Source organism: Nesoenas mayeri (genome assembly GCF_963082525.1).
Source record: "Nesoenas mayeri genome assembly, chromosome: 1".
NCBI classification, from domain to species: domain Eukaryota; kingdom Metazoa; phylum Chordata; class Aves; order Columbiformes; family Columbidae; genus Nesoenas; species Nesoenas mayeri.
Window position 1 is genome coordinate 206903742 of NC_137541.1, and position 72089 is coordinate 206975830.

The following is a 72089-nucleotide window of genomic DNA, read 5'->3' on the forward strand; positions in this document are numbered from 1 at the left end:
GAGGGGTGGGAAGCACAGAATATTCCTTTAACCTCCCTTAAGACAGCCAAGTTAAAATGTGATGTTACAAAACTGTTCTTTTTAACTGATCACCATGTGAAATGATACTGGATGTCAACTTAGTAGTTTGAGGAGGAAAACATATGAGTTAAACTGATGACCACTACAGCTGAATTTCACAGAAATAATATGTCTGTGGTTTTTGTGTATGTTTGGTTTTTTTGTCCCTAATTTTACTTTACATCTACAGGAGGACCATGGTCAGCCTTTGTTTGGAGTCCAGTTTAACTGGCACAGTAAAGAAGGTGATCCCCTTGTATTTGCCACTGTAGGGAGCAACAGAGTGAGTAATCTGTTTTTAACTCTCAGCCTTTCTGTGCGGTTCTGCTTGCATTCTTTTTTTTTATTTCATCCAGAAAGCTTTATTTCTGACGCATGTAGCATCTGTTATCTGGGAGAGTTGCATCCTCTGGATTGTTTTATGAAGTCATGTGTTAGCTATTTGGGAATTAGCCTATAAAGAAGAAAATCATTCAGTAATATAAACATGGGATAAGGAAGAGAGGTGAAGAAATGTAACTTTGCATTAAAATTACTCTTCAGAGATGTTATTGTTTCCAAAAGGTGGTATGGTCTAAAATAGGATACATGTCTGCAATGATGCCAGGCAGCTCAGTAGCTAAATAATGGCCTGTGTGGAGTGAATTTATAGGCTTTTTCTGAAGAAGGATGTGTGTCATGAAAATAACTCCTCAAATGCGTTCTATGCAAGAGCTGTGAATAAACAACAAGCTTTAATTTCCAGGTTTGTTCCACCTGACAGTTACCAAAAGTGCTAAACTAAGATTAAACAAGGTATCAGAAGCTCATTAAAAGACCAACTCATGTTAGAGATGGTTGGAGTAACTAATTCTAAATAGACTTTAACCTTACTGAGACAATTCAAATAATAGATTTTGATATCTGGGAAGGACTGCTGACAGGTCCTGGAGTGATGCTTTAGTACAACTGCTGTGAGCATCCTTTTATCAAACCATTTCCACCTGGTGGGAACAGATGATGGATGCGATCTAAACCATAAAGACATGCAACTGTTCCCCATCAAGAAATCAGTCCACAGGTGCATGTGATTGCTTTTTGAAATATCACAAAGAAGCAGCAGCCTTTCCCTTTTTTTTTTTTCCCTTCAGGTTACTTTATATGAATGTCATTCCCAAGGAGAGATCCGGCTGTTGCAGTCCTATGTGGATGCTGACGTATCCTTTAAGTTAAAAAGCCACTCGTTTCCTTCCTCTTTACCAAAAATGAAGAGTCTTTGCAGGGAAAAGCATATGAGGGTTTTGTCTGTGATTTAATACTTCGCTCACATAGCACATTCCTTATGTTAGGTCCAAGTCTTACCTCTTTCCCACATCCTAGAGTCCCTCCTATTAAAAAAATACTAAAAACGCAGACTCATGGAACATGCCATATTAAAATACTTGAAAGCTGATTCTCCATCCGTTTAATCTTCCCAACACTAATATTTGTGTAAAGTTTCACATTTGCTGTTTTACAGTGGTCTGAGCTTCCCTGTGAACTGAAACCGGGTTTAAAGCCTAAGAATTCAGATTCATGCTCTGAAGTCCAGTAACTTGTGTTGATCATTTGCAGTATACCAGTCAATAACTTGTGAACTCAAGTCTTGATTTATCCTCATTTAGTCCCAGTTTTTGGATGTTTTGGCAAAAAAGGTTGAAAACCGATGACAAGGGAGGGATGGTGTTCCCTTTTATGGTATGGAACAGGCGTCAGGGAATTGGCCTCTATAGAAAAGGTGATGTTTCTTATATTTGCAGATGTATAATCAAATATGAATCTTTTTTCCTGTTGGATCCAGTAGAGACTCTTGGGCACTTGTGTAAATCAGCAACAAGTTTACTTAAGAAACCCCTCAGTGTTTAAAAAAGCAAACAAAACGAAAAAACCCGACTCCTGTTTCTTTCTGTGTTCCTTAATGTAAGATGTTTTAGGCAGATGAAAATTTCTACACCTGCGCGTGGACATATGACAGCAACACAAGCCATCCCCTTCTGGCCGTGGCAGGGTCCAGGGGTATTATTAGGATAATTAATCCTATTACAATGCAGTGCATAAAGGTGAGCGCTCAGAACTCTGAGATACAGCTTGTGTTTCAATAAGGCGTGAAACCTATGTCTTCTAAATACATCTAAATGTGAGGGGAAATGATAACTTGGTCTCTGAATTCTATCCCAGCACTACGTGGGCCATGGAAATGCAATCAATGAACTGAAATTCCATCCGAGAGATCCGAATCTCCTTTTATCTGTAAGCAAAGGTGAGGAAAAAACCTCTTTTGTTTTTGTGTGTATCAGGATACTTTGGATTGGATTTTGGTCTTGAAAATGGCCAAAACCTCCATGAATTTTTTTAATAAGTGGCACTGAACAAGTTTACCTTGAAAGTCGAGAGTAAATCTTCCTCTTTTGTGGCGATATATCTTGTAGGTAATTAAATCCATGGTCTACAATAAACATAACTCCTGTGGTGCAAAGGGATTGTGAACAGTGCTGCTTTTAGGAAAGAAGAAACATGAGCATTGGGGTCTCTCTCTCCTTTCTAACAGCTGAGTTACATTTTTTTCAGTTGTTGAATCTTGTTGCCATCTAGTGGGAATATCTTGGTGTCACAGACAACATTCACTGCTGTGTTCATGGGGGAAAATTTGATTCTCGGTCGCTCAGGAGCAGCTCTGGCTTTAATTGGGCTTTGTGTAAAAAGTGTATTAGTGAAGGGAGAAGTGAGTTTTTGGTGTGGTGTCTTATGGGCTTGTCCAGAACGTCTCAACAGTCACAGCTTCCTAATTGTGACTGTTCTGTTAGGGAAGGGGATACTTGATCTGCCATAAGAGCAAACCTTCTGGACCGCTGGAGTTGGGAACATTCACATAAGGGCACTTTTGACTTCAGTATATTTGGTCTCACTGATGAAACTCCATGAGAATAGGAGTTGGGAGCCTCTCTGATTGTTGCAGCTGTCAAACTTGTGCTGTGAAGTCCTTGTGTTCTGCATATTTTTGGGGTTCTCTTTTTAATCACATTTTGCCATCAGCCATAGTACTGCAAGTTTCAATGTGCAGTCTCTGAACCTGGTACTATCTCCGAGAGGGAACGAGGCAGGAGAATATTGGAGTTTCAGAACTGCTTGGCCGAGAGATGAATAATAAAATAGGAAGATATTTGGGAGTGTGTGGCCTTCCAGTTGGTGTTGCTGTATTTCAGTGCAGTGTACTTGTGGAATCCAAAAGGGGAACACACTAGAAATTCCCATTTCCCAATAGGAAAAACACTAGAAGTTCTTCATTGGAAATTGTTAAAACCTTCTTTAAACAAGTGGATTAGCCCCATTGAATTTGGAGTACATATTGTTCATAGAAATAGTTTTTCCCATCACTACAGTCTGTGGTTCGTGAAGAATAATATTTTAAAGACTAAGAAAATGGAAAATCAAAACTTCTCTGAATGCTGATGTAAGAATGGCTGAAAGGAATTCTAGTGGGTTTTTTTGGTATATACAATTATTTTTGAGATAGGACTGGATAAAAACATACTTGTCCAAGATCAGACTCTGCTTTTTGGATGATCTAAAGATCCAAGTTTATTTTTGCTAGAAGCTGGCTCTAGGGGAGGGGGGTGGGCAAACTTTCTCAATTACAGAATTACTTTAACAGTAGTTTAGTTGTAATGGCAATTCTAGTTAATGCAGTCCCGTTGTTTCTAAAGAGTGAAGAAGAATTAAGTGCCTTTTTGATGTTTACATGAACACCTGTTGTTGAAAGTGGTTAAGCTGAAATATATTATTCATATGTACATATAAAAAGCAGCATGTAATTTTATTTGTTCTTTATAGATCATGCATTGAGACTGTGGAACATCCAGACAGACACGCTGGTTGCAATATTTGGAGGAGTAGAAGGGCACAGGGATGAGGTGTTAAGTGCAGTAAGTGGAAGACTGTGGGGCAGTGATTTAGATTTACAGAGGGTAGTAAGCGTACAATATACAACTTTTTATCCTCTTGTGCACTGTTTTGATATTATACCTACTTTTAAAAAGTTCTCTGAAGTGCATATATACTGTTTGAAGGGGATAGACAAGTTTAAAACTACAGTAGTTTGATTGAACTGACCACCTCTTAATATACAGGACAGGTGTTCACTTTCTATATGTTTCAGTAGCTGGTTTTCTCACAGTGCAGCCTAGAAGTAAACAAAATAGAGCTCAGTGGGGCTAGAAAGAATAAAACGTTTTCACTATGGTCCCACATTTGAAGTTCTTGAGGTCTTATCAAGCCAAAGCAGCAAGAGCAAATAAACCTTCAGAGACATGGTAGTGAAGGAAATAAGTTGTTTCAGGTGAGTTACGCTGCTCTTCAGTGGCTGTCAACAGACACTGGTACCCAGCAAGTCCCAGCTAGAACAGTTGACTTTTAATACGCTGCTCTTAAGAACTATTTCCATTCCTAGTGTGTGACCTGGAAGGTGAGGGGTGGATCTATATGATACCCGACACTGTCTTACTCTCTTGTGGTTGTAAATAGTCATCACCCTTGTCACAGCCCTGGAATCCTGCCAAAGTTGCTCCATAAAATGAAAATTAGGGAATTTACTGAGGAGGAAGCACTAGCAGTAGATTCATTGTCCGTCAACGCTGTTGAGTATACCTCTCTTTCTTGAGAAAGAGTAAATATAATTATTAAGATACCGTGCTTCTTTGCAGTGAGCAGGATTTAGGTTGTCAGCATTTTTCTCTTTGAAATATGCAGCTTTATTGCATTCTCTGCACAGAAAATGCTGTTTTGATGGAAATGATGGAATGAAATCTGAGTAGCTGTGATGCAGCTTAGGCTGGGGGTCCTCAAAATTATTTCATATACGTAGGATTATGACCTTCTCGGTGAAAAAATCATGTCCTGTGGGATGGATCACTCTCTCAAACTCTGGAGAATTAATTCCAAGAGAATGATAAACGCCATCAAAGAGTCTTATGAGTACAACCCAAATAAAACCAACAGGTATGTCGTCTTCATCTTCTTGGCTGTCTTTGCAAAACATTAACATCCTCATCAATGGCCCAGATAATTTGCATCCAAATTGGGAGTTCTTGAGGATAGTGAGTGACCTGGCGATTGTGCTGGACACCAAATCTGTCTTATTGATGTTGGCTTCAGTAGATTTTTACTGAATTCAGATTCAAATTCCTGACACTTTTGAGTATCTTAATTGTTTCTTATCTGCATGTCTAGAAAATACTTTATCCTTAATTAAAGCTTGTATTTCACTGTGTTTTGAGATGTCAGTGGCTTTTCTTTCTCTTACCTCAACATTTCTAGGAAGGAATCAAACCTGTAATTAAATATCACAGATAGTTTTATATTGGGTATTTATTACTAATTATTGTATCTGCTATTGGACTCTGGGGTGGGGACAAAACTGTTTATGTAATATGATCTTTAATATTCATCATTCTCTGATCTGGCCTCAGATATGAATAAATTGTCAAGTAAACATAGCAATTAGATACGTGATAGAGAAATCCTCCTTTATGAAGTTCATCAACTTTTTAATCTTAACTTCCAGTTTAACCATTGAGAGAATTGAAGAGTCTAAAACACACTGAACATGCTCAGCAATGAGACTAGCTGTGAAAATACTCTCGCTTTTTTTGGTAATGTTACCAAATATTAAATGATGCTTCTTTTTAGCGTGCTTTTTAAAAAATCGTGGGGTTTTTTTAGTGTGCTGTTCTGTTTAACTGTTCAGATGTTGCAGAAGCAGCATCAGGAAAACTGAGCTTTAATTAGGTCTTGAAGTATTTGGCAATGGAAGCTGCATTCAGCAGCTGAAGGAGTGGTTTTGTTTAGCACTGTCTCTGCACAGTCTGGTACAGTGGGAAACGTTATTTCATTAGGAATGAGGATGAAAACAGGGACTGTTCCCATTATTTAAAAAAACAAACAAGCCCAAAGAAGCAACGAAACAACATACAAAATCAACTTTGTTATGAAACTGTTAAAACAACAAAAAAAAGCCAGGCTTGTCCTTTTAACATCTTAAAACCAGCCGTTGAAAATTAGGCATGTGCTTCTGTATTTCTTTGGAACTCATTTGGCAATTTTCTCCGTAGGCCTTTTATTTCGCAGAAAATTCACTTTCCTGACTTCTCTACGAGAGACATACATAGAAACTATGTTGACTGTGTACGATGGTTGGGAGATCTAATTCTTTCCAAGGTAATGTCGCAGCATTTTCAGCTATGTTACTCTTATTTGCTTATTTCAAGGATTTTAAACAGTAATGACGGAGATTTTCTGTTGTGCTTTTTGTAATGTCATTGCAGAAGCTGCGAGGTGAAATATAGTTATATATAAATATATGATTATAATTATAGTTAGACCGAATGTGCAGTATAAATTGTAAATAAAAGTAATGATTTTTTCATTGTTTCCCCCCCAGTCTTGTGAAAATGCCATTGTGTGCTGGAAACCTGGCAAGATGGAAGATGATATAGATAAAATCAAACCCAGTGAGTCCAACGTGACCATACTTGGGAGATTTGATTACAGCCAGTGTGACATATGGTACATGCGGTTTTCCATGGATTTCTGGCAAAAGGTACGTGTGAGCTTGGACTTGACTGTGTTTGAAGGTGCGTAACTTTTAATCGATTCCATTTGTGGGCACGGGAAGTCTTGGTTCATGTGATTTTCAAGGAGCAGAATGATTTGCTGCAAGGGGCTTTATATATAACTGTAGGAGCTCTAGGTATTTTGTTCTGGGCTCTGCCTGGTGGAAGAAGTTCCACCAATTAAATACATGTTTTTTGTTATGGGTGTGTTTACTGGTATCTTCCTCCCAAATCTGCAGAGATGGATAATAAAGTGGAAGAAAAGAGATGAGTTTTATAGTATTTCTAGCCCCTCCAACAAAGTAATTAAGTGATTCATGTTATACATTTACACACAATTTATCTGACTTCCTTTTTTTGAGATAGTGTTTTAAAACTTCTATATCCTCTACTTTCTTTTAAAGATGCTTGCTCTGGGCAATCAGGTCGGCAAACTTTATGTCTGGGATTTAGAAATAGAGGATCCTCATAAAGCCAAGTGAGTACTTTGGAAAAATTTTATTTTTGCCAAGACAGAGAGTTGGGATACTTTCCTTTTTTCCTTTACTGATAACTATAGAACTTCTCTAACAGTAGTAGTTACTTTCCATTTTAACTACTAGGTAAATAAACATTCTGATGCCCTGAAGGTTAACGTTTATTTTTTACTGATTTATTCTTTAATAAATCAGGCCCCGGTCAGATTGTGCTGGGTACCATATGTAGATGTAGGAAAAGACAATTTGTTCCCCAAAGAGCTTATAAACTAATTAGGTGGAAAATTTACAAAGCAATTAAGAGAAGATGTTCTAGGTGGGTGTAATACATGACGAAGGAGAAATAGGTGAAAGGACTTGAGTAATGAGGCTGTAAAGGTTTGGCTTTCCAGTTCCTCACTGGTGTGGCAAGGCGGTTTGACACCATGTATTATATATCTATTTGTATGTTTATATATATATATATATATATATATGAAATTGAGAAGATGAGAGATGGCAGTGGGCAAACAGGAAATTACAGCTTTCCCAATTCCACGTTTGGAATACAAACCACACCACAAAGCGCATAATCCTGTCACCCTTCAGCTCCTCCGAGGTCCCATAAGTAAGAGGTTGGTGAAGCAGCGCTCCCTAATGCAGTGGCCAGTGCACGTTTAACCTTGCAGCTGAATAATTTTCTTTTATTTATAGGTGTACGACTCTTACTCATCCTAAATGCGTTGCTGCCATTCGACAAACCAGTTTTAGCAGGGACAGCAGTATCCTTATAGCTGTGTGCGATGATGCCAGTATCTGGCGCTGGGACAGACTACGATAAATTACTTTTTTTCTTAATTCAAAGTAGAAAATATATTTTCAAATTATAATATAGTCTGTTAACTCGCTAGTACAGTAGATGCATTTAGTGTAGACTTCCTCGAAGGTTCAGCAGGCTGGAGCTGAACTTAGTGATGTTTACATTCTGTGTATTGTTCTGCTTGAAATTGCTGCTTTTAATAAAAAGAAGTATTTTTGTAAAGTTTTCTCAATTGTCCATTTTAATTATTTCCCCACAAAGAGTTTTCACGTAGGGCCTATGAAATCATTTTGCGTACAGCTAGCACATAAACACATGGTAACTTGCTAGAAATTTGGTATGTGTGTGTGGCTCTGACCGAAAACCTCATGGTGCTATTGAGAATTATCCAGGGACCACACAAAGGAAATGCTGCACTTAGGAATAAAGTATAAATGAACATTTGAGGATGTGGTGCTAGCGAGGCCCTTCAGCCTGGAAAAACCATGATGTTGTTGCCGTCACAGAAACATGGTGGGGGGACTTGAACCTACCAGATGTCTGCTGGTGATACAACACAGCAGAAACAATCCAGGAGTCTCCTGCAGCGCTTGGAAGACACTTCCTGACACAGCTGGGGAAGGAGCCCCGCTGGATCTGTTGGTTGTGAGTAGAGGAGGGCTTGTGGGCAATGTGTCAGTTGGAGGTCGTGTTGGGTATAGTGATCATGAAATGATTGAGTCTTCTGTTCTTGGAGAAGTAAGGAGGGCGGTCAGCAGAACTGCTGCTTTGGACTTGGGAAGGGCAGGCGTTGGTCTGTTTAGGATGCTGGTTGGCAGAGTTGGAAAAGACCTTTAAAATCACTGAGTCCAACCATTAACCTGACACTTGTCAAACCATATCCCTAAGAACCTCATCTACACATCTTCCAAACCCCTCCAGGGATGGTGACTCCACCACTGCCCTGGGCAGCCTGTTCCAATGCCTGACAAACCTGACATGAAGAATTATTTCCTAATATCCAATCTAAACCTCCCCTGGCACAACCTGAGGCTGTTTCTTCTTGTCCTGTTGCTTGTTACTTGGGAGGAGAGACCAACCCCCTCCATGCTACAACCTCCTTTCAGGCAGTTGCAGACAGTGATAAGGTCTCCCCTCAGCCTCCTTTCCTCCAGGCTGAACAGCCCCAGGTCCCTCAGCTTCTCCTCATCGCACTTGTGCTCCAGACCCCTCACCAGCTCCGTTCCCTTCTCTGAACTCGCTCCAGCACCTCAAGGTGTTTCCTGTAGTGAGGGGCCCAAAACTGAACACAGGATTTGAGGTTTGGCCTCACCAGTGCCCAGCACAGGGGGACGGTCACTGCCCTGGTCCTGCTGGCCACCCATGTTCTGATACAACTATTTATTATGCAACAGTGATGGCCCAAATACCTCATAATTAATTCTGTGGAAAGTCTCTGGGTTTAGGAGAGTCTGAAATGCTGCGAGGTGGGGATGTGGTGGGGAGAGAACTCCAAAAGGCCATGGGAGTGCTCAGGCATCCTCCAGCCTTCCAGGAAACTGCTTCCATCAGCCAAACTGAACCGCTCTGACTGCACTGGTGCTGGAGGCTGCTGCTGTTCAGGCTGTGCAAGCGTGTGCTGTTGGACAGAGTTTTCTGGGTTTTCCCATGTCCAGGGTTGACAGTGAAGTGGGATACAAAGCAGTAGGGATTTTTTTTGGCCACTTTTTTTTGGACGAAGTGGTGTGTTCTGACAAATGAGCTGAAAGGAAGGGTGGTGCCTCACCAGAGAGGGGCCTAACACAGGGTCAGCTTTAACTTTTGCACTGATTTATGAATGTGCTGAAGTCTGCTCTCTTAAAATACAGACAAATGTCCTACAGGTTTGCTCTGAGAAATCTGGATAGAGCTGAATTCAAGAGTCAAGGTGTTAATGAAGGGAAGAACCAGAGCAGGACTGTCCAACTCATTTTCACTGGGGGGCACATCAGCCTCGCTGTTGCCTTCAAAGGGCCGAGTGTAATTTGAGGACTGTATAAATGTAACTACTCCTACAGTTATACAGCCCTCAAATTACACTCGGCCCTTTGAAGGCAACAGCGAGGCTGATGTGCCCCCCAGTGAAAATGAGTCTGACACCCCGAACTAGAGAATATGAACTTGCACAAGTAGAGCTGGATCAAGCCCCGGGGAAGAAAAAGTCTCTTTTACAACAGTCAGCACCATCTGCTTTTAATATCTTGAATATACACCACAAAGAGAAAAAAACCACCTCCTTTTCAACATTCAGATGCCTAAAGCTCAGGTGAACGTAAAAGTCATGTATTAATTTCTTTGGAGTGTTTTCTTCCTAGATCTAGACTGAAAAAAAAGAGGACAAATCAAGTTATTTTTACTGTGCATCTTCTGGAGTTTTACTCCATCTGGTGGTGACTGAATTAAAATACAATGTTACCACAATGTGATTTTTAAATCTGATTCTTCTTGAGGTTTCTGATTTTAAACTGGAGAATTTCATGCCAATGGAGAGTGAATTTGCCCTCGTATACGCGGGAGTGTCATCGTTGGTGTGTTTTCATGTTTTTTTTTCCAATAATTTTGACTGCTTTTCATGGATTTGCCGGCTGTTTCAGCATAAACTAGTAGCAATATATGCATTTGTTGCTTTCTGTAGTTTTAAATTCGCCTCTGGGTGCAGTGTGGGCAGACCCAGAGACCGATCAGGCTCCTGAATGAAACTTTCCCAACTCCGGCTGATGAGTCATGTTGACTTGGGAAGAAAAATGGTTGGGAAAATGTCCCAAAATGGAAGGAAATAAGTCAGTCGCTGTCCTGGTCAGCCATGGTGGGGCATGTTCAACCTCAAAGACGAACGATCACAGAATCACAGAATGTCAAGGATTGGAAGGGACCTCCAAAGCTCATCCAGTCCAATCCCCTCATGGAGCAGGAACACCCAGATGAGGTTACACAGGAAGGTGTCCAGGCGGGTTTTGAATGTCTCCAGAGTAGGAGACTCCACAACCTCCCTGGGCAGCCTGGGCCAGGCTCTGACACCCTCACTGAGAAGAAGTTTCTTCTCAAATTTAAGTGGAACCTTTTGTGTTCCAGTTTGTACCCATTACCCCTTGTCCTACCATTGGTTTCCATTGGTAGAGGCTCTTTTGTTGTAAGACATAACCTCTTAGTAGCAATAAAGTGGTAACAGCACAAAGGAAAAATACACATAGGAGGTCCATTACAAAATAATTTACATTACATACAGGTTATTATTATTACAGGTTTTACATCTTGAAGTAACTGGGGGAAGAATTGTTTTTTATTGTGTGTGAGGAAGAAAAAACAACAGCAACCCAAAACAATATATATGTAAGAGGCAGGATAGATTGATGTATGCATTATATCTTCATGTTTCTCTTCAGGCTTATTCCTGAACTACTATATAATCCTGTTCTCTCATTTTAAACCAGCCTGTTAAGGGATATTGTTAGGAGATATGTATATATATAGACAGATGTGCTGAGCAAGCGTTTGGCTGTTCATGAAGACACAGGACAAAGTCTGATCACTTCCCTGGGACCTCCCTTTTATCTGAAACACGTGGAGAAAAGATACTAAACCCTTATTGATCCTGAAACAAGAAAGGCCAGTAAGAGGTTTATTCCGTTCCTCAACAAGGAAATACTTCTCTGTTCTAGCAAGCAAATAAAAAATGTGCAAACCTCACTTTTGACATGCAGATGGTGCAAAAGGTGGATTGAATAGCTCAGATTTAGGCTTCTACTTTGAACATTAGTCACTCAGCTTTTGTTTTACTTCTCATCACAAAGAAATAGGAAAGACGGTTTTGGTGTCTCTTAGGGCAAACCCATGTGGAACAAAAGTTGGGTGAGGTGGAAAGAAAAAGCTCTTGTGTTTGAGAAGCACAGCTTGGAAATTCAAATAAACCGCTCATAGAAATAAATGAGCTGTTTCATAGTGGTTTTGAAAGGCACCTCTGATATAATTTGAAGGGGGAGTGGATTTTTCCTTCTGTAGGTTTCTGATCCACAAGCTTGGCCACAGCAGGTTGGGAAGAAGAGGAAAATAACTTACAGAGATGGTCTCAAGCGTGTGCCACGTTGACCAAGCTCAGAGACACCTGCTGAACCCACGGCAGCTGCAGCACTGGGAGAAGTTCTCAATGCACATTGCTGAGTTCCTTACAATGCGTGCTATTATATATATTCATTTATAACCTCAACATCTGGAGCCAGAGCGAGAGCAGCCACAGGGCTCACGCTGATCCCACCCACACGGTCCACTCTGGCTTCCCAAAGCCCAGACACCACCAGTCCCACCAGCATCATGGAGCCACCAGGATGCAGCTGTGACCAGGGCAGAACACAAGAGGTTGATGCTCCAGGAGAGAGGACAGAGCAGCAGTGACTGGTGGGAACTCTGCCCAGAGGGGGCCCTGATGGACTTCAGAGACCTTTAGGTTATACGACTTACTCTCCACCAAACTGTGTCAGATAAAGCAGGACTGTAGAAAATTACAACAAAGAGCAGTAACACAGATTATTTCATGTAGGGATGCTCCAGTCAGATAAGCTTTAGTACCTCTTCTTTACAAATAATTCACTCCATTGTTACTTAAATCCTGCTGCCCCGATGAGGCTGTCAGGTCATACTGATGTCTCAAACCTCACAAAGGCCTCTGAAATGTTAATTATTTTACTTCCACACCAGGCAGATGCTTCCTCACAAGCATGAGAACCTCAGCAATGACCACCAGCAGCCGTGTCACAACAATGCTTTAACTGTGGCTTCCATTTGGCTCTGCTGTGTTCTGACACCGCTTGTGCCATCATCAGCTACATGAGGCATCTGCCACTTGTGTAACCAGAGCTCCCATATCCTGCTGCAGGATTTGACAGGTCACACAATAATCCTAATGACCCTTCTCAATTAAGGGAGTTGAGCCTGCACCTCTGCTAACCACCCTCATTGCTGCTTCTCCACAAACAGGTGGCTTAAAAACGTTTCCTTCAGAAAATTAAGCCCTTGGTTGAGCATGAGACCAGTTATTTCAGGGCTTAACCTTATGTGAAACAACTCTGAGCTTCAACCACAAGTTACCTGGGAGGGAAGTAGTTTTGCTTTTCAAAAGCCACCTGGAGCATTAAGCAGTAGAGACTAGAGAAGATACTTTGTCATACCAAAGTGAAGAGACGGCAACTTCTTCAAACCCTTCCAGGAAAATTTAGAACAACGTTCTCTGTTTTGATGGAGACTATGGAGATGTTTGGTTCTAAGTTCAAGTGGAATCACAGAATAGCAAGAGAAGCTCACAGGACAGTCAAAACAAGCTCCAGTTCTCTATGCAGCAATGAGTTTCTCAACACAGAACATAATATTATTATTATTATATCTTCCTCTCAAATGGTGGAAACGATACCCCACATATCCTTGACATAACCTCAGTGTTTTGACATAACCCATTTTCCTCCCAGAAAAACTCTTTCAGGTTTCCCTTAGGCCTTCATACTATAATTAAAGCTGGAGAGAAAGACAAATTAATCAAATACCCACACTGGCAATAATTTAGCAGCTCTCCTCTCACTGAACAGTCCAGGGCTGTAAAGTACAAACCTACAACTCTGAATTGGCCTGTAACAGCCATTTCAAAGCTGTTTGACTTGCAGCAGGAAAGTCCCTGAAATTTCTCTTCATTACACTTTTATACAGGAAAACTTTCAGACAGGTACCCTGAGATCAAGCTCCATAGTGTCCTTCAGGCCAAAAAGAGGAAAATACCATTGTACCATTTACAGGAGCTGCAGACAGGAATGTTTGTTGTCAAACTGAAAGAACTTACAGCGTAAGTACCAGCAGGAAAACCATCAGCATATTCTCAGTTCCCTGATGACCCTTCAGAATGAAGTAAAGAAGGAAAAACTACATTTATTTGGTTTACAACTAAATAGCCCAGAACATTACACAACTATGAGACACTGCTGCCAGTTTTCCACCCTGTTATTTTAAATGCAGTTTCAAAAGAATATTTCTATGCGTGTACATGCAACACTGATTTCTTGTTGCAGCCAAGGACTTCAATTTAAAAACAATGCATAGGCAAGTAGTTTTCACAGATTTTAATTTTAAATAATTTTCAGGCGTAATACAAAAGTTACAAGTTTGTCTCTTCAGACTAATCGTTGGTTGTTTTCTTTTCCTCAAAATTCTTCATGGAGTTACTTGCTGCATCTTTCCAATAGCGCTCAACAGAAAGCTCTTCAGATGCCACAACTCAAGTTTATGTTTTCCAGAAGAGAGGGTTCTGTGTCAGGCGTCTCTGGAAGTTCTCATACCTAGAGAAACAAAACCAAACCACAAAAGCTGCTACAAATAACATGCCTTCAGAAATGAGGCAAATAATAGACTCTATGCAGAGAACACGATAAATTACATATAGTTCACACCAGGGATTAAATCCAAAATACTTTTTGATACTGTATCAAGAATATGAACAGTGAGACTTGTTTATTTCAACAACAACACATATTAAGAATCATAGAATTGTTTTGGTTGGAAAAGACCTTTAAGTTCGAATCCAACCATTAACCTAACAGCGCCAAGTCTACAAAACTATTCTCTAACAAATAATGGAATCCCATACGCACACATGCTGTCCTAATTTTACTTTCCGTACTCACGGAAACAAGTAAACCACAAACTGAACAGCAGAATTCATTACTGAGCTACCATGGAGAAATGGGGAGAAAAGAGAATTCCTGTGACTTTCTCAAAAAATAATGGTCTACAAGCTTTAGGCTACAAAAGCCTAAAAAATCCTTTCAATCCCCACAAACCCAAGCTGTAAGGTACCAAAAGGTACTGCCCGTGAAACAAAGTTCTCCTCCATCTCATAGTTCCTTCCCGAACTTGAATGCGAAAAGAGACTCTAAAGGGCTTTAAAGCCACTCAAATTAGAGAAAGGCTTATTTATGAATGAATTTCTAAGCTGAACTATTGAACTTCACTGCAGGCAGCCCATTGTAGAGACCTAAGATATTCTACGTATCACAAGCTACACTTAAACACGTTATAATGACTCAAGAACACAGGAACAGAGCTAAAAATATTGTTGGTTTTAACAGATTTCTATACACAAAGGCGTTCAGTTTAATTATTAGAGCTATGCCTCACTTCATGACGCTGTTTTGAAAAACCAAAAGCATTCAGCATCATCCAGGCCATGAGCAGCCATTTCCCTGCTCCGTCAGCCCGTCTTCGCTTCAGTTTTTCTCAGAGACCTCCCCCATGTATGTTCATGGAGTGCGTGGAGTCACCTTCTGAACAGATCTTTATCAAGTTACACTCCTGGATAATATATATTGCTTATGTTAACTGCTTGTATATTCACGAGATCTGTACTAATGATACAATTGTATTCACAGAGCCCAAAATTCTGTGTTAAACAGGGTTTAGGTGAATACTATGGAGGCTAAAGAGGATTAAACTCAAACTGTAGGACTGCTGGTAGTTCACAATCTCCAGACTACATGGACCATCCCCATAGACATTTCTTAAACCAGTCCCTAGAAAACAACCCCCAGAGACACTTTTCTGTTTGTGCTCAAAGGTCTTGGTGACAGAACCACGTCAACCGGGAACGTGAGCAATATAACAATGCTGGAATTACATCTAGGAAGAGACCAAGCGCAATAAACAAACACAAATCGGCAACTCTCACAAATTCTTTGAAATCATTTTTGCATCATCTCACTGAATAGTATGAAAGCAGTTCAATACTTAAGAAATCAGCTGGTATAATGCTTGTTACTAGAGATCATTGCCATTACCATTTCAGAACTACATTTGCAGGAATGAAAGCTTCAGAAGGATTCGGGGTCATCTGTGCCTGAGTTACAGCAAAGGAGGAAGCAAAGTTATAGAAGTTATCCAACATCTTCTGAGTGAACTGAAATGAAAAAAAAAAAGGAGAGTTTTAAGTAAGTTCTTTTTTCAGTTTGAATCTTTGTGCAAAAGTTGAACAAATCAAAAACTCCTATATGAAGTAAAATTAGCATTGCCATCTAAAACACCGTGGGAAAGTGGATATAGTAGGTCCAGGCATGTCCATTTTAAAGTGATCAAAACATCTTAACTTGCCCTCAGATGCATCCATCATCCAAGAATCCTTTTCAGGATCTTCACTTGCCTACTCTCTGCCCTATTTCATCCAACTGCATAAACAGCTTTGGGAAGACATCTTGGGGCAGAGAAGTGATGCAGTGACCAGAGCTGTCCCTCTCCTGCACATCAAACGCCAGCACAACTGCAGACCAGGTCAAAGCTGCCATTCCAGCTCATGGCAAAACATGAGTTGCTACACCAGCTGAAAAGTCTGATCAGTCTCGTTACAACTCGTCAGACTCCAGCGACAGGGAAATTTCCTTTTGCTTCCACCCCAGAAAGGTTGTTATCTTGGCATCTTCTGCCACAAGATCTTGCTCGGGAAACCACGAAAAAGATGAACAGGAAACTCCTAAACTGTAGGAATAAGGAATTAAAAGACTGAAAGAGAGGTCAAGAAGCAGTGAGCCCTGTGTGCAGAGGATGAGGCTGCAGGACACTCCCAGCCAGGCTACAGATACATAGAGATACCTCCATCTTATCCCTATTCTCTTTATTTAAACAAACAAACAATTTTCATAGACAGTGAAATGAAGACGGAAAAAGCACAGGAGTTGGACTCGCTGATCCTTGTGGGTCCGTCCCAACTCAGGACATTCTGTGATTCTCTGATATATGCGCACCCTCGTGCTTCCCTCCACCTGCTCTGACAAAAGGAATGGAAGAATGCAGAAGAACCCAGAAGCCTCAGTCTCACCCCACTCACATGCAGAACTCTGGTTTCATTCCATTTTTTCAATACATGTTTTATATAATATATGTATTAAAAATAGATATACAATCATAAAGCTTCATAAATCTTATTAAAAATGTAGTGGGAGAGCAACCCCTTAAATTAGACACAGCTAATTTTGCCTTTAAAAACAAAACCAAACCAAAACACTTTATTGCTATAATGTAGCAGTTCCAAATGTCAAGTATTAAATCAAAGCCATTAGTCCTTCCCAAACATGCTCCCAGTCATATCCCCTTCCTCTGCCATCTACTCCCTCAAAGGTTTTTTGTCAATTATGACTTTATGCATGGTTTTTATATGAGTAATTACTGCTTCAACCTTTGGTTCAACTGCATTCCCCAGAAAGCAATATACAATTTCAGCTAGGATGATACTATTTTTTTTAATAGAAAAATCCACCTAACTGGAAACAACATTTATAAAGAAGTTATGCAATCATGAGGCGATTCTTTCTTCTTTAAACATTATTGCCAGAAAAATCCACCAGACACCTTGCAAATGACCTTATGCGACACATTAACTCATGACTTAACTACTGCTATTGTAAAAACTGGTGGAATCAGAAGTGCTATTTAGATGTCATTTGCTCCCAACATCTCCAGAAAAGCTCCATTAACAGCACTATGCAAAACCAGCTGTCAGTCAACTCCTAATCATGATAACTTACTCCAAGAGACTTTACTTATTTGGAGCTTCATGCGTATACACCGCTACAGGACATCAGTTACATCATCAGGATCACTGTTCAATTACTAATCTAGCTCATCAAGTGTCTGTAAGCAAAGCAAGCAAGAAAAAAAGCTTCAAGAAAACCCTCACCAACTGCCGAAATCTTAAAAGATAATGCCAGAGCTGTCGGTGTTAGGGAAATCAAGACCTGGCAAGCAGATCTAGCTTGCCTTGAACTGCTGTTAGATGGCCAACAAATCCCCAGCGCTGGCTGAGGATTTCCAGAGGTTCAAACTAACAGGCAGGCTGGGTAAAAGTGTTGCAGCCCAAAGCCTGGTCCATGGGGCAAGAATTGGGCAAACCAAACCAAACCAAACCTAAAATGTCTTTCTGTGGCAGAAGGGACGGTCCCATAGTTCTGCAGAACTACATCAGAAGGATTTCTCAGGGTCAGTAAATACCTGTCTGCATCGTGCCAATATTGGCCTTGACTTCTGAGTAGTTTTTAAGCATCCCTGCAAATCTACACACCAGAGTTCCAGCACCTCCAAATCACTCAAAGATCCACCGTCTCTATGTGTATTTAGTCAGAGCTGCTCCTATAAGGAAGCATCATAAATATTTTTACAGTAGAATGACATTGAGATGAGTGAGTCCATTGGCCTGACTCCACTGAACATGTAAAATCCAATCCTTTATGGGAGACAGTTTTCCAGTGTAAGGAAAAGTAACTACCAAATATAACAACATCCAGCCAAATGATTTGACAATGATTAAGTTGGTTACAACCCTATAGCCTTCCATAGCTGCTTTTTTTTTGTTTTAATTAACACGGAGGCTCAATTCTTAAGACTTTAGTAGCACAGAGAATTTCTGAAATTAGAATGTCCACGCTACCTCCGTGAATGAATCTACTGATGACACAGCAGCACTTGCAACAGGCGTCTGTTGGGCCAGGTTCTCCAGCAGTTCCACCGAGATTCCAATCTGGGCCACTGTTGGTGTCTGAGGGAGGTTCATGGCACCGAAGGGATGTTGACTTCCCTTCCCTGAAAGCATCACAAACAGCACACGTTAGATTGGACACCCACGTAAAGACTGTGTTACTTAAATTACTGTGTTTCTTCTGTAAAAGGTATTTTTCAAATCCCACCAGAGACGTCTCCCTATCTCAGAAATACAGAAAAATCACGCAGTCCAAGGACAGGCACAAGTACACACAGGCACAACAGATGAAACAGTGTGATAGGTACATTTAAAAGACACAGCAGATCTTAAGGAAAGTTCTAAAAAAAAAGGAAAAACAATTTTAAAGCTTCTTATTAAGTATGTTTATTCAACGGAAAATACGACCTGTGAGTAAACAACAGCAGAACCTCTCAATAGGAACTAACCTGTTAATTCACATTGTAACAATTGCAGATAAGCAGGAAACACGCTGCCCTGCTGCACAGTTCTTTGATTCACTCATTCAAATCAGATGCTTGTGAAACTGACTGCGCACTGAGATCCAGAGCAGCCGTCCTTGTGCAGGGCTGGGCAGCCCCAGGACCCGGCTGAACTGCCCAAAACCACCAACAGCAGCAAAGGCCAAAGGAGTAGCCACAGAACAGAAAGGCCTCTGACTTTGCCAGAGCCACAAACAAAACAATTAATCAGGAAGAAAATCACTCCTACTTGCACACTGCTCATATGGGCATCATCCCAACCCTCTGCCACCATTTCTGACCTTTCTCAACTGAGTGTTAACCAGCACTTTCAGTCCCAGCTTCAGCCAGGGGCTCTGCAAACAGCAACATGTACCCAGAGTTACCTAAATCACATGCTCCTCTTTGCCAGCATCTCCAAAGGAAAACACAGGAAAAATGTCTGGGGGTCACAATGCTGCCAGAAAACAAATACTAGTGCTCCACCTAAGTTTGAGCAAACACAATAGACAAGTGTGCTCTTAACATAGAAGTGATTTTCTTCAGTAGCACTCTCTGGCCTCTCAGTAGCAGGAGGAAGCAAAGCTGATCAAGAGCTGCCCTACAGACCAGGCAACACCACCTTGAGCTGCGAGGAAGGCCAACTGAAATCTAAAGCACCATCTGACTTAGTTCCATGGTCAAAAACTCAGCCGGCAAAACCAGCACAACTTTGAGGAGTCAAACTGAGACTCAGAGACTGAAGATCTCAAACTTACCTGTTTTTTCTGCAGAGACATGAGGCACTACCACAAAGAAGCCAACATCCAGCCCATCCAGAACACACACTCAGAAATCCAACACCCTTTTCAGCTGAAGCAGTGTCACTCCTCACTCCAGACCCTACAACTGCAATATAGTGCTACATTCAAGAGTAAAGCACTTGCTATTAAAATGTTACTTTAACACAGAGCCAATAATACAGTTCATCTGCTGAAGTGCTATTTGGAAGTGTTTTGAGAAATGCCATTGCTATATGATGTTAACCTTTAGTGTGGATAGATGCTTGCTTGATAAAGGTACAATTTATTAAAGTATTAAAAAGGACAGAGAAAAGGTACTGCAAACCAAATATCACACAAGTCCATGATTAAAAATCCCAATAACAATAGAGCTGGTAGAAGTTTTACATCTTGTAACATCCTTACCTGAGAAGCTGGCATTTACAATGAACATGTAACATCCTCAAGCAACAGGCTCCATCAGCATGTATCACTACTTTAGAAAGCCACCCATGATCTAAATAACAAAATACATCCATTCTGTCACTTTGCACACGCTCCCATGGAACCGCTCCCTTGCAAACATGTCAGCCTAAAAGGGTGACAGAAAAACATCCCCTACCATCCTTACACCATCTGAAACACACTCGCCATTTTCAATGCTTGGCTATTGCAATTATCCTTCCAAACACAGAGAACGCAGTACGTTAATCAGTAATGAAATACAAACTCGGGTTTTTGCACTCAGACCCTACGCTTTCCAACATACTATGTCATCACAGAGCAACTGCCATCAGGAAAGGATATTTTTCCATCTCTTTCTTTCCCTTCATTAAACCCTTGATTCAAGATAGCGAGCCCTCATCACCATGTCAAAAACCTCACCCACGTGCAGGCCTCAAATGCAGACATTATATTAGAGCGTGTATTTCCAAGTGGAAATCAGCATCACACACACCATTGCATGCTGCACAGCAGAACAGGTCTGCAATGGAAAAGGTTAACCTGTAACTTTTATCCCATTTGTCAATATACTTTCAGTAAGGGTGCAAAATCCCAGCCCAATGTTTGCTTTCTATTCCTACACCACTTTCAGGCACAAATGAAAAATAAATTAAAAAAAACCCTATTCTAAGGTGAGGAGCATTTCTGAGCCCCTTCTTTATGCACAATCACATGATATTCATCTACTCTCAATCAGTAAAACAACACACAGTCAGAGAATAGATAATTGCATGGACTAAATTATTACCGGCCATTAATCGTCTCCAGATCTAAAAGTACAGACAAGCCGATAAGAGCGACAACTGCCTGCAACAGCATTCTTCCAAACCTCAGTTCTCTAGGCCAAAACTGCTTCCCTGCAGCATAAACTCCTGCTTTGAAAAAGGTGGTCAGCAAAACATTATATTCACAACACTTTCCAAAGCAACATCAACATTCCACCTGTGGCAAAAGACCCCAGCAGAACCCATGTCTTGCCTTCCAAGAGCCATCACGTTCTCCAAGAGCATCAGTAGCCCAAGTGAAAAAACGTGAACTCTTCAGTTGTGCCATGAAAAGTGACAACAATTCCTTGTGTTGAGTGATACAAATCACAGTGATTCGATTAGGAATGTCAGTGACCTTCACGAATGAACAGAGTTAGCACTACTAGTGCAGCTCCAACAGGCACCAAGGGATCTTACTATGACATTTATTACAGCTGCAGTTTGTTAGACAAGAAATTGCACAATTTCACAAAGGTATATTGCACTCTTCCACAAAGGTATATTGCTATGTTATTCCTCTTGGCACCAAAGAAGCCACTCAGCTTTGGTAAAGCCAGAAATACTCTGTTCTGCCTTGACTACAGGCTGTTAAACATTTCACCTATAATGAAAAATCCAGAAGTGGGAAGAGTAAGAGCCTGAAAAAACACATTGACTGTCACCCCACTGGGGGGTGGGGAAATGACCAGAAAACCCCCAAACCTCACAAACACACATTATTCAGCTTTTCGCATGAATTGACAGAAGAATCAAAACGAAAGTTTTCCAAAATCCCAGCAGGAGCATCATCACTCACGAACTTACTAAGAGTCAATTAGCTCTACATACAGCAGAGAGGATCATTTCTGTTCACCTTTAGAAATGTGACTGCTGGAACACAAGTTGTCTCTGTTCCACTTCCTAACTAAAACCAAATACAAGCAACACTGCCAGTCCTATAGAAACATCAGAATATCTCAAAGACAACCCAACTGAGAAGATAATTAACTAAATTACCACAGTCTACATATACGCCATGTGCCAGAATCTCACTCTTATGGTGTACTTTGACACACCTTCTTACCCTGGAGGGTGGTATCACAACCAGCACCACCATTCTGTCGCCTCTAATGCAAAACACTTGCCATAACCCATAATGACTCTTGCCACTTCCATAATGTATTTGATAATTAAATTCAGGCTTTTCGAATTCTAACTACTGATTTTTACGGAGGAGGGAAGAGGAGTTAATTTAACACATTTATTTCCAGCAGACATGGAGATTGCATCTGAAGAAAAGAAAAAGAATTCAGATTTAATGCTTATTGCAAAGCTAGTCACCATTTTACATGACAGTTGATCCTCAAAAAAACAACACAGCATCACAGAATAATTTCAGTTGGAAGAGACCCTCAGGATCATGCAGGTCAACCATAACCTAACTCTAGCACTAAACCATATCCCTAAGAACGTCATCTAAACACCTTTTAAACCCCTCCAGGGATGGTGACTCTAGCACTGCCCTGGGCAGCCTGTTCCAATGCCTGACACCCCTTTCCGTGAAGAATTTTTTCCTAATATCCAATCTAAACCTCCACTGGTGCAATGTGAGCTCTTTTCCTCTTGTTCTATCACATGTGTTGTTAACCCTGGACACTTTGGGCCTTTAACTTCTAGATTTATAATAAGTATCAGCAGATGCAAGACTTTACTTACTAAATCAAGGGGTTAAAACAACAACAAGAAACCAAACACAAAAAACCCCTCAAACCACACACACACACTTATATTTCTAGCCTCACAGCATAGCTTTTGAATGGCTAAAAGTTAGCAAGAAGAAGAGAAAACAACATTCAGAACAACATTCAGTTTGTAGTGAAAATACTAAGAAATACAGTTCAACAAACTTTTCCTGATTATAGAAGATCCCTCAAGGAATCTTTCAGAGGGTACTATGACATTTCTGCACGACACCTTCAAAACGCCATCTGGAAATCTTTTATTCAAAGAAAGTTAACAGAGTTTAAATGGCACTTGTAGTCAACATAGAAGTGTCCAGGTTCATAATTTAATCTCTACTCCACAAATCACTTTCAGATTGAAGAGTTTATTCCACAAAAGTGATTTCCCCTTCAGTTCATTTATTGAGACAACCTTCTGGGATTTCACTTGGAAACACTGCAATGTTCACGTGCATTGCCTTTCCTTAGCAAGCATAGGACAGGAAAGAGAGAAGCAAACAAAAAAACCTGGAGCAACATCATTTTGCTTGACCCTCACAGCCCAGAAGCCTAATTCCACATCCCCAGATACTGTATTTAACAGCACAATCAGTCCTTACAACAACGTGCAACGTGGGTGAGTGGCACACATCACAAAACCTGTGCAGTTCCAGGTTTCAGACACTAAACATAATGTAAGAGTTACAAATGATACCTTTAACCTTTCCCAAAGTCTGTGTAATGAAACACTACACCACTGCAGCTGACCACTCATGTCCATGTAACAAACACACTGGCCCTTTTCATCACAGAAGAAACTCTGCTGTAACTACTGTTTCACAGGGAGCTGACAAACAGGGACACAAATTTATTCCTCTCAAAAAGGGATTAAGTTCAAGCAAACACAGCACTCCACAATGTTTTCACTTTGCAGCACAGCTATTAATACAACTACATAACATCCCCAGCAAGGAAGTTGATGTCACAGATACATTGAATCCATGACACAAAATTTACACGTTTTCGCATCATTTTTAATGCGCGTATTCCTAACATAACCTAACAAAAAGCTGACATAAGCAAGACGCTTCTAAAAATTCTCCACACTGTTCCAGCTCACATTAGCTTTTGCAAAGCCCACATCAACTTCATTCTGGTCTTAATTCTCCAAATTAGCCTTCCGCCACCTCACATTAGCCTGCACTTACCAGGTTAGAAATAGAATTGTAGAACGTCCTGAGTTGGAATGGATCCACAAGGATCATCAAGCCCAACTCCTGTCCCTGCGTATGACAACCCCACAGTTCACACCATGTGTCTGAGGACGTTGTCCAGTCTTTTCCTGAACACTGTCAGGCAACCTCTGTGTTTCTCAGAAGCCTCTATCACGGGTTGGCTTGACACCCCTCATGCCCTCAGAAAAACTGACAATGTTGAAAACACCTTGACAAGGCAGCCACTCAACTTTCAACTGCTGTTTTACATGAACTGAACCTCAATAGCCAAGATATAAACATAATCACCTAACATTTCTTAAGCAGAGGATATAACTCTGGTTCAACGTCTTTATTTGGCCTCTTAATGGAACAGCACTGCTCCTTACTATGAATCAGGGGGCACCTGAGAACCCCAACGTTTGTTGCAGAACATGCCACTGACACTTGTCCTCCTCCTTATCTATTTCACAGATGCACATGGTCCCATCAACAGCCTGCTTAAAAACTTAGTGTGAGTTAGTCAAACCCCAAAATGCAGATTTCAACAGTTGGTAAAATCTCTCAGTGATCCCAGCTCTCTCTAATCCCTCTCTGGTCTCCCCTTTCTGCAGCCTCATAGTCTTCTCCACCATACAACTGTTTCTTGTCATGGAAAGTAAGGCTGTGTAGCTTACACTGACTCCACAGTTGGAAAGAAGCTGTAGACAACACGTGAAGGGCTGAGGTCTCTCTTGCCTGGATCACATGGCGTTGCAAGCGCATTCACCTGCGTCAGAGTTCTTCCTCAAAGCAGCCCTTACTGGGAAATTGTGGCTAATCATGCAAAAAGCATCTGAAAACTTGTTTTCCTGTGGAGCTCTCTGAAAGCATCTAAAATAGAGTAAGCCTTTCAAGCATGAGAAACATACCACAAAACTGGCAAAAGAACAGGTGATCCACTTCACCATCTCACTAACAACATCACTTCAAAATATACCAAAAACACACCCCCCAAACCTTCCCGTGGCTGTTCTATCTCCTGTAGAAAGCCCAAATTTTTGAAGAACATATATGATCAGAATTCATTTTGCTCTGGACCTTGAGAGCTCTCATCTCACATCACACTGCCATCCAGGACCGACTCAAAAGCAAGCATGCTACGTTATGAATTAATACACTTTATCACAGCAACCTCAATTACCTGAACAGAGATTCAAGTTAAGGCTGTAGAATACACTGAAGCCTTCGAAAATGTGTGTTACTTTATCATCGTAACACTTGAAGCTGCTTGACTGACATATCCGTTCCTTTAATAAGACAAAGGTATTGTTATTGGGACGCTTCATCATTTTTATAATATGCATGGCCAACCCCCAATATATTTAGGAAAAACTTCAGTGACTAGCATTCTCTGACTCCACACAAGGCAGAATTCTCTGACCCAGGTCTATATAAAAATACTAGAACATTTGCAAAGCTGCTTTCCAATGATGGCACCCTCTCCTGGACAATTTTATAGCGCAACCGCTCCTGAAAGGGAGCTGTCTGAAATCACTGCATCAGACTTCATTAATTACAAAAACTGTTTCTGTGCTACAAAGAATACAAGTCCTTAACAGCAGAAGCTGAAAGAAACATTGCAGGCATGTCTACACAAACACCTGAAGAACATGCTATGGAAGTCAGAAAGTCATCCTTCCTCAGGTTCTCCATGCAGAAGCACTGGAACACATGCCAGGCATGCTGAAAGGAATTTCCACATCAATACCATATATAAGAAAAGGTGAGGGAGAAAGTTCGCCAGGAACACAGAGACAGACTTCCACAAAGCCGACAAACAGGTTCGGGTACCACATCTGCTTGGGACTACATGAAAACACACAGTGGTCTGCCTTTTCAAGAGGCTTCTTGTTCAAAACCACCTTCAAACATTTAACCGCTCGTGCATGCAGGAATACATCTGTTTCATTGCTATGTCCTACCAGTCTTACCAGATTTCAGACCAGAAATCTTGAAGATGGCACTTGGCTTCTCATTAGTGACAAACCCCAGCAGCTGCCACACTGCCATCCCATTCTGGTCTGGGTAACAAAAATAGACAGATCCTCCCATTCCTTCTGGAAATGGTATTGTTCCCAGCATGAAGACCACTACATGGTTGATGTTTTCATAGTCCGGTATATCAAATACAAATTTGTCTTCAGCCACTTGTTGGGGAGCTGCTTGTACCTAAAGAGAACAAAACTTATATCAGTATTACTAAGTGTTTCATCTTTGACCGTAACTGTGAATTTCCTTTTACAGAAATACACCTGAAGTGGAACATAACAAAAAGTGAGGAATGTGCTAACCTAAACAGCAAAAGCCAGATAAAAAAATCAAACACAGCAGAAGAACAACTGCAAAAAATATTACTGAAAAGGCACAACACTCTTGTTCTACCTGCACTGCACATATATCCCACCCGGGACTACAGGATCAGAATACCTTCGCTCCCCATGTGCGTAGGAGGAAAATAGGGTGCAGAAGAGGTTGCCAAGTCTATAAGCAGTGGCTGTTGACCACCTGGCTGGCACAACCCCAGGAGCACGGAAACCTGTTCACATAGGAAATACAATAGACCTTGAGACAGGCAATTAGAAGGATGCCAGAGCAAAAGATACCCTCCTCTTTACCCGAGATGCCACATCCTTGCAGCCAAGGCACAATCTAGCCTTAAAAAGCTTCCTTTAAGCTGGCAGCTTGTCTCTGAGGAGCCCAAACCCCTCTATGAGGAGAGAGGACGGCAACCTCCCGGCAAGGAGGCTGTAAACGCAGCTGCCTCTGGGGTGAGGGCGGCAGCAGCCGGGCGGGTGAGACAAGGCCGGCGGGCTCCCCTCAGCCTGGGACCTGCCCCGGGGGGGAAGGTGGCGGCCCCTGCGGCAGCTCCAGCCCGGCCCCGAGCGGGTTGAGGGCCCCGCCCGCGGCCCGGGCAGCGCTCACCAGCCTGCCCGCCACCAGGCAGCCGAACATGGCGACGGCCGCCGAACCCCCTCAGACGCTCCTCTGCTCCGGGGCCTCCATGAGCGTCGTCTCCCGGAAATCGACACGCCCCCAGTGGCCCGGAGTCACTTCCGGAGCGCGGCACCCGGGGCGGGGAAGGGGAGCGGACTACAACTCCCGTGGTGCAACGCGCGGCTGCGCAGGAGCGGGACCGCGGGTGCGGCGCGGGGCCTGACGGGAGATGTAGTTCGCGCTTGGATCCCGTCAAAACCGGCCAAAGCGGTCAGGAGCAGATAAAATCTGCGTTAAAAATTAAAACGGAGAGAAAAAGGAAAAGTTAATTAAAAAACTACCTGTTTAGACACGCTGACATGCACCAAGTGTATAGAGAGACAACTGCTATAGCCATATACGACTCCAAACTACTGAGAGGCTGCCATGCATGTTATAAGAAATGATGAACTAGGGATACAGCTCAGGCACTGGATGTTCACACTTGTGAAAAATACAGTTGTGATTCGTGCTAAGATGTTTAATGTTTACAGGTATAACCAAATGAGGCACGGACTCTGAACTTGGAAAAGGGAAAGGTGGTTAAGTTCTACGTAAAAAGTTAGGAAACTTGTTTAGGAAGTTATATTGATAGAGGGAACTAACATTTTGAGGGTTAAGCAACTATATAATAAGGGCCTACTAACAAGCTAACATTTTGAACCACTTTATTAATATCTAGTTTAGAGCTGTATGTAACTAATTGTGCTAAAAAAACAACAGGACTTCATTAAATGCCGAGATAAGAAGTTTTACGGCACCAGCTGCAACCTTGAGGAGACAAGATAGCCAAGATTTACAGCAAAAAGGGGGCGCCAGGCTGGTTCCAGTTGGTTTGGTAGACTGGATTCCAGCCAGTTCCTCCTAATGAGCCAAAGGTAAAAAATCCACTGTGACGAAGCTGAAGGAGCTTCATCCAAAGACCCCTAAAGACCCTTCCTCAAATTCACCAAGTGACATTGCGCAGGCGCAACAGGGGAGGATCAAGGAGGGAAATATGTAAATGGTTATCTGAGACTCATTTTAATAAAAAGCGGGAAAGGTCATTAATATGTATAGGCGTTTCTGGGGTCATTATGAATATGTAATACCATGCTGTATTTAAGCACACTTCTTATTGTTAAAGGTGTGTGTGTTGGGCGGAGTGAATCCCCCGCGCACCCAGCGCTGTTTTGCTTATGCTCTAATGAACACGTGTTTAAGGAATAGAAGGAATTGGATTAAATGTTGTTTATCCATAGAAAAAGCGTAAGTTATTTATTTCACACTGAAGAAATGCAAACATAATGTCCATTTGCTGTGGAAATGGATGTTCAGCACCATTTCAGAGTACCTACCCTTACAGTGCACTTGGTGCTAAGAGCACAAACCTGGACTACAGCAGTAGCTTCTACAAGTGAGATTTCCAAGGCTACATCAGACCTTCCCCAGACGCCTGCAAAATAATCCAATGGCTGGATTAACATCACCTATGACTGCAGAGGCACAAACAAGCCAATTTTCCAAGGGCAAACGCAAAGACAGTCTTTGCTGCGCCACCATCCTTTCCTTCCAGCCCATGCCTCTCAATGTCTTCCAGCTTCTGCAAAAACAGGGAAAGATCATGCCAGCAATAGAGGAATTTAAACTTCGATGACATGTGGCAGTGGAAGGAGAATGGAAACCTATGGTTATGTTTCATGGATCTTTAGAATCTAGAATCATTTTGGCTGGAAGACACCCTCAAGTTCATCGAGTCCAACCATTACCTAACTCTAGCACTGAACCATGTCCCCAAGAACCTCATCTACATGTCTTTTAAACACCTCCAGGAATGGTGACTCAACCACTGCCCTGGGCAGCCTGGTCCAATGCCTGACAATCCTTTCCAGGAAGAAATTTTTCCTAATATTCAATCTGAACCTGCCCCTGGCACAACTTGAGGCCAATTCTTCTCATCCTATCACTCGATACTTGGGAGAAGAGACCAACACCCTCCATGCTACAACCTCCTTTCAGGTAGCTGTAGAGAGCAAGAAGGTCTCCCCTCAGCCTCCTTTTCTCCAGGCTGAACAGCCCCAGTTCCCTCAAATGCTCCTCACATCTTAGAATCATAGAATCATCTTGGTTGGAAGAGACCCTTAAGATAATTGAGTCAAACCATAACCTAAATCTAGCACTAAACCATGTCCTTAAGAGCATCATCTATACATCTTGTAAACTTAATCATACCTGGTTTAGTATTTCTGTTACAGATCTCTATAAAACTTCCCCTTTTTACTGTGCCAGAAGGCTGCTCTGGGCTCAGAAATCTCTGGTGAGACCCATTCCTGTAGGAAATGTTGGTGTGTTTCCTGCAGCCCAGGTCAGCTTTGGTGGAGGGTCCTGGTGTTGGGCAGGTCCTCAGCCATCCCCCCCCAGCCTCGCCAAACACAGATCTCACAGTAGAGACTTATCCCTGGGAAAGATCCCGGGGTTGCTTTTGTTGCCCGCTTCACAGTAGTAGAGTGGTTAGCAAAGCGTGACACTACCTTTCTAAATGCTAAAAACGTAAAAAACCCTACAAAATAAGGACGGTGGTGCCTGCTACCAGATGGAGTAACCAACCTCTGCCTTGCAATATGTTTATGTGTGGCAATTACGAGAGCAAAATCTATTAAAAATCCTGGTGCTAGCCCACTGTTATTTGCATGAGCATAATGGACTAAGTATTTCTGTCTGATTCACCTCTTGGATTTAGCAGGAAGCCCAGGTGTGGGAAGTGTTGAGGCACTAGTGCAGAACTGCCTGAGTCCCAGGCCTCATTTTGGATGTGAACCTTTACAAGTGAGTTCTCCACTTGGCAGGTGCTTTTCCAGCTGGTCCTGATGAACTGGGATGAAAGAAAACGTTCAAAGCTTGAGATGTTGCAAATTAGCGGAGAGTGGCCAAGCTCTGCACTGTGGTCACTGAGGCACAACGAGAAATCTGCTAATTAGGCAAGAGCTCATCTCACACTACCAATTTGCTACAGGCCTCTGAGACAACACCGTGTCTAAAAGGCACAGGGCAATGCCATCTTTTCAGGTCTGAGCTCAGCAGGGCTCTCATGCCCTCTTGCTGAGGCATGAGTTTATTTTTTTAAACCAAATTTTTAGCATTTGCCTAAGAGTTGTTGAGCTTTCAATGCAAGGAGAGCAGCACACCTGTTGCTGCTCGCCCTGCCAAAAGCTAATCTCATCCTAACCATGCTGTTGCCCTAGAATGTACTTGTGAGACTTTGATGTGCACTTGAGCCTCTTACTAAGATCTGTGGCTTGCTGTCATTTAGGTAAAAGAAGGTCATATGGAGCGCGCATGTTCCCTGCGTGCAATGAATGAAAGTATTGCCCATTCAGCGTTAACAGTGGCACAACACAGGAATCATTGAGTCATAGAACAGTCTGGGTTGGAAGGGACCTTCAGATCTCACCCAGTGCCACCCCTGCCATGAGCAGGGACATCTTCACCCAGATCAGGTTGCTCAGAGCCCCGTCCAGCCTGGCCTGGGATGTCTCCAGGGATGGGGCATCCACCACCTCTCTGGGCAACCTCCAGTGTTTCACCACCCTCGTTGTAAAAAAAGGGTTAAACAGTTACGTGTAGAGAATCTCTAAGAGGTGGGTGTTCCTGGGTGAGGCAAAGGCAGGAATAAGAGGAAGAAAACCCTGGACAAGTTGAGTCCAGGCTGATACAAAACTTCACCCACCATTCTGGCACACCACCCAGAGGTGGGTGGTGTGCCAGAATACGAACTGGGATCCCACCTGAACACGGACCACCAGCATCTACAGATATCTAACTGTGGTTGCAGTGAAATGTGGACACTAGATGAGCAAGAACTGTGAACAGTAACTATTTTTTCCTGAATAAAGAGCAATTTTTTTGCACTATGAGCCTGGTCTATTCAAATCAGTCACAGTTGCAAAAGCAACTGTAGCTGATGAAGCTGATGAAGGGCCTGGAGCACAAGTGTGATGAGGAGCAGCTGAGGGACCTGGGGCTGTTCAGCCTGGAGAGGAGGAGTCTGAGGGGAGACCTTATCACTTTTCACAACTGTCTGAAAGGAGGTTGTAGCATGGAGGGTGTTGGTCTCTTCTCCCAAGTAGCAACTGATAGGACAAGAGGAAATGGCCTCAAGTTGCACCAGGGGAGGTTTAGATTGGATATTAGGAAAAGTTTCTTCACGGAAAGGGTTATCAGGCATTGGAACAGGCTGCTCAGGAAAGTGGTGGAGTCACCATCCCTGGTGGGGTTTAAAAGGCATGGTTTAGTGTTAGAATTAGTTTAGGTTATGGTTGGACTCAATGATCCTGGGGGTCTCTTCCAACTGAAATGATTCTATGATTCTAAGCTTGTAAAAGACTGGTGTGGTAGAGCTATTTGTAGTTCTCTTTTCTTCCTTCCCTGAATAGCTTTTTCTCCTGTTTTGCTGGTGTATTTTTCTGCTGTCTGTCTAATCTCCAGGCCATTAATGAGTTTGTGAGCCTATGTCACATCCCTCTTCACTTGCATCTTTTCCAGCCTGGGGAGTCCTGGCCTATGTAGAAGTTGTTCCATATTTTTAATTTTTCTTGTAATTTTTTGGTCACAAGGAAGTTGAGAGCTTGGATGGGGCTGCGTAGAAACACTCGGGTGCCAGAAGGTAATAGGGCTGAGGACATTTGTGGTAACTGAAATATGTGGTAGGAAGGACATGGTTATGTTACGGTGAAGAAGGAGCTGCGTCATGGGATAGAGGAGGAAGAAGGTTAAATGGAGCACGCAGGATCTCAGTGTTGAGTGGTTTGGGGTCAGTGGCTTTAAGGTCATTTCAGAAAGAGATTTTAATCATCTTTCTGCTGTGCAGTGGCCTGTGTTTGTTGCATTGCTGCATTGCCACAGTGCTGCTGACCAAGTGGTATTAATCTTCACCCTTTAGGAGCCAGTGTACATTTTGTTTACGGAAACACTGATCAGGAAAAATTACCAGGTAAATCTGCAGAGGTTGATTATTTACTTGGAGACTGAAAAAAAAGAGCCAAAGTGCCCAACCTAACTGCAGACTAGGTCTGGTTTTTTGGGTCTGTTTAAATAACTGTGTAAAACAATCAAAATCCAGAGATGGTGAACACAGGTGCAATTGATGGCACTGTTTCATATTAATAATTTTTAACTTGGATTATAATTTGCCATTGTCATAACCTTTCCTTGGCTGCTTCTCAACTTTTCCAAACTTTAACTGTTAGGACTAGAGTTCTTTTCACTAAATTCCTGCCTTATGTTATATATATATATATATATATATGTTTGTGAAAGTTTCAGACAGAATATTTCAGTTTTATCTACGACATGGGTCAAAAAACCATTGTTTTGCTCAACCTAAAGAAAAAAAAAAGACAACAACTCCACAACTGGTTGACCCTTTCTTTTAGAAGCCCAAAGTCCCTCATGTTGTAAAGAGGGATTCGCAACTAAGTGGCAGGCAGCCTCGAAAATGCCATGAAAATAAGCTCACTTGTATCTCTGTATAAAATATGTGAAGGCTCCCAGTTTGTACATGATCATGAGAAATAAGATAGCACCACAGATTCCCCCCATGCTGAACAGGTCTCACTGGGGGCTGCAGAAGTTCTTCTGTAGCTGCCTCTAGGTTGAGCATCAAGCCAAGAAGGGAGTATTGAGGTCTTCTCTCTTCGCTTAGAAACCTGATGGAATTACCTAAATTAAAACCACAATTTCCTTCTGTTCTTTCTAGATAGTGCTTCCTCTAATACAAAAATTGTCCTCTGGAGGAGCATGTTTGTTGCCAGTAACTACAGAAGATGTCTTGGTGGTACAACCTTCTAACTGAGGAGCCCCAGTTACACTGGAAATTAATTGGGATGAATCCAGTAATTTCTGCTGATGTTTAGGTGTCCCAGGAGGTATGAGAGAGGAAAGAAGAAATACTGAGACTGGGGGAAGCCATAAGGACATTAAGTTGCAGCAAGGTGCAGGATGGAGGGAGAATATAGTTTATTTTTCAGTAGCGCTACTTTTTTGAGATTTGAGAAACAGTTTTAAGACCCCCTGGGCAACAGAAAGAGATGATAATTGTTCTTATACTAGTGAAAAAGTACCTGGTTTACTGCCCTTGCGGATCTTTTATTGTCCAGTGATAGAGAGGAACTTGGTGTCTGCACTTTGAATTTTATTTCACTTATCAGCAACTCTGCAGTCTTTGTCATGACAGTGATATTTGACAGCACCTGATTATGTGTCAGTGAAAGATTTAGTAATGACAGAACAGGTTAAGTGTAGGAGAATAAAGGAAATTGTGTAATTTCTGTCTATTCTTCACAAGACTTTTTGGGACCTGAGTTCAATGGAGATCTTACTAATCCTTGATGCCTTTAAGATGTTTGAATCATTATGGAGAAATACAGATTACCTTGCCCACAAAGTCAAAAGTTTTAGGGCTGAGGCTGAATTTACATCTTTAAGTGAATGGCACTTTGTCTCCAGCAGATGGTGGTAAAACTCCAGGGTTTGATCTGTTAAAACCCAACTGTTGGTGTCAGAAGTTGCGACTGGCTCTGATTGCATCTGGGGGGAAAAACTGCTCTGTTCAGTTTAAACCATAATGGGGATGAAACCGTTTATAAAATAATTAACAACATGTGATTAACTGGCAACCAGTGAGATATACATTCAGGATCAAAAGTGGTTATACAACAGATAAACCATAGTGATAGACCCTTATGAAATGTTGCTAAAGAGCCAAACATCTTTCTAGAGCTAATCCCAAGAAGTGTCAGTCCCTGTGTTGACACACACATACACAAGATATGTACCTCCCCGACCCCCAGGATCTAGGTTACAAGCAAACCAACCTTTTCTGGTTGTGCTATCCCAGTGCTTAACTTCACATCTGCATTTAGAATTTAAAATCAACTTCGCAGCAATTTTTTTTTTTAGGATATCTCTATTTGGTTATGTGAATCCTCTAAGTTACACAACTCCACTTGAGACCTACACTATATCTCCAAGCACAGCTTTTCTTAAACGCTTCAAATGGCCAAGTCTGGCTTTCCCAAAGTTATTAACATCAGTTTAATTCTGTTTCATCTAAATTTGCTCTGCCTCCTTTCTTTATAAATGAATAAAAAGAAACCAGTATGCATCTGCTTAGGGAAAAAGTTTGGTTCAATTTATAGTGCAAGCAAGACATTCATTCCCTAGGCTTTTTTGGTGGATGACTACTGAAGGTATCGTGCAAACACAGTTTTCTAGGTCCAGCTGTGCTATTTCCATAGATTTGCATCTCTGCCTAACTGTAGATGTTCATCACTCCTCCTGTTACAGCTTTTTGCTTCTTCAGGTTGTCTGCTAAATGTTCCACAAGCTGTTTTGGGCAAAATAAACTGAATTAGTTTAAAGGTAAAAGGAACACCAGACAATGTGACATTGCAGTTTCAGGTGTTGTTCTCCCATCATTGTTGATCCACAGGCTCCTCACACTCAGTTCTTGTTTGCTCTGTGCTGTCATCTACAGCTCATTAAATGCAGATACTCAACTTCTGAACAAGGGAAGGCCATGGTGCTCTCCCAACAGCAGTATTCACAAAAGCCAGCATATCTTAGACACCTGAGATCCTCAGATATATCAAAGATGGGCAGCTTAGGTCTTACTTGGTGAAGAAAAATGCTTCTCTGGGAGCAGGGTCTTTCTACATTGTGTGCTGTTGGTGTTGCTGTTGAGTGGGCAGAACAGCCATGCTTTTCTTGCTGGTCTGAAAAGAGTAAATAAGAAATTCTACACCAGAATGACTGTGTTCACTGTTGGGGCTGGGAGAAGCTGTGAGGAATGCACAATTACTTGAAGGTGAGGCGTGAACTGATTTTCAGGGTTTGTTCACAGGATTTCAGATGTAGAAACAGTCAGAGATCCTCACAGAAGTGGAGACTCTCAAAACCTGTGACAGGCGCTTCCCACGTGGGACTCTCCTCCCACCACCCATCTCCAGAAGAAGACAACAGTCATATGAGACATTGTGTGATCCAGGCTGGTTTCTCTCACTCTCTCGCTCACTCTCTCTTTCCTTCTCTTAAGAAATGTTATATTAAAGTTTTGGTACTTTCCTGACATTGGGCCTCCATTGTGCCTTAATTCCAACCTTAGCAATCACCTTTAATTGCGGTCCTCCAGATCATGATATTTTAATTACTGTCACAGACAAGATCGCTTAGAATTGAAAGTGTCCAGAAAGTCTTCAACTTTCAAATATTACTGTCTCGAGAAGAGCACTCCCATGGTTTAAAAAGATAGAAAACCATGCTAAGATACTGCTTTATTTCTTGGAGGAGCAGAACTCCAAGCTCTCACCACCGGGCTTGGACTGAACTCAGAAAAACTGGTAGAAGTGACAATTACCTGTTGACCCAATTCCTGTTTGTGGCCCAAGGCTCAGGGGCAAAAGGGCAAAGGAAAATCTATGGTGTGTGCAGTGTTGGGTGCAGCTTTGGTAGCTGCGGCAGAAGACAAGGAACAACAATGTTCCACCAAAAGCCAGTCTATGGCATCTCTACGAGATCTAGTTAAAGCGTTGCAGCTGCGATTAAAAGAAAGAAGGGTGAGTACCTGCTTACCTAGGGAGGAGTTGTTTGAAAGACTAATGCGAACAGAGGACGAGCAGTCCCGCTACAGCCATTGATTTAGACCAAATACTCATATGAGGAATGAGGGGACGAGGTACCCCAAATAACAACAAAAGAGGTCCAGTTTGAGGCCCCAAAACGGCCCAAATTAAAGATACAGCACGGTCAGAGTCCCAAGGAGTCCAAGACTTAGTATGTCTGGAGAGTCTCTCTCATTGAAGGTGAACACAATTTATTGTCTGCAAAGGAAGCTGAAGGGTACTGGGGAACTGATGTGTTTTGGATGAGAGGAAACATGAATATCATGGATTTATCGTTTTTAGACATTTCCAGCTCCACATCCTTGAAAACCTGGAGTTGGTCAGACAGGTGCTCACTCAAGAAGATGGCAATGCAGCTGCTCTGGCTATTGCAGCTGGCAAAGCCAAACTCCTCTCCAGTTTTCCATGAGAGGGCCAACAGCACTTCTACCCGGACATTTGTAACATAGTGATGGTCTTTATGTCTCCAGCATTCAGTTGATAGACATTGTTTCAGTGGAGAGCCACAGCCTGCAGTGCTGTGCCCAGCTGTGGGTTCCCCAGGATGAGAGAGACGTGGGCATCCTGGGGAGACCCCCAGTGTCCCTCCTCCACCACGGCGGTTAGAACGCCATGCTGTGTTGACCCGGCGCTGGCCCGGCAACGGTTCTGTGCCAACAGGGAGCGGCACGGGGCAGAGCTCAGCTCTTCCCCAGCAGCAATCCTTGGCACTTGGGCGCCATTTGGGAGCTTTTCTGCTGCCTACGGGCAGGATCTTTAAGGCCACCAGTGTGTCTGCGACAGTTTTACTGTCCTCGTTGGGATGGGCCAGCTGAACTGCTGCTGCGGGCCCAGGTAAGATCCCCCACATCTTGGGGACACCCCAGCACAGGCAGACCCCACAGCAGCCGCTTTTCTCATGCCCAACACCGTCTGCTCTGCTCTGCAGGGACGACCCTGAGCCCGTGCAGCAGTGCGTGCCTGTCCCGCCATCTGGCCAGCCACTGCTCCGGCAGAGCCGGGCAAAGGTGAGGATCGCTCGGGATGCAATCCGGGCCATCCAGATCTCTCACACATGGCTGGGCCATGATGCAGAATGGCGGGGCACCTTTCTGCTGCAGGGCTGTTCAGTGAGCGCAGCGCGTTTCTTGCAGGCTGGTGCAGAGCAGCAGCCACCACCTCTGGTCTCCTCCAGCAGTGAAGGTGGAGTTGGCCCCTCTGCTGGTGAGTTTGGGGAGGATGAGGGCCCTTGTCTCCTCCTCTCCCAGACGGACACTCGTGCTGCACTGGGGCTGCTGCTGCCTTTCCCGCAGGGCACGTCCATACCATGGCTCTGTGGCAGGAGAGACCTGAGCCCCCGGGGTCCCTTGCTGCCAAATTATGCTTTTCCCCTGCACACTGTGGTGGGAGAAGAGCACTGAGATTGTCAAGGAGAGCTTGCTTGGTATTGCTTCACCACCGCTCTTTGTTCTCTTCTCCTTGGCACCAGGTGGGACCAACAGGAGGAGGAGGTGGCTGCCCTGGTCCTTCACACGGAGAAGGACCCCGGATGCTGCAGAGGCTGCCGAGCCATCAGGCTCTGGCCACACGGGGGTTCTGTTTGGCCGGCCCCTGGCAGCTCTCTGCAGCCAGGATGGCTCGCTGCCCCAGCTCATCCAGGTAAGCACCCCTAGGCAGGCGATCCACATCCCGCTGGCTCCTCTGGAGAGGAGTTGTTCCAGTGCAGGGTAACCGAGATGGGTCTTGGAGACAAAGCTGCCTGTTCCCCATGTCACTCACCTCCAGACATCCCTCTCCTGCCCCAAGGAGACCTGCAGAGCCTCCCAGAGTCACTCCTGCCCCTGAGGAGGTTGCCCTGTCCCAGGGCCTGTGTCCAGCCCAGCAATGTCCTCCTCTGTCCCGCAGGACCTGCTGGCTCTCCTGCAGGAGCACGGACCATCCACCGAGGGGATCTTCTGGCTGGCGGCCGGCGAGCGCGCCACCCGCGAGCTGCGGGAGGCTTTGGACAGCGGCGCCCAGGTGCAGCTGGAAAGCCAGCCGGTGCACCTCCTGGCCGCCATCCTGAAGGTGAACCCTGCTGACATGGAGCCCGGCAGCTCCCGGCTCTGGCCGTGCTGACGGGCACCTGCCAGAGCAGGAGTCCAAAGCCAGGAGCTGCTGCTCAGCCCCAGCGCTGGGCTGGGGATGCTGCCTGTGCTGCCGGCGGCAGTGGGCACAGCCTGACCCGCAGCTCTTGCCATTGTAGGAGTTCCTGCGCAAGATCCCCTCCAAGCTCCTGCGGGCAGAGCTGTACCAGGACTGGATGAGCGCCCTGCACAACACCAGCAGGCAGGAGAGGCTGGCGGGGCTGAAGGAGTAAGTGTGGCCCGCAGCCTGGCTGCTGCGCAGGCACTGCCAGAGCCACAGAAGCATTTTCTGCTTGGGGCAATGCCCGCAGACATTGCGGGTGGCTCCGCCAAGGCACTCTTGCCAACAGGGCAGGGAAGGAAGGAGGTGGCCATATCTCAGCCAAAGCAGCCCCTCTGCTGTAAAGCAGGCATGGCCAGGGAGCCTTCCCTCGAGTGGGCTTGGCTGAGATCAACCTCCTTAGATCTGTGTTGACAACGTCTCCTTGATTAACCTTGTGTTCCTGTTCCCTCAGCGTGGCCAGCAAGTTGCCCGAGCCCAACCTGCTCCTCCTCAAGCAGCTGCTCACCCTGCTGCGCACCATCAGCAGCAACGCCGGCACCAGCAGGATGACAGCGGCCAGCCTGGCCATCTGCGTGGGGCCGAACCTCCTCAGCCCACCGGAGGAGGACACGCTGCCGCTGGACGTCCTGGTGCAGGTGACCGGCAAGGTACGCTGTGTTGAACGGCCGGCTACAGCCTGCCGGGCCCAGCCCAGCTTGGCTGCTCAGAGCTTCCTGGCTGCCTCCCGTCTTCAGCAAACGCTGCTGGGGGAGCTGCTGGGAAGAGCAGCCCCAGAGCTGCAGCTTCTGCAGCACAGTGAGGGTCAGGAGTGGGAAGGGCTGTCTGACCCATTTTCAGCCACCGGGCTGGAAACCAATGGGTTGCTGCTGTGTGCAGGTGACGCAGCTGCTGGAGTTCCTCATTGACCACTACGAGGAACTCTTTGAGGAGGAGGAGGCTGGGCTTACCAGTGCATCCACTGAGGAGTTGCCAGCTCCGGGGGCAGAAGCAGAAGCCTCAGAGGTATGGCAGGGCCACAAAAGCTTGACAAAACATCCTCCCCCCTTAGAGGGTGGGACTGCTGCCACAGGAACAGGCAAGGTCCTCCAGCCACCAGCCTGCAGCTCTGCAAAAGTTCAGAGCTGAGCTAGATACTGGGCAAGTAGGTCCCTGTCACATCTTCACTTGTACATTTCCCTTGCAGGTGCCTCCAGTCACTCTGGAAAGGGAACACCTGAGCAGCACCTCTGAGGAGAGCAGGTAAGATGAGCTAGCTTTGATTAAGAGCAGGACTGATTCCGGTTTCTCCTGGCGTTACCTTTCTAACCATACTGTGGAATGCAAAGGTTGCCAGGCTCTTCACGAGTGGACAGGAAGAGAAGACCATCCCGTGAAGAGCCAAGTGATGGGCAACCTGAGAGGAAGAGGAGGAAGCTGGCAACGGAGCACTGAGAGACGGGCAACAGGAAATCCAAGCAGGCAGGAAGAACGAGGAGCCCAGGTGTGTAGCAGACTCTGCTGACTGTATTTCAACGCTCTGACCACTGCTCCGAACACAGGAAATATTGGTGAGGTGCCCAGAGATGGCCCCAGACAGGCAGCATCCACCTGCCCTTGGGGGAACGTGTATGTCAGGAGAAACACATCGCTCCAGCATGTGTGGTTTTCATGTTGTCCTTCTTGAAAGTCTGTCTGTGCAAGGCTGAGTAGACACTCCAGCGAGGTCACAAGACTCACAAGTTAGAGCTTGTTGATCTGCTTCCTACAGAAAGACACAAAGCCCCGCTTTTCTGTCCATGTCAGCTGGCAATCCTTGTGCCGGCTGGTGTCTGAATGCCAAGGACACAGCAAGGATTTGTTCCAAGTGGCTGTGGACACTGAGAAGGGCACGTGTTGAGAAGGGGCCAAAGCACAACTGTAGTGGGTGACTCTTTTTCATTGATGTTCCCAAAAACCAGGCTACTAAGTCATGACTCTTCTTGCCTTCACTGTTTCATCAGTTCTTTCTGACTCTGTCCTTGTAGCTCCTTGGATTTCCTGGATGAGCTCTGACACCTGGGCTTCCAGGAGCACGATGCGGCCCCAGCACCACCTCGGCGCAGGCGAGGAGAGAGGCAGCGTGCCCTCCTGCTCTGGCCGGCACATTCCACGCGTGCAGCGCTAAGCCAGAGCAGCCCCGCGTGGCCTCCAGACCCAGCCCAGCCCTCGCAGGAGGCCTTGCTGGCTCACCCATCAGCTCCGTGAGCAGGTGCCCACCAGCTGGAACAGCTCTCCAAGGTGGGGAGCTGGCATGGGAACTTCTGGATATGTGGAGTGTGTTACTCACGGTGGTGCCTGTCATCTGTGGGGGCATGTGGACACGCTGGCTGGCGTCTTCCATTCTGTAAAACCCTCCAGGTTTTCTTTCCAACAACTCCTTCTTGGCAGACCCATGCTGAACCAACTTGCTTGAATCAAGAAGGGAGCATCCATTGCTTCTCTTTGGTCAGGACAAGTGCATGTGTGCAGGACACATGAAGAACTGCTGTGGGGAAAGACGGTAACATGTCAGCCAACTGAATGGACTGGTATTGTCCAAACCCCACTGTGCTGTCTCTAGCAAGAGGAGAAAGTACATTCCCAAGGCTCCTGTCAGTGCACTTTTGCTAGTACCCAGCTGCACATGCTGCTATAGGCATGTACCGAGCTGCAAGAATTTCCTGCAAGTAGTAGAATGGACATTGGAAGTCATCTTCTCCAGGTTGGAGAAAACTGGTAGCAAACATTGAAATTATTTCCATACCGCATTAACATACAAGCATATGGATGGGCCGTGTGTCGCTATGGCAATGCTGCTCCTTTGCGCCCATCTCAATGACTTAGAAAGAATGTGTCTGTGGAGCTACATGCCACAGGCAAGCTAAGAGCTTTTCCAGGGTTGACTGGACAGGTATTCTGGAATGATGATACATCCTTGCGTGTTCACTCTATTGCGACGTCGCTCCTCAGCCTGGCAGCGCTCAAGAGAAACTTGCTTTGAGCCCTGTCAAAAACAAACCCAAGAAAATCAGTAAAACTCATCAAAGCGGAAGACCCGAAGAGTCTGCAAGGTCAACTTGTACAGGTTTGAACACAAGAACAATCCAAATGGAGGCAGTGGATGGTCTGTGATGCAGTTCACCTGAATGTGAGGGTTACACAGAAAAGCCTTGTAGTACAGTGGCCATTTTGGTGTATAAGTGTGTATTAGAGAGACATATGCTTTATTGTAAAATAAAAGCACGTAATAAAAGGATTGGTCTTCAAATTAAACTGTGTTGTTTCAAATGACAGTGCACAAAGTCCTGTCATGTATTTGGTGGGTTTTGGTACTTTTTAAATTTCTACAGTGGGAACCCAGTTCTGCACAAAGATTTAGCTGCAGTCAGACATTTTGCTATGGGCACAACCTGTTGCTTTCAGCATCTTAATATACTGGACACTATTATTCTTTTTCCTGTGGATAACTCATTTTTCAATAGAACTTCATTTGAGAAGATGTCTTGCATTATTTAAAAATGTCATATATTACTATCATTTCCTAAAGGAAAAGTGTGTATTCGCAATTAACAAACATGAGACACATCTTTCTTTTTCATATGTCAAAATTTCTTTAAAGTTCTTTACCTCGTATGTCTTGAACCTTGCCAAATGGAGACGGTTACAACAAGAAAGAGAAGCATTACAGACAAAACAAAAAGAAGAAAAAGGGTCCTTTAGCCCCAATATTTGCTCTTCACTGCACTAGCTACAAAGACCTGTCTGGGGAATGCTGCCACTAGGTCTCAGCTCCGAGGATGCAGGACACAAATCTCCTTGGCCGAAGAGGGAACTAAAACTCGGGTGGGATTTGGCTCCCTGTGTCCCTCTTTGGACTCAGTGTCCACACCGAAGTCACAGTGAGTGCATAGCAAGGGCTTGATGCAGTAACCTAGCCCTGGGCACCATTTGGGAATGATCTGAGATTCCAAAGCTATGTCCTCTGGCCTCCAGCTGTGCCCTCAAAAGGGAAAGGCTGCCCCTGAGTCTGTGTCACATTTGCTGGGCTCTGAGTGCTGGTTTAGTTATGGCATCTCCAATGGCATTAAGTTTCTCATGTGTAGGAAACCCAACTGAGGCCCGAGCCAATGCAGTCAGTTGAGCCTAGAGGTATCCTTAAGATGTCTACTTCAGGACAGCAGGAAGAACTTCTACTCTGCTAATAATGTAAACAAGGGACCAGAGAGGCTGCTGAATCTCCATCCGCTATTTTGATATTCAAGTTTCAAAATGGATAAAGCCTTGAGAACCTGACATGCTTGAGAAGGGGGTTGGACTAGGTCACCTTTAGAGATCCCCTCCAATCTACTTGATTCTGCGAATGGCAGAGGAAGGATGGGGACCAATGAATCAAAAGCTGGGTAGAAGAGGATCAGCTTTCCTAAGGCAAAAGGGAATGAAAAAAAATTCTGCTCAGGTAACAAATCACAGTAAGTTTTCATTAAAAACCGTCACTGTTCCACCAACACCTTTGCCAAAATAATGGGGAACTATGTACCTAAGTTTTCTATTGCAAACAAAGCACCCAGTATGGCAGATTCACAAGGACACTAGAGTGAAGCACTGAAGTTAAAATGAATAGCTTAATTACCTGCCATAATTTATTGGACATAGACAACTGATTCCATGGATCTCTAAAATTAATTCATGATGACCTTGAAATGAAGAAACTGTGTAAAGGACTGTCAGACTTACTTTTCTTTTTTTTTTTTTTTTCCATAGCTAAATTTCCAAAGCTTTTCAGGATTTGTTAAATGATAGAAGAAGAAATCATCCTTCTCAGAGCCTTCAAATGTCCTAATCTGAAGCCTATCTATTTAGGAGAGCACATGATCCATGTTCACACCCTTTTATACTCCTTTGAGGATCACAATTAAAAGACATAGGTTTTAAAGGTATTGAAAGACACCAGGGTTTCAGCTTAATTCACCTAACTGTAGAAATCTACTGTTTAGATCTCTATAACTGAATTAGTCATCCTGGGTTAGCTTTGTAATAGGTGGAAAGAAGCAGGCACTTTATCTTCACAGGGCATTATGTTCTATATCAAATACCTGGAATAGCTCAGATGAAGGCACAATTTCCTTCCATTCGCTGTAAAGGTAGCCTAGATGTCTGCATTTGGTAGTCATCATGGATCCTATGCAGTTGTCCCAGGACTCAACGGATGTCTCTGACAGACCTGGTAAACAACTCACACCTCCCAGGACGTCCTGTATAATGTTATCTCATTCCTAACTTCAGAAGAGAAAATGTTGCTGGCTCCTGGGTCATTTCAAGACACCAGGTACTTTCCAAAAGAAGCAAAGTCACTTCTCTTTGGAAATAGCTGATGAATCCAACAGGCAGAAAAATCCACAGAAGACACACTATGACAGAGAAATCTTTCAGGAAGACATTAAAGAGATATCCATCTGCAAAATGGGTTCTGGAGGAGACCTAATCCTTCTGAATATTTTTTTTTTTCTCTATTCCATTGTCTGAGAGAAATTTCACCTAGGATCTCCTCATTTCAGAGTTTGACAGTATGAGGAAATTGTCCCAGAAAGCTATTTTGAAGCACAGGACCAGGGCAGCCACATAACTAAGGAGGTGGAAAGAAGCAGTGACACTGCTGTGTTTTGTTGCAGTTTTCTGACCCTCTGTAAACACGGGCCAGCCAAAATACACAGGTATTGCTCTTCTGCAGTATCTTCCCTTGTGGACTCCTTATTCCAAATAAAATTTTCTATACCTGAAAATTGATTCTGTTCTGGGAGGAAACTAAGTATCTTCAATGAAATAATTTTCACTCTGAAACAGGAGTATCACCATAGTGATCTACTGCAGGATTACTCCAGTGGGGGAACTGTTGTGCTCAGGTTCCACATTCAGCCATTTTCCATGGCTTCTGTGCTGAAAATCCTCCTCCCTTCCAACAAAAGCTAAGCTAGGATTCTCTGATTGCTGTCTAAATCTTGCTCCTTCTGCAGTGATTCTGCCAGCAAGGAAAAGAGATAAATGGTCTGTGGTTACTTTGGTCAGATTTTTCATATTTTTTGTACCTGTCCTTGCTATTTGTGGAAAAAAATGTTTCATATGCAGCCTTCTCGGAGATGCAGCAGCCTTCTCATCTGTTGAAGATTTTCTCTTGATGTCAACGCAGCTTTAGCAGTTTGCATCACGAAGAATCTGCCTATTTCTATTTTTCAGGGGTCAAAATAGTAAAAGAAGTCATCTGAAATGAGTTAGTGTTTTTCCTATGCTCAAGTGAGGTCGTTTGAAAACTCCTCTCATTGTGGGCTCAGTGAGATCTGTGCAGGTCCTTTTGCTATGGATAAACACTCTTGCAAGGGAATCATCTCTCTTAGGGGATCCTTCCTTAAATTATTTCTGATCATTCTTAATAGCACAGTCACATTACGGCATTTGCAGAATAAATCTTCTCTGGTTTGAGTGTGTCACGTCCATGCAGGGATCAGCGTGTTCACCCAGTCTGGGCTCATGCATTATGATCATCTGCTGAAGAAATTTCTTTGAGATGTCCAGTATTGGTGGCTGAGCTGCAGCATTGCCTGCATAGTAGAAAATCTTCCTTTAAAGACTTCAAAACAAATTGTCTAACACAGCCCTTAGCAAGGTATTCCAGCAACTAAGCATTAAAAACATGTGCCTTATTTCTCCAAAATGCTTCTGATGTAATGTTTGGCTGCACTGGGTAGAGACCATGATCAAGGCACAAACAAATGAGCTTTATGCCACTACACGACTCTCCCGACACAAGTCGCCTCATACGAATATCAGTTTTTCACTGAATCTCCTGTATCAGCATTTCTACAATTGGCTTAGCTTTGCATTTCTCTCCCAACCCCTTGCTATAAATAGCTGAGTCTCATATATCATTTAAGGAGAATAAAACATTACTCCTTGCATTCACTTATTTGATTTTACAGCCTTGCTTGTATGTTAATCAAACCCACAAAGTGCTGAGGTGCATAGGTGCCAAGTAAAAGTCAATATTTTACTGTGAACCTCATTTATCTACATTAGCCTGAAACAAGGTAGATCTGTAAATTTGGACATTATTGAATTTAATGACAAAGATCAATTACAACATCTTTGACATGATAGGGATTTGCCAGATGAGGGGGAAAAAGCATAATTTCTTCCTAAGGGAGCTTATAAATGCTGGCTGGTTGGGACTGCCCAGCTCTTCCAGTGGACTGATGCACGCGAACGCTTGATTAATATTAGTCGTATTTGAAATACAGAGCCACAGTTTAAAAGGAGTTTAAAACACAGCTATGTTATTGTGAGCTCTCTGAGGGACTGCTCAGCAGGATTGACTGGAGTACAGGAGAAAAAAAGAACTAGGAAGTGTCTTCTTGGGAGAGACCCACAATTTGGCTGCAAAACTGAAAGCAATTCTGAATTCAGGATGTTTCTTTATGTGTCCAGTACACAGATATCAACCAAACTCTTTTCTGAGCTTGCAGCAAGGAGGGTGCTGGTCTCTTCTCCCAAGTAGAGAGAAGAGGAAATGGCCTCAAGTTGCGCCAGGGGAGATTTAGATTGGATATTAGGAAAAATTTCTTCACAGAAAGGGTTGTCAGCCATTGGAACAGGTCTGACCATGAAGGGGTTTAAGAGACATGTGGACGAGGTTCTTACAGACATGGGCTTAGACAGTGCCAGGTTAATACTTGGACTCAATGATCTTACAGGTCTTTTCCAACCACTAGGATTCTATGAGCACTGTGGTAAAGCACAAGCACTGCCTTTCTAAAGGAAACTTTGGAACAGATGGGCAATAACCTCCTTGAAGGAAACTGCCACATTTCACTGAAGTAAATGTCAGGAGACACGTAACAATTCCTACCCATCCTTCCGCCCTATGCACCTTCTCCAGCACTGGGTAGGATGCATTTATCTGTTCGAGTTGCTGATACACCATCCACCTGGTAAGATGGTGTTCACTAGTGGCCATGTACAGTTTAGCATGACTGGAAGGCAAGTAATGTTTCCCAAAGGAAAAAAGATTCTTTTTTTTTCCCCACTGATTTTCCAGACTTCCATCCAAGGGTCACTGGGTACCGCCACAGCCTTTGAACTTCAGGAACTGAAGATCGGTATGCCTTACTATTGGCCATGTATCTCAGTATGTTTTTCCAAATCCCGAGAGGCAATGCTAACTGCATTCCTAATGCGTATTTTTAGTTGGCAGAGAGTCAGAGAATAGTCATTATGGAACAAGTCCTTAAACATACAAAAGCCTGCAACCGTGATGAAACTTCATTAGACTGCTTACACAGGGAAGGGCTAAAAGTTTGTATTCCGTATTTTCACTGGAAAGTCTTAAGTAACTACCCCCTCAAAAAAGCAAGGTCTCTTGTTAAGAATAGTCTTTCAAGTTGAATAAAACCTTTTTAAAAAAAAAGTTTGAGAGGTTCTGAAATGAATGCTTACATTACAAATCACTTTGCTTACCTTTATATTTATCTTCAACAGCCCAAACCACCCACCAATCAACCCATCTTGCAATGGTGTGCAGCTTAGACATCGATTCTTCTGCATGGAGGAATCCCAATCAAAAGTTTTTAAAAGCATTGTTGCTTCTCATCAGCTGCTCATATATGAAGGCCTTAGATTCAGCCCCTCATCCCATGTTTCTGCTTGCAAAGATAGCAGTACACATATTGTGTAACTTTGATTTATTAGCATGATAATGAGAGTACATGCTTCTTTTAGCTACACCTGCTCTTTGTGGAGCTGTTCCAGCACACATGAACAGCAAGCTCAGATCCTGAATCCAGGTGCACCTTGGCTCCAGCTGACACTGATCTCACTCTTATTGCATCTAGTGGGAAGAAACTGAACAAAAAGCACATGACCAGTTTTGAAATGCAATGGTAGCTTCTGAACATCCATTAGCTCCATCAAGAGAGCAGCTGCCTGCGGTCATGAGTGAAGACAGACAAACAAAATCAAAGCTGAGGATTCAAAAGCCAAATGACCATGCACAGTTCCCCCTTCTGTCTGGGGAAGCAAAAAAAATTGAGTATGATGAAGAGTTACTACATTTTCTAAAAACAGGAATTATCATCCCCTACAGTTAGCTACTAATACTAAGTGCACATTGGCAAGGCTTAGTCCATTCCATCGCAGTGAGCCAGCAACATGGCATGTGTCAGTTGAGATGAAGTTGTCATAGTCTACCTGACTGCACACTGTGAAGTGAAACACTGGGAAGTTACCTTCTCATCTGGGACAGAATAAGTTCAGAAATGGTCAGCTATAATGTCTCAATGTCAAGCTGTAATAGACCAAAACAAGAAAAATCAGTGAGACTCTCCAGACATACTCAATCTTCAACTCCTTGGGATTATGACCCTACTCTTTAATTTGGGCCATTTTGTGGCCTCAAATAGGACCTCTTTTATTGTTATTTGGGGTACCTCATTCCCTGACTCCTCATATGAGTATTAGGTCTTAATCAACAGCTGTAGCGGGACACGTAACTTGTCCAAACCATCCTGCAAATCTTCTAGCTTGGGCAGGGAATATGTCAGTGTCTTCTTCCCTGTCCTTTCTAATGGGTTCTTACACCCCCATTCCGACTGGTCATCTTCTGCTCACATTAGTCTTTCATACAACTCTTCCCTAAGTAAGCGGTTCTTCGCCCTTCCTTCTTCTAATCACGGCTGCAACATTTTAACTAGATATTATAGAGATGCGATAGGCTGGCTTTCCGTCTAACATTGTTGTTCCTTCTCTTTTGCCGCAGCTATCAAGGCTGCACCTAACACTGCACACACCATAGATTCTCCTTTGACTTCTTTACCCCAAGTCTCGGCCTGCGAGACAGGAATTGGGTCAACAGGTGATTGGCAATTATATGAGTTTTTCAGAGCCCAGTCCAAGCCCGGTGGTGACAGTTTGGAGTTCTGCTCCTCTAATAAATAAAACAGTATCTTAGGATCGTTTTCTATCTTTTCAAACTACGGGAATGCTCTTCTCGAGAGGTACCTTACTTTAGTCATCTTCAATGTCCCGCTCCCCTCCTTGAGAGGCACCTTGCTTAGCTACACGTCTTACCTCTGGGTATTTAGGGGAAGCATTTGTCTTTTCCCTCTCACAGAAGTAATCGTCCCCAGGGGACAGGACCTCTATGAACGCTGTTGTGTTCAAAGGGTGAATTTGGCAGCAACTAAACCCCCTTGCATTCCAGCTTGTTATCAGTATATTACTGAGGGTGGGGGTGGCTGAGCTGAACTTGAGAGTGATGCCCAATCTGATTGCTATTTCTGTTCCTCAGCAAGGACCTGTGAGGATAAAAGCGTGATTGGTTTCTCAGTTATTGTGAAAATGTAGTTTTATGGAAACATCATTTCTAGACAGCGAGTCAGCCTTGGTAGAAGGCATTGTCTGTAAGAAATAGCCTGGAAAGGACGTTTGCATTATCAAGTGAAGGGACATGCCCATGGTGCAAACTGTTGATCAACTGTTCCTCACTGAAGTTTAAAACGCGAATGTTTTGCAATGTCTTTATGTGTCTTTGTTCTTCAAGGCATATAGAACTTGCTTTGATTTCTACAGATGCACTAGAGATGTGTGCTTTGTTATAAGAAAGGGAATTGGAACAGGGGGAAAGAGGGTTCCTCCTTGTCCACTTTTGCAGCTTTTCAATAGACAACAACCTCAATGGATCTCACAATCCACATTTCCTGAACAGAAGGGCTGGTTTTACACATTGCCTAAGCATATAATAAAATCACTGCCCTGAGGTCTGGCTTGTCTCCATGTCTCATCTGTCATATGCAGTCCCATTGAACCCAACACTGTTATTCCTGGTTCACAAATGTAAGCTCATGACAGACCAGGTCCTTAGGAAGCAACAATCTGCACAAAGTAATTCCTTTGTGTGTTACACTGGGATTTATTCATATTCTATCAATATTCACAGTCTTCTGAAAATGTTGCTGTCTGGAAGGGAATTAATTTCAGATACAAATAAGGTGTTTCTTCACCTTCAAGCAGGAATACATCAGAATAAAAACAAGATGGTATTATTCAATTAAGTGTCTTCCCAGCTTGTGGTGAAATATGGTGTTTGGAGAAAAATGTGAAAGAGGGTAACTGCTATTCTATTATGTTTACTATTACCTGACCCCCAAATCTGTGAAAGTTTTAGCATATTCTAATTTTCATTAATGGGCAGAATTCTGAATTTGTATCACAACAAGTAAAGATAGATTATGATGCAAGGATAAATAAAAGCTGCTGCTTTACTTCTGGAAATAACTGTGATGGGTCAGTTGCATGAGGGTTTGTTGATTCAAAATAGTGACATAAAACAGAAACAAGTTGTCATGCAAAGTTGATTGTAGTCAAAAGCATTTTTCTCACAAACCTCTGACAACATTGCCATCCAATCAAATTTGCCCAAATGCAGATGTACGCTTTCTGGAAGTCTTTCCTCCAGTCCTTCCAGCTCCTTTCTGCCTTAAGTTCAGCAGGGCCAAAAGTACTACTCACCTTCTCCATGTAATCTTTCGTTTCATAGACTGTCATCATTATCTCATTCTTTTGGCCTTTTTCCAAGCTGAAGTCCTAGTCGATTCAATTTCTCCTTGTACAGAGACTATTCTATATTTCTCATGGTCTCTGTGTTTCCTCGTTTCCCTCACATCTAGCCAAGATGAAGTGAAGGCACAGTACTGGTGATGGAATTTCAGCATTGTTCAAAGAAAGGAGAGCAAAAGGGCCTTACACCTCCCAGGACTGGGCTTTGTTTGCCCTAGGTTGGTCAGAATAAGTTCACTTTAAACTAAAATAAATAAACAGAGATAAAAGAAGGACAAAAATATCCAAGTGATAAACATCATCTTCATAATGACCCTATTAAGGTTAATAAAAAGTAAAAATGAGACAGTGCTCACCCATTTTTTTTATCGTTACTTCATTGCTTTTTTCCTACCAGCAGTGCATCAATAACCTGGAGTATATTCTAACTGATTGAATAAAAAGTTATATTTAATTAGGAAATCAATGAGCAGGAATAGGGCACTGAGGTCATATAGATTGTACCATCCTGACCAATCTAACTCACTTGCCCTTTGAGCTGGTCTTTCATCATTATATTTCACTTGCCAATTCCGCAGCCGTCTTAATTATGGGCACAGCAATTTATCTTCAAATATCACACTACAGTGAAATCTGTGCATCAATAAATACAGCTCAAAAGCTGTTTTCCACACTACTGGAGAGCTAATTGCTTCTATGGTTAAGGCAAATGTCGTAATCCTTTACATTTGTGGCGCTTTTCAACATCTTCAAGGGACTGGAGGCCATTCAGGATTGCTAAATTAAAGGAAAACACGTCTTTGAATATGAAGATTGGTTCTGAGCAATTTTTGACACTATCTGTGCAGAACATTCTGCCCTGTGCTGCAGTTGGCTAAGAAATAGCAGAGGACACTTTAGAAAGCGTGGCCAGCTTAGTCAGAAGATCTGCTGGCTGTTCATTTTTCTACCTGCTTCTTTTAAATATGAGCTATATGTCAGGGAAGTGGTAAATACCACATTTGCAAATTTTGCCTAGTCTAGGAAAAGCAGCTTTTTCTGTTCAGGAAAGTGCAATTCTAGTGCTGTCCTTGTGTTTGCCCTCTCTGAAGCAGGAATATTTTCCGACATGTTAATGCCACTTGGAAAGCACAGGATGCAAGTGAGCCTTGAGAAATTGGTCTGTGAGCAAGAGTGTGGTGAAGTCCATGGGTGTGGAAGACATGGGCTGGGCTGGGTGACTTCTTTGCAGGTTCTCATGGAGTTACTGCAGCCAACCCCCCAGGCCACATAAAGCATCTGTGTTTTTATTGTGCTCTTCTTTTTGCATGCGATAACTGTTGTGCATCCTGACTCCTTAACTCCTCGTAAGCTACAGCATTGTTTCCATACCTCTAGCTTGCCTCAACCTGATTTCTGAGTAGCGGTCAATATTTTCTGCCCTTGCAATAGGCAGCCCAAGGCCCTACTGTGAAACATTCTGGCATCTCTCTGGGAAACTGCAGCGGGTCTGTGGAATCCTTGACAGAAAATATGGGAGTAGAGATCAGCCTTGAAGATATTAAGATTTACCCTTGAGAAGGATGGGAGTAAAGGAGTATCCGGAGGTATGGAGTTGTACCCGTGAGAGAGAAGGGGATAGAAGAATAACATGGATGATAGCAAAATTAACCAATGAAATGTTAGTGCTGTATCTTGTAACCAATAGTGAAAAGACACATGAACTGGTAGAATTGTATAAAAATGCACTTGTAGCAATAAATGGCACCCTATTACTTCAATCTTGAAGGAACTTGGTCCATGTCGTTTGTCCGTCTCAACCGCGACACATCTCTATATGGAAAGGTTCTATTTCTACCTGATATTATCTTAACAGGGGTGAATGGGACAAGAGCAGACCTATGGCCACTCAAACTGTGTTGCAAATGTGCTCTGGGCACTTCGGTTCTCAGTGCTTAGTTCTCAGGAACTCCTGACTTCCTCTGCCAGAGATGACTGCTCAGTTGCTTTAAAAAAAAACATTTCAAGTCACAGAATCATATCATAGAATGTCCTCAGTTGGAAGGGACCCACAAGGATCATCGAGTGCAACTCCTGTCCCTGCACAGGACAACCCCACAGTTCACACTGTGTGTCTGAGGGTGTTGTCCAGTCTCTTCTTGAACACTGTCAAGCTTGAAGCAGTGACACCTCCTTGAGGAGCCCATTCCAGTGTCCAGCACCCTCTGGGTGAAGAACCTTTTCCTGATGTCCAACCTAAACCTCCCCTGGCACATCTTCCTGACCCCTGAAGCAGTGTACTTGGGTAATTAATTTAACCTACATCCCATGAGAGGTTCCAGTCCACATTTTGTTGTGGATGCAAACAGGGAATCACTTTTGGGGCAAAAAGCTCAGCGATGTGTTCAAGGCTGAGGAATGAGATCTGGGCATTCCTATTACCTCGACTCCTTGTCTACAGACATAAGTGGTAATGATTCCTTCTCTGAATGTTTGAGGCTGGCATTTGAGGAACAGACGAGGAAACATTATTGTTTTAATTTGTAGGTTTCTGAAGTCCTGCTTAAAAATATCTTCAGCAGGAGTTGCTTGACTATATGTGAATAACTAAGTATGCATTGGTCCCATTTGGTGTTACATTCCAAAATGTGTGAAATGTATTTGGCATTTAAGTGAGCCAAGGTCAAATCCTAGGCCTTGACCATATTAAAAAGAATCTTATCAGGCAGAACATCTGTTATTTTGCCTTTGCTTCATCTAAAACCTCAGTCATGCAGCTGAGGAATCTCTCCTGACCAAAAGTTTCATGAAAACAGGTTGTGGAAAGTTTTGATTTTGATGCTTCAGATTTTTCTGACAAAACCCCTCTGTTGAGACATTTCTGACAAGCTGTAAACTGTATCTCTGAAATATCTAGACAAATTTGTTATCTTCTGGGGTGTATTTTCTGTGCAGGATTAAGCATGTTCTGAGCTGGTGCTATGAGGGCATCAGGAATACCTGATTCTGAAAAACACCTCTAGAAATAATCTCTGTCTTTTCAAAAGTATTTCTTCAAATAAAGACACTCTTTAGTGTCCAAGGCATGTATTGCAAGAAGCTTATTCTCTGAGCCAAGCAGAATGGAGCTATTGAATAACCATGCATAAATATCCAGAAGACAAATCAATTATATCTACATTAGGCATTAGACATAATGGAAATAAAACTACCATAATTGAACATTATAGCGGGTTTTGACGTTCTTGGCTTGGAGAGCAAATATCTCAGCTCCTGCAGCTATCAGCCCACACAGGGATACTGACAAGACAAATGCACTTTAGAAAAACCACAGCACACTGTCTATACCTCAGACTCTATCAGCCCCCAAAGCTTGTCACAAAAAGTGACAGCCCTCAGAAGAGGTTTGGGCTTCTGTCTTGATTGCATGATTCCAACCTTGGAAAGCCTTTTAATTGAATTTTCATACATTAAAACAATGGGCTGGATTTAGCTCACATTATGCTTATACTCGTCTCTAAAAAGAATATTAAAACTATTTTCTCACTATAGGGGCACTAATACTGTAGAGTATTTTTTTCCCTACTGTATTCACAGTGTTCCGTTAAGGACGTCAACAACACCACCTGCATCTCTGTGGAATGTTTGAAAGCTCTGAGGTTTCAGTGCTGCCTCCAAAAAACCCAAACCAAACATTATTCCCACTCGGCACATAAACCCCAACTGTATGTCTTCTATGCATGACTTATGTGATGCTCTATCATCCCGCGAAAGTTGGAAAAGAGTGACTTGTGCCTTTGCCCTGAGTGAACTGACCTTCTTAAAAATGAAGTTTCACCTTAATGAATGCTACTTTAGTGTTCCCTTGGAAAGATAATTCTGGTGAAGGGACTTGAACATAAGACCTATGGGGAGAGGCTGAGGGAGCTGGACTTGTTTAGTCTGGAGAAGAGGAGGCTTAGAGGTGAGCTCATCACTCTCTAGAACTACCTGAAGGGAAGTTCTAGCCAGGTGGGGATTGGTCTCTTCTCCCAGGCAGTCAGCAATAGGACGAGGGGCCATGGGCTTCAACTCTGCCAGGGGAAATTTAGGCTGGATATTAGAAAGAAATTCTTTACAGAGAGAGTGGTCAGGCATTGGAATGGCTGCCCAGGGAGGTGCTGGACTCACAGTCCCTGGAGGTTTTTAAACTGCGATCGGACACGGCACTTAGTGCCATGATCTAGTAAACGGACTAGAGTTGGACCAAGGGTTGGACTCGATGATCTCTGAGGTCTTTTCCAGCCCAGTCGATTCTGTGATTCTCTGATTCTGTGATTCTGTAATGAGTAATAAGATACATAGCTGTGTATTGCAACACTTGCTGTCAACAAAGAATTCGATCATCTTGAAGAAGTAGCAATAGTTAAATGTTAATTTCTTTTGCAGAGTGTAGACCTGATGATTCTCCAGTCAATTCAGTGTTTTTCTTGAGGTTTTCCCTGCTAGTCACAGGCAGTGACTCTCACGTGGCCAGACACACCAGTGCTGAAGCCTGGCAGAGCAGTGGCCAGGTTCTCTCTAAAATGGCTAAAAGAACAGCAGGAAAGGGACAGATACTGAAGGAAAATGACATTTTGGAGCTGTTTGACTTTTGCATCAGAGAATGAAACTGTGTCCTGGAAGAATCCCAGATGCAATCAGGATATGTCCTGAGCTAGGAAAACAGGTTGCTAGCTTACATGCAAGAAATTAGGCAAAGGGCACAGGATACTGTATGAGGAAAGCAATCCTCTCCTCAGTTCTATATGAAGCCTTTAAGAGGCATCAGCTTTGTATTAAATTTACAGGCCCTTTTTTCCTTACAAAGGTGATCTCTCCCCTGTGAAGCAATTAGCTATTAAGAATCAGTTTTATCTTTGTCCTCGTGATTCATGCCACACATTTGTGTTCATTGCAGAAGGCAAGCTAAGTCCCTCCTGTAGAGAGCCCTATATAATTTTATAGTCACCTGCAGAATGAACATAACTCAGTGTAATTTGTGTTGCACAGCTCACCTATGGTGTAGCACTGGGTACACTTGCAAAGCTATTTATTAGGAGAGCTGCCGTGGTGGTTGTTCAGCAGTGTGAGCTGAACGGCTGCTTTTGGGAGGTGATCTGGCAAGGCTGTGTTGTATTTGGTGAATGGGGACACTCAGAAGATGTCTCCAGAGGCACACAGTTCTGCACTGGGATGCTTTTGCACCACATTTGCAATAAATAGTGTGTGATGTTAATATTTTTAACCACCACAGGCAAGGCAGAGGAAACAGAGAGTTTTTAGATTGTGGCAAATCTTTCTGTTCCACTCTGAGCAAAGCACATGGATTCTGCTACTGCTGTGGCTCTGGACAAAGAAGATGCTCAAGTTAAAGGTATAGTTAAAGCCATATTTGACTAAAAGAAAGACCGTGGTGATACTGGTATGTCTTAAAGATGTCCAAGGGAATTAAATCTCTCATTATCTCTAGGTCTGTTACAAGCTTTGCTGTCATTGTACCTCTGAGTAAGCATATTAGTACTGCAAATAAAAATGACTATCTGAATAGGACATCCTTCTGTCACTTAGTGAAGAATGTGTAAAACCAGCTAAGTGTCTGATGTTCTGTCTGATCCTTCAGTCAACCAGACCTTTCTAAAGGGCAGCTTTACAGATCATAGAATCACAGAATCACAGAATGTCCTGGGTTGGAAGGGACCCACAAGGATCATCGAGTCCAACTCCTGTCCCTGCACAGGACACCCCACAGTTCACACCGTGTGTCTGAGGACGTTGTCCAGTCTCTTCTTGAATACTGTCAGGCTTGGGGCCGTGACACCTCCCTGGGGAGCCTGTTCCAGTGTCCAGCACCCTCTGGGTGAAGAACCTTTTCCTAATGTCCAACCTAAACCTCCCCTGGCACATCTTCCTGCCATTTCCTCGGGTTCTGTCACTGGTCACCAGAGTGAAGAGCTCAGCCCTGCTCCTCCTCCTCCCCTTGTGAGGAAGCTGTAAAGCATGATGAGGTCTCGTCTTAGTCTTCTCCAGGCTGAACAAACCAAGTGACTTCAGCTGCTCCTCTTACAGTTTCCTCTCCAAACCCTTCACCAATTTTGCAGCCCTCTTGTGGACACTCTCCAGTAGCTTTATCTCCTTTTTATCCTGTGTTCCCCAGCCCTGCACACAGAGCTCCAGGTGAGGCCACCCCAGTGCAGAGCAGAGAGGGATAATCACCTTCCTTGAGCATCTGGCAATAATTCTCAGATGTTATGATAAGGTGTACAGTACTGCAGGCAGGGGAATTATCCCAGTGCAGACAGGATGATGCAGGCTGTGGACTTTTGTGCATATATTCTTCATTTATATCTTTAGAGTCATATTGTGTACATCCATTACACAGATCAACAACTACTAATCCTCTGCACCAGCAATTTTAATCTAAGGTCACCCTGGTGCCAACACGCTAAATGCAAAAGGCCCATGCATTGTAGTCTCTTGTGAATAGGTTTAGACTTGTTGTTCAGGCATCTACATTTGCATTTGGACCACAAAGTAAAAAGTTGAAAGCCTTAGAGTGAACAACAGAATCCCTAACTGAGGTAACTTTCATCAGTTGAATTTAATTTTCAGTGCAGATAGATGTCTTGAAACAGATGAATAGAGAAGAAAGTTAGAAAAACTGTGTGTCGTTTCAAATGTTACTGTTAATACAAAGGCAAATAGAAGATAAGGAACATGAGGACAAAGAAAACAAGAAAACAAGAAGAAAGGCTCCCAGACAAACCTCTGATGCTTGCAGGTCTGGTCATTCTTTTCATTGACGCAGGGGATCATAAAAAACTATCTGGAAGATTAGGAAGCATGGCAAAACTATTCAATAGATGTAGTTTCTTTCATTGCTGAAGAACAAAAGAAAGTATAAAAGGAGTGAGGACACTGTGCTGAAGTTAAAGGAAAACAACTACGGAGTGATGAGCCGCTACTTTTTGCAGCACAAGAATTAAAGGCACATCCAATAAAATTTCCAGATAGTGAATATAAAAACAACAGACATACTTTTCTACAAAGTGTGTAACTAAAATGTGGAGGTCATTGCCCAAAGTTATTTTAGATACCAAAAAGGTAAATAATTTAAAAAAGGGGTAAAATTAATTAACGGAAAATGGACCCTTCGATGGCTGTTAAACAACATGTTGCAAATGGGAAACACATCTGTAAGAATTCCTGATCTCACGTGGAAGTGCAAGGAAGTCCAAAGTGGAGAAGATATGCTCAGAAATGATTGCTACAGATTATTTTCTCTGATTTTTAAAGTATTTTTCTAAGCATCTGCACTACTTTCAGTGAAAGATCATGAGTATGACCCTCTGTTGCTCATCTGAGGTTCTTAATAGCACTGTGCATTCAAACCAGATCCTCCCTTGTCTCTTAGTACCATCATTGGATTTGAGCCACTTTCTCAAACTCATTCTTTCTGACCTGGAATGAGGACAGGGAAGCACATGCTGCAGGGTATTCTTGTTCATCACATGAGATTATTAAATCGTGTTGTTTTCTTCAGGATGTATAATCATTTCAATGAAAAGTGAGTCTCCGTTCTGAAATGCTTTGGTAAGTAAATGTTGGATTTTTGGTTTCAGTAACCATCTGTCTGCACTGGTCACTCTCAGAGAGAAGAGACTGAAAAGGATACTAATTCTTATATCCCAGATGAACTGATTTCTGGAAATTACATTTTGGTCCAAAACATTAAACTCCCTGCCATATTTCATATGTTTGAAGGACAGCATGCTTTGTTTTCTTTAGCAGCAAGCTCAATATTTCTGTAATGTCTTCAGATCCTTTTTGACTTTTCTTGCATGTTCCTTCTTATTTATTCCAGTTAGCAATATGTTCCCAGATAAGAAGCACTGCCATTTAACTCCCAGCAGATGAGACTTTTCTGCTCTGAAACACTGGAGCTTAATAACTTGGAAGATACTTAAGCTAACATTCATTTTAGCACATCTCATACTACTTGGCTGGCATTTCCTTAATAGAAGATTCCATCCACCCTAGTGTTTTCTCGAATCTCAGTAAGTAATCTTTTCTACTTATTAATTATATTTATGTTATTGACACTGATATTAGCTGTAATGAAAATGGAAAGTGCTTTATGTGGTAGCACAGCTGAACATACACTTTTGAGATACTAGCAGAAACATATAGTTTCTTTGACAGACATCATCTCTTATTTGCAAAAAGCTGTAGATGTTGCACTGTTCTCCTGAATAACTTAAAGTGCGATTCATCTCTACTCCACTTAATAATTTATGCCCAAACTAATCACCCTGGCTTCGCCTCATAGTCAGTGCAATGCATTTGGAGGTCAGACTTCTCAGTAGCAAACGTGGACCTGTGCTTAGGCTGGAATGAATTTCCCTCTGATTATCAAAAGGGTCTGTAATATGCTGGCACTGCGATATCTATTTGATCAGGCAAATCTTTCCCTAGTTTCTTGGTAGTTTGCTTAGAATTACAAAATGTTACAGAATTAATAGTGTCACTGATGGGACAGCATGTCTGTAACTCCTAGGACCTGGAGTCCAGAATAGGTTTAGAAATGGATGGGTGAACTGGTTGCCACCCTACTTTGTCTTCAGGCTAAATATCCCTCAAGTCTTTTTCTCTTTTCCTGAACTTGGGTTCTTTCTGTTGCTACCTTCTGCATTTTCTCCAAAAGTGTGCATCTTTCCCAAAGCACATGGTAGAAAACTGGAGAAAACAGCCCAGCTGAATGTATCACTATGGGATGTACTCTCAGACAGTATATTACTGCTTATGTCTTTTGCTACTGTTTGCCTTGCTCAGGCCATTACTGGCTTATTTTCAGATCCTGGTCCACTACAATGTATAGATTATTAATATTTCTGCAGAACTGCAATGTGAGTGGTTGCTCCCCTTCTGTGTGAGTGCTGTTGATTAGTGTTGATTACTCCTGCCCCAGCGCCATGCCTCACCCTGCTGAACAGCAGAGTTCTTGTCCCCCAACACATTTCTTCAATTTTTAAGATGATTTTAATAATAATTCCATCCTCCAGTGGACTGGCAGTTCCTTCCAGCATAGTGTCATAGTGGTTATTGAACACTCTATTGTCTTTTATCCAGGCATTGGACAGTGGTAATTAATACAAGATGTAGGCAAACCTTTGCTGAACAGCATGGCATGTGTCCTCGTTGTTGTCCGTAAGCCATTTTTTTTTGCTTGTAGTCAGAATCTTCATTGTTCAGAGGTTAAAAATCCAGATGTAACGGGGATGGCAGCTGTGGGGGCAGTGGGGAGGCCAACATCCAAAATTGGTTTGGCCATCCCAGGGAGTTGCTGCTGTACCTGAGCCAAGACCTGCAGATGGTCCTTTCTGTATAATCCTGGTACCAAGTCTAGTTGGATGCTGGCGATGGGGTTTTTCAGCAGAAAAGTTCCTGAAAGGATATGAAAATGAGGGTCGGATAGATGTTAAACCCCTGACTATTTGTTCCAGATCTGAGCTCAGGCACAACTGATTATTCTCATTTTGAATAATTCTGTTCCACTGCAGCTTGAGAAACTCTGTTTATGACTTGTTTCTAAATTCTCCTATTTTGCCTTAGATCCATCTTTGAACAGAAAATATACATTAAATAATGTTTTAAGTAGAAAATATTGCATCATGCATAGGGCAGAGGAGGACACAGAAAACAGGGTCTTCAGGATCATACCATACCCTGGCTCTGCAGTATGCTAACTTGAACCAAAATATGTTTTTTTCTTTACACAGCATGCTTAATACAAAGATATTTAATTCTAAATTACTTGGGTTATTCTGTTGTGAATTTTTGAGTAAATAGCATTCTAATTCAATTTTCTGTAAATCTTTTAGAACACTTTCATAACAAAAAATGTCCTTGCTCGAATTAATTAGTTTAATTCAAAATGATGTAAATTGACAATTCTAATAATAATTTAAATCAGTAAGTGGGGAGCCTTGATTTAAATAATCTATTATAATCTTGTTTTGAATTTATAATTATAATTACTTTATCAAAGACAGCTTAGTCTTTCCTGACAAATAACCATTAAAATGACTTGATTCAGGAATGAATGGATCTTTAGAATAAATTTGGTGTTTTTCTGCTAACCAGGGCAGTATTTATACCCATATAATGCATGTGTGTGAATAAAGAGACCTATAGCTGTATCCATATAGATATATATGTAGGGTTTTGTATGCTTCAGTAAGTAATAACGTAGCATGACATGTAATTATTCTGATCTTTGTCTCACATTTTCATTATATAGGATGATGAACGATACATTTCCTTTCTACTAGATGATTAATGTTTTATGTGCAATTTGTGTCAAATGACATTTAAATGGAAATAAAATTCAATTAAGGCACAGAAACATTTTAATGATTAGTTTAATAAAACTACTTTCAGTGTGGTAGATGTATCAAGGAAAAAAGTTAACGAAAAGTGTTTCATATTCAAAATGTTATTTAATAAACAAATGAAATATTACCATAAATTAGTTTGCAAATCTTGTTATTTCTTGTCATAGTGCCCTTTAAGATTTTAAAACTACTGGATTTTGTCTGATCTGATTGTGTCTTTTGTCCTAAACCAGGGGAAGAAGAGAAACTGTTCTACTTTTTCTATCTGTAGTTTCTGTAATAATTTAAGCAGCAAACATTTATTTGAGTTGAAATTAATTTGATTATATTAGTTTAGACTTCAGTACAGATAGATAGTCATAATTTGAAATGGCTTATTTAAAGGCAAAACATAGAATCACAGGATGGTTGGGATTGGAAGGGACCTCTGGAGATCATCTAGTCCAACCCACCTGCTAAAGCAGGTTCACCAGGGCAGATCACACATTTCTCTGAAGTAAATCCGATTTAAATAATAACTGTTTTTTATCTTCTTTATTAATATATAGACTTCAAGCAATTGAAAAAGACAATTAAAATGAAGGGCATTTATTTCATTCAAGGAAAGCAGATCTGTAGGTCACTTAAAACACATTTTTAAGGGGAAAAAATACATGAACAATACCAAAATACTTCTGAGTGACACTAGATAGCAAATGTTCCAGGTTTGATTACTTAATGCAGGCCATTTGTTAGGACTCCCTGACATTTATTTGATTCTGAAAATAATTGTGATAGATGAGTCATTATTCTTTAAACTTGCTGTGGCAGAGGGAGGTTTATGATCTGGTTTTGTTAGTGTGAAGGCACCTTCCACTTCATTATGGATTGGCACGTCCCAAGTAGGGAGCACTGGGTCCTGCCTGCAGCCCCTGACCCCTATCAGTCCCAGTCTACATCTCTGGTCCCTGCCCTATCTCCATCCACCCAACTGGAAAGTCAAGCAAGGAGGATGTGAACAAACACTGATTCACCCTATGGGTCACTAGTTTGATATGACAAGCACTATGATGAATAGAATATATTTTGAGTAGAATCATAAAATCATAGAATTGTAGAATAGTTTGGGCTGAAAGGGACCTTCAAACCTCATCCAGTCCAACCCCTGCCATGAGCAGGGACATCTTCACCCTGATCAGGTTGCTCAGAGCCCCGTCCAGCCTGGCCTGGGATGTCTCCAGGGATGGTTCATCCACCACCTCTCTGGCCAACCTGGGACAGGGTTTCACCACCCTCACTGTAAAAAATTTCTACCTCATATCTGGCCTGAATCTCCCCTATTTTAGTTTAAACCATCACCCCTTGTCTTACTGCAACAGGCCCTGCTAACAAGTCTGTCCCCATCTTTTTTATAGGCACCTTTTAAGTACTGAAAGGCCACAGTAAGGTCTCCCCTTAGAAACTGGTGTGTCCAGCTTGGTTTGGAGTCCAACAGCAAGAAGGGAAATAGCTGCAAAATTCAATACAGATTGGCTTCTTGCTTTGACTGTTCCTGAGGTCAGGAGCTGACTTTGTTCTTCTGAAGCCCTGTGTTTACCTCACCTTTGCTTCAGCTGGACACAGCCTTTCCCTGTTGCAAGGCTCCTGGCTCCTCTTGGGTTTGCTTGGTGGCAGCTTGCTCAGGTCCTGCTGGCCTGGAGAGAGGATGCAGTGAGTACACGTCTGTGCAAAAGCCATACAGACAGATTGTCACCAGTGTAAAGCAAAAGCTCAAGAAAATGCAATGCTTCTCTTCCAGAGCTTGACTTTTGAAGTAAATTCAAGTGAGGATTTTGTTTGGGGCATTTTTAAATTCTGATGGATGCATGGAGTAAAGGGTGACATGAAATAGGTGTGTTGTGTAAATCTATCTCTTACTGATGTGAATGTGGTATGAGCAAGCAGCAGGTGTTTGCAGACATTGGCAGGCCCCATCTGAATTCTTTCTGGTGCTGAGCTAGCGCTCTTGGAGCACATGATCGACAAGACATTTCACAATGTCCTTCCCACTCAATATAATATTGCAGGGAAATAATGGCCTTTCAGTGAGCATCTTCTTTTGAGTAGGAGGCTGTTATTTTCATGGGCACCACCTTGAAAAGATGCTCTTGTTCTTGAAGGAATCTGGATTTCTGTTACCCAGGTACCACAGAGAATTTCATTTTGGTTTGTCTGTTGGCTCAGGGAGGTGACACTGTCCCATTCTGATCTGTAGGATTTAATTTTTATTAATCAGAACAATGTTGAGAGTGAGAGAAAAGCTATATATATTTTTATTTTATTTTATTTTATTTTATTTTATTTTATTTTATTTTATTTTATTTTATTTTATTTTATTTTATTTTATTTTATTTTATTATTTTTTTCTGTTAGGGCAGTCTCCTGTCTCCAAGATTCTTGTTCTCCATGACAGAATACGAATGCAGGCTAGCAGTATTTCTAGAACAAATGACTGCAGGGATGTTTCCATGAGAAGTTGGGGTAATTTTTTTCTATACAGGAAACAGAGGAAAGCATCTTCAATGTAAAACATTTGTTAGTACAGCTAATGTCCAGTTTCACAGTTTGAACCTTATTATACATTTATTTTGGGTCCCAAAAGAGTGACTTTCTGGTTGCCATCAAAGGTATGGTAAACATAATGTTACCTCAGGAAGGATACAGAGAACTGATTTAACATATAATAATATAAATGTTTTACTGTAATATCAGCAAAGACTCTAAGTACAAGGAAAAAGCAATGATTTGGATTTCTAGCTGCTTACTTATCTCTTGTTATCAGGTAGCTGAGAATGATGTAGTCAGATAGATGCCTGTATTTAATAATAGGTGTGAAAATGCAGCCTCAGATCATGGCTGGAGAGATGGAAATCTGTTTTATAGGACTTCACTGGAGCCCTGACCATAACAGCAGAGAGGTCCTTTGGGCTGTAATCACCGAGGAAGGCAGAGCACAGCGTGTTTATGAACGGATAGAAATCTAAGGCCTGTCTGTTAGCTAGTTTCTTACTTCTGCTTCTAAGTAGTATTTTATCTTGCATAAAGCTTAATTTTAAGTCCTAGATTTTGGCACAGAAAAATTTCTGGGGATTTAAACGGTACTGATTGACCTCTGGAGAGCTGCTGATGGATCCTTGCTCCCTTCTATCCCTTCGTTTACTTTTAAAATGGTGGCAAATGTAACTCCTTTCTGCAGCTCTCAACTTAGCAGTTGCAATTTTCTTTGGTTTTCCTTTCTGCACCTTATTTTCTAATCTAATGGCTGGCTGAATGACATATGGAGCCTTCCAGGTTTTAATCCTGCCTAGCAGACAGGGGAAAAGTCTTTGCGTTTCAGTAGTAATCTACTAAAGAAATCTATTGTAGATAAAACAATTATGTCTTTCATTTGTTCTTTTTTTTTTCCCTTGAGCTGACATACAGTTCTTTCCAACTCTATAAAGGTGTTTTATTGCACTTACTAAAAATGTCAAGGATACTAAACAGCAATGCATAATTTACAATAGACTTTGCAGGCAATGGAGTCCTTACAGCCACAGCTTCCTGAGAATATATTTATTACTATTTTACTACCTGCTGTAGTATCCAGGCTCAACTTCCAGCACATTTGGTGAAAAAACAGAAGGGAAGGAGAGACAGGGACTGCTGGTAGAAGCAAGTGGGTGATTACTGGATGTTTGCCAGTTTATCTGAGATAAATGGATATTATTAACTTTGTTGACCACATTGAAGTGCTTTAATTACGCAGAAATGCAGGCAGGAAAACATTAAGCCAAAGAAATGTGCCTGAATTAAAGTGTTGAGGAAAAAGAAGTCATCCTATTCCAGCAAGATTAAAGTGACCTTGGTTATTGGTTAAAAAGCAAAGTGAAGACAGGATATTTTAATTCAGTTTTAATGTCTGTGTGCTTTGCTGGAGTTGGTGTTGGTTAGTAATTAAGTGCAAGCTTCAGCTGTACAATAATCATGATGACATGATAACATGTTGATGTCACCTTGACAAAAGGGATCTGTGTAGGCACTAACTGTGATGTTTTAATGTATTAACCAAGGAGGTTACAAGTCCCTAGGAAAAGAATACACAGGTAAGCAAAATAGCTTGCAAGCTGTTTGAACAGTTTTGGAGCAATGCTTTTAAGTACCTATGCCACATATACTTTTCTAAAAGAAAGCTATCACGGCAATTTCAGTCAGAAATTGCATTTTCTGTCTCTGTATTGATTTCTGCTTAAGCACCATGCACAAGTTTGTCATCTTTCTAGCCTGTTTGTTCAGAAATGAAACTAGGAAAAGCAACAAGTGTTAATTGGGTCCCATTTAATTTTAATTTACTTCGACAGTCAATGCCTCACACTCTATCTAATAGCCCTTTATTTAACACAGGTGATACCTGACAGGAGTCAGCCTGAGCAGAGGAATATTGAGGAAATGCATTCACATCAGTGACTGCCTGGGCTTGTATCCCCCAGCAAGCCAGCACACAGCTTGTTCACCAGGGCTTGCAGTCCAGGCACAATCTCTTGAGCCTAGATGCCTTTTCTGAAAGGGGGTGACAAGATCCATCATGCCTTACAATCCTGTTACTAGTTATTGGAGCAAGGAACGGTGGCACGGCACCTGGCTGGATGGACCTTCCTCCCCCTGGCATCATCTTGCAATAGGGACTGAGGATCCGCCAGCCTTTGGGAATGAAGTTCTTTACAATAATATTTTCATTAGCTTCGCTTGAAGCTACACTTGGAACCGCTTGAATGTGTGACATTAAGTACTGCAGTAAGTGCTTGCATGATTGAAACCATTGACTGGAAATGGCACAGAAAGAGAACTAGATGGTATTAATATCCTGGAGCCATTAAATTCTGCGCATCAGATTTTCTTCTTCCATAACAAAAACTGCATGATAAAACAAGGTAATCAAAGTAAGCTGAGCTTTTTTTCCCCTCCCTTGATTCATTTTATATCTCTAGATCTCTAGCTAGAGGCAATAAGGTGTGGCTATCAGCAATCAAAGGGGGCCTGAATCCACTAGAACAACAGTGGCTTTTTCTAATGATCCATCTAGATGAGTCTCACCTGTGCTGTGTGATGCTGAAGACTGCCTTAAATTGACACACTCAGTTTAAGGACCATGTCTTTTCTACATGGAGCTTCAACAAATGATTCATCGACTGAGAATAAAATTCCCTTGAAAACTGTAGCTGTGTAGACCTGCAATAGGGTATTGCTTTTGGTAGTAACAGGCCATGAGCTTTGTGCTGAATTTGCAAGGCTACAGGACTGAGGAATGTCAGGTTTGCTTTGTCTGAACTCTTCGTGACCCGCCTGAGCTTTGTTTTACTTGCTGTAGCTGTAACAGCAATTTTTCTAATTGACCAGGTGTCTACGGCTAATTTGTTTTACTTCTGTTTGTCTTTCTGTTGTACCTCCATGGTTTTATGACTTGAATGTAGTGATGTAGTACAGAGAAACACAAGCCTGGTAGGAGAGCAGAGAAGTGGAGGAACAGGACACAGCACAGAGGAGCACAAGTAGAGGATGATGAGAGGTGGGGCACAGACTGGCATTGGAGATGAAATGGCTATAAAAAACTCACCCCTGGTCAGTTAAATGAAACACAGACCTGGATCTAGTCAAACCTGGTTTTAGGGGTAACAAAAAAACCCAATGGACAAGTATCTGACATGTCTAAAAGGCATGATATATAGCAAATCTAGATGTGACATAGAGCTGCAGAGAGATTAGGTAAGAGCAAGGTGTTAATAAACATATTAATTAGCATGTTAATAAAGGTATAAAATGGATCTCCAAATGGATCCATAAATCAAATGGATCCTAAAGGGAGGAAGAAGAAACCACCAATAAAAAAGCCATATTGCTCTCAGCCAAGGAATCCAGATGCTGATGGCTTGCCGTGACATGCCCCATTCCCACCTCTGGAATGAAACTACCAATGTTGTGACCCAGAAGAGCAGGATAAGGGGGAGCATCAGGAAAAGGGGCAGAAATTAAGATGTGTATGTATAATAATCTTAATTGCATTATTATGATTATTATGGAAACTTTTTTTTTTTGCATAGAATATTCTTTTTCTGTCATAATTAAATCTAGACTAAAATGATTAGACTGTTAAGATTTCAGTTACACTAACAATAGATCGGTGGCTTTATATATGTCTGGTGTGCTTCTTTTTACCTGATTAAAAAAAATGGACATAACAAAATACAATAGGTCTTAGAACCATTAGAAAGATAAAACAACTGGGCTTTTATCAAGTGTCACTGAAACAGAAAGGACACACAACGCTTATTAAAAATTAAACTGGAAAAAAGATGTAGAAGTAGAATGACATATTTGGGAGTCCTTTTTATTTTTATTTTTATTTTTTTTTTTGGTGGGGGAAGGAATTTCCTATGTCAACATGCTGATACTATTGATTTGTGATGGTTTAACACATCATTGTATGTTAGCTGAACTGTGGTCACTGCCCCTGCTCCCCTGCTCTGTCTGTGATTAATATAAAGTAATGCAATTTTGTCTGACTCATTTTTTCTGTGGGATGTGAAATTATCTACCTTGCATTCACTGTTTGTTAAGTGCATGCACACAACTGCCTAGGCTCACCTGATGAGGAGCAGTTAATATGCTGAGTGTGAGATTCATGTTTTCCTACCCACATTCTTGTAGTCTAGTAACTAAAAATGCCATGTAGCTGCATGAGATACATGGATTTCTATCTAAAAGGCAACAGTCTGTGTTCTAGCACACCTACTTATCCGGCCCAAGTCCAGATGCAAATCCAGACAGTGCTGTAGAAATAATGACAAGTTCAGGTCTTTGGCTGTGAAGTTCCAACAATTTATCAGTGGCTCCTAGAGTCCTGTCAGATGTCCAGTGTGCTTGCCTTCCCTCAGTGTATTTTTTATTTTGCAAGGAGAAGTAATATGTTTTTTTCCCCATTGCCTTCTGGATTCTTGCATGAAAATTCTCCCATGTCTCCAAGTAGTGAAGTTAGTACTGTTGGTTCATGGAGCATCCTTCCCTTCATTCACATTCACTTCATTTCAGACTGACATCATTTAGTCAGTCAGTCTGTGCAGCTGGACATGGAAAAGGACAAACCAGCTGGCTCAGGTCGTACTTCAAGTTCTGGGTGGATTCAGGATTAGGACATAGGAAGCGCTGGATTTTCCAAGCATGCCCTTGACTCTAGCAAGTAGAGGGTAGCTCAGATACAGGAATGAGAACCGCAAGCAGGATGTGTGCAAAATTAAAATACCTAGGTTCAAAGTTCTGCTAAAAGCATCTTGCCAAATCCCCTGTGGTATATTAACTCGCTAATCACAGAACTATTTGAATTCAAGGTATTTTAAATTGCCCCTTCCTCAGGTCAGACCCATTTCTGTCTGTGCAGCTGAATCTTTAACTCCATGATAACCTGATAGTGAACTAAATATCACCCAGAAGTCTTCAGGGAGCCCACTGGGGCAAGTGAGTTATATGAACTCCAAAATTCATGCAAAATACTGTTCTGTTTGCTTTCTGTTAAATTGTAACTGCTAACAATGGCACATCCCACATAGTTTATTAGGTAGCCAAATGGTTAGAGGCTGTATCAAGGAATTAATGATCAGCACACTCTTCAGGTGCATATCCACATGGAGGATGAAAAATATCTTGGTTAGCATCCCACCTACTCTGTTACCGACATTTTCTGTCCACCTTTGTCACCGTCTCTCTTGTTGATACATACGCTAACCCTTGATCTCCAGAAGAGTCAGAGAGCAGTCGCCTCCTGAAAGATCGCCTGTCTCATTTTTGGAAGCAATGGCTGTAGGTTACAAGAAAGGCAGATGCCTTGGACTAGACCCCTTCTTCTCCTCAGCACAGGCTACTCACCAGCAATGATCCACTCCTTGTCTGAAGAGCAGCAATGATTACCCTGAGGCATATGAACCTTCTAAACTCAATGCTACTGAAGTGCATCAAGCCACTGTGGGGTCTGTAGCATCCTTTAGGAGTCTAACTCAAGTTTCAGGTCCAGCTGCTCAAACTGGACTCTCAGCTGCATTGTACATGTACAATGTACATTCCCTGTGCAAAGTTGTAGGTGGAATCTGCACAGAGCAACTCTTATTGTGCACCTCTAAGAAAAGACAATAAGAAATCCAAAATTTCAGAGTATTCTGCCAGCAGTGTAATGTGAGAGAGGGTTTTTATGGTTCAAAGACAGTTAATTCATTCCTCCTGAAGTGTGTGACATATAAACACAAGGGAAAATCAGATTTCCGGTAGGCCTGGTGACATTAAAATCTCTCCAGTCCTCTGCCCCCTTCTGCCTAATACAAAAAGTGTTTGATGTAACTAGTTTCACATGGTTTTTAACAGGCAGTTGGAACAAGAGTATAACTAAAAAAAGTCCCACAACCTATAGGGAAGCTGTTCTTTATTCTTTAAAAGACCACTGTTCCTTTCAGGAAAAATCAGGTTCAACTTTGTGATGGCATGATAAAAAATTCATGACTTCCTGCTGTTGGGTTCCAAATGTGAACATGTATGTGTGAGCACTCTTGCCACAAGGGTCTGTGGGTGTCAATAAATTCTCAGCCTGAAGGCTCCCTGCTGAAGGATATCACTCTGGATGTCAATTATCCATGATGTCCTCATATCTCGTTTCACACCGTTTTTCCTCCTAAATCAAATGAGGCAGCTGCATTTCCAAAGGCTGATAACTTTACTGGCAGTGGTTCCCCCTGGAGATATGTGCTTCTTAAGTACTAATTCTCTTCAATTAAGCTTCCTAGATCATGCCACATTGATCAAGCAATTAATTGATTGCTGAAGACTTACCTGAAACAACGAGTCAGCTGTTTCTGTTCCCTATGAGTTACCAACCCCCCATTTTTTAAACTCAGAACAATTCAGAAATATAGCATTCATTTGTATTTTGGTGTGAACAGGCACCCTTTGGTGCATACAGCATCTTGTTTGTCTTTCTTTCCCAACTCAAAGGCAAGTGCAGCTTTACTTCTGACATCACAGAAAGCTGATGGATGGATGGCAGTAAATTGCTCTGCCCTTCTCTATTTTAAGTAACGCAAAAATCAAGTGACCGTTAGATGGGGTCTGGAACTGCAAGCCTAATTCAATTGCGCTGTGTTGTGGTGCTGTGAACAGTCATGTTTCTTCTTCCCTGCTGTTATGGGATAAGAGTATCTTGTTTCTTCTGATGTGGTGGGAAGTTATTTCCCCTATAGAAGCCCTTTGTTTAAAATAAAAACTTGGAGAGTCCTAGGATAAAAGAATCAGAACAGAAAAAGTTGTCAGGCTACAGCTAACTAGAATAATTTTACATTCAACCTTTGCCTTATAAGTCAGAGCAAACACAAAAGTGAGTAACTTTCAAGTACAGGACTTGGAGAGCTTGTACCTAGGGGTGGGAATTCTGGTGGTTGACTGGATTAGCACACTGTGCTTGTTGTAGGAAAATAGGAAATTTGGATTTTAGGCCTGTATCAGTGTTATAAGCTGTGCTGCTAAGGCTGCAAGCCTCAGCTTGTCCCCTGTATAGCCCATGCCCAGAACCACAAGCGTGGTTACCTTATGCTTGCTTTGTACCCTTAGACATTGATAAATGCTATTCTTAGGTTTGCTGATTTCTGTACTAGACTGATGAACTATGGATAACAAATGAGACAGGTAGAACTTCAAAGCTAGCCCTGCAACCCAAGGACTTTTTGTTCGGTACTTGCCAAGTGGAACATGAAGAAAGAAGTGAAACCTGCAGACCACTGGGACGGAAGGAACCTGAAGACATTGACAGTGATAGACAGTGATAAATTTTGCTTAGTTGCATAATACCTGTTAGAACCCTATATAATGACTAGCTGTATGGCTGTATGATTGTCACTCTCTGAGGAAGTGATCCAACCCTGCTGTTCCTGCGAATCTTCTACAATAAATACTGCTCAGAGTAACCCACGAGAGTTCGAGTCTCTCTCCAGCGCCTTCCTAATAACCTTTTTCAGTGCTTTCAGTTGTCCAGAGGTTCAAAGCTAATTTAAAATAACGGGGACTAGAAAGTGATGTTTGCACTAACCAAAACCTGAAAGGAATGTTGGTTGAAGAAGATAGTCCAGTAAGTGTTTGAACACTGTAAATGGCTTTCCTGGAGTCTGCTGCAGCGGGTGGGAATCATTTCATAGACTTCTGAGGGTTTTGGTTTGGTTGGCTTGTAAGCTGGAGAAAGGGTAATGTAAACAGTGATATTCAGACCCTTGGTGGAGGCTGCTTAGACACAGAAAGAGAAGGAATTAATTCCACCATGATGTCAGACCAAAAGTGAATTTGTTTTAGGTGCTCATGAGAAGCAGCTGGATGCTCAAGCTGCAGGAAATGTGCATGCACAGCAGATGCCTATGCTGACACTGGCAGAAGCCTTTAGCTGTAGATGGAGGCAAAACCAGGATTCAGTGTTTTGTTGACAATAAGTTCTAAAATGGAAAAGTAAATGGCAAGTAAACACTACTTGCTTTGACAATATATTGACACAGATACAAGTTTAGATGGCTCACTACAGGTTCAGCACAGTGGTGGGACTCGCTGCACGCATGAGTACAAGCATGCCCTAAATGTCTATAGAAGCATAGAATCATTTTGGTTGGAAGGGACTCTCAAGATCACCGAGTCCAACCGTAACCTAACTCTAGCACTAAACCATGTCCCCAAGAGCCTCATCCATATGTTTCTTCAACACCTACAGGAATGGTGACTCAACCATTTCCCAGGGCAGCCTGTTCCACTGCCTGACAACCCTTTCCAGGAAGAAATGTTTCCTAATGTTGTCCCATCCCAATAGACGGGATGAGGGATGAGTTCACTCTGAACACAACACACACCCTGATTCAACAGATGAGATCAGGTGTGCGTTGTCTCTGGGTATTTCTGCATGGTAATGTGAAGTAAATGACAGGCAATCACTCTGAGGCGCCAATTCAATTATTAATGACTTGGCAAAAGTATGTTATAATATCACAAAACTTATCAATACATTGACAGCAAAAAGCCCTTCTAAAAATGGTGGATTGGCAACAATTAGTAACTATAGTGCAAAACCTAACAAGACTTTAGCAGCAGAACTTACAATGACATTACTTTTATATGTTCAAGAAAGAGGAAGAGAGAGAGAGAGAAGGAAAACTAAGATACCAGAAGAGAGGGAGAGAGAGAGTAAGATATCACCACTCCACAGGTACACTGGTCCCTCAACAACCTCTGGAAGGTGGGGATGCATTGAAGATTTACACCCCACCACCTCATGTCATGTGTGAGGTCATTTTATAGCCCAGTTAATTTAAACGTGAGATAGGAGAGGGCAGTACATCTCCTCCCTCTGTTCATTCTTCATACTTTTTAGGAAGACTGATCTGGAAATGAGTCTGGAGTCTTCAAACTAGGGGAAGTTCACAGTATTGACCAGAAGTGAGTTGTTTTACCTGTCAGGAGTAGCTGTTGGTTCATTGTTTCTTCTGGTGGTTGGTTGTCCACCAGATGGTTCGTCTCTATTGTACCAATTAGGCCATGAGGCCTTTCACAGCAACACTGTTAATTGCTTTTATCTTCTGCCTCCACAGCCATCTATCTTTTTCTCCCAAAGTAATAAAAACCAGATGTTTAAGGCATATCATGGTCCTTTGTTCCACTAAGGATGGGGGGAGCACTTCAAGGTTGTCACAAATGTCCAATCTAAACCTCCCCTGGTGCAACTTGAGGCTATTTCCTCTTGTCCTAACACTTATTACTTGGGAGAAGAGACCAACACTCTCCACGCTCCAACCTCCTTTCAGGCAGTTGCAGACAGCAATAAGGTCTCCCCTCAGCCTCCTGTTCTCCAGGCTGAACAGACCCAGTTCCCTTAACTGCTCCTCATCACACTTTTGCTCTACACCCCTCACGACCTTCATTACCCTTCTCCAAACTCACTCCAGAACCTCAATGTCTTTCCTATAGTGAGGGGTCCAAAACTAAACACAGTTCAGGCTGGCCACTGAGATAGTCTGTCTGGCTGTAAATGTTGCTTAGTTCCAATTGCTCCAGTTGTGTATTTGCTGACTTTTAGTTTCCCATACTGAAAAGATTCCTCCCAAATGTGACAAACATTTTAGAGGCAGAAGGTAAGTAATGAGGTAGGATCTTGTTTTCATGCAGGTTGTTGTAAGCAAGAATGCAGGTAAGGTTTGGAGGTCTTATAGGCATGGTGGTTGAGAGTGAATCCTCGGTCTCAGATAATTTCTATTGTCACAAAAATAATGTAAGGAAAAGGTGAATAAGATTTGGCATCTCTAT

The 72089-nt window shown here is 42.5% G+C and overlaps 2 protein-coding genes across 5 annotated transcripts in view; one reads left to right on the top strand and one right to left on the bottom strand.

Moving 5' to 3' along the window:
• EED (embryonic ectoderm development) overlaps positions 1-8075 on the top strand; it is a gene marked incomplete at its 5' end in the record, with an annotated part of 16935 nt that extends 8860 nt beyond the window's left edge. The window contains 10 exons of the mRNA XM_080344853.1: positions 251-343; positions 1191-1256; positions 2013-2138; positions 2257-2338; positions 3910-4001; positions 4940-5073; positions 6186-6291; positions 6515-6673; positions 7091-7164; positions 7856-8075. Coding sequence (XP_080200979.1) covers positions 251-343; positions 1191-1256; positions 2013-2138; positions 2257-2338; positions 3910-4001; positions 4940-5073; positions 6186-6291; positions 6515-6673; positions 7091-7164; positions 7856-7982 — 1059 coding nt within the window. The 3' untranslated portion in view covers positions 7983-8075. The remainder of the gene's footprint in view (positions 1-250; positions 344-1190; positions 1257-2012; positions 2139-2256; positions 2339-3909; positions 4002-4939; positions 5074-6185; positions 6292-6514; positions 6674-7090; positions 7165-7855) is intronic.
• Positions 8076-14075: 6000 nt separating this feature from the next.
• Positions 14076-26968, bottom strand: HIKESHI (heat shock protein nuclear import factor hikeshi). 4 transcript variants are annotated; one of them, XM_080353466.1, is made up of 6 exons: positions 26557-26962; positions 26369-26477; positions 25873-26110; positions 18424-18575; positions 15788-15906; positions 14078-14293 (listed from the first exon to the last, which is right to left on the bottom strand). In XM_080353466.1, the coding sequence occupies exons 3-6, from the start codon at positions 26021-26023 to the stop codon at positions 14239-14241; spliced, it is 477 nt and encodes a 158-aa protein (XP_080209592.1). In that variant the 5' UTR covers positions 26024-26110; positions 26369-26477; positions 26557-26962; the 3' UTR covers positions 14078-14238. The 4 variants fall into 4 exon arrangements, with proteins under 4 accessions (XP_080209590.1, XP_080209589.1, XP_080209592.1 ...); XM_080353464.1 differs by lacking the exon at positions 26369-26477 and having other exon boundaries at positions 14076-14321; positions 26864-26968; XM_080353463.1 differs by lacking the exon at positions 26369-26477 and having other exon boundaries at positions 14077-14293; positions 26864-26968.
• Positions 26969-72089: the final 45121 nt, after the last annotated feature.

Bases quoted from the DNA above. Each gene is read 5' to 3' on its own strand.
- HIKESHI (XM_080353463.1), bottom strand. From the start codon at position 26,893: ATGTTCGGCTGCCTGGTGGCGGGCAGGCTG. The intron at 26,111-26,863 runs GTGAGCGCTGCC...TGTTCTCTTTAG, and splicing joins GCCTGGTGGCGGGCAGGCTG to GTACAAGCAGCTCCCCAACA. The intron at 18,576-25,872 runs GTAAGACTGGTA...TGATGCTTTCAG, and splicing joins GATTTCTGGTCTGAAATCTG to GGAAGGGAAGTCAACATCCC.